The 72,089-nt window shown below is 41.6% G+C and overlaps 1 pseudogene; it reads right to left on the minus strand.

Moving 5' to 3' along the window:
* Positions 1-6,316: 6,316 nt before the first annotated feature.
* Positions 6,317-21,001, minus strand: LOC124086385 (large ribosomal subunit protein bL19m-like; annotated as a pseudogene).
* Between the last annotated feature and the right edge of the window lie 51,088 nt (positions 21,002-72,089).

The raw sequence follows: 72,089 nt of genomic DNA on the forward strand, positions 1-72,089 counted from the left end.
CAGTCAAGTCCTCAAAGTTCTTCTGGTTCAATCCTGAATATGATACCTGGATTATTTCACAAAATTCCCCGAAAGTGTTCATCCAGCTTTTCTCTGAATGTCTCCTATGATGGGTAGTTCACTACCTCCAGAGACAACCTGTCTCACGTAGACAGTCCTGTAGAAAGTTCTTCTGCATTGATCTGAATCCAGTCTCCCAATATTTTCCAGCTGGTTTTTATAGCTGTGATTCTTGGAACTTATGAAAGAAAGATCTAGATGACAAACATTCTTCCAAAAGATGTGTGAGAACAGAGATACCTGCAGGCAGAAGAGGAGCCTTGATATCTTATGAGTGTTTGAGTTCCAATGATGGAGGTCCAGTCTGTGCGATGGCTCCTTTCAGCTGTTAATCTTGGAATTTTATCACCCAAAACTTTGCTAATAATGATGATAAAGTTGATAAAAATAACATCTGACATTTTTTAGTTCTATCATGTGCCAGGTACCATGCTAGGAGCTTTTCTTGCATGATTTCACTTCATTTCAAGACAACTCTATGTGATAGACATGACAGCTTTAATGAGTTCATTGAGTGAGGCTCAGAGAGGTCAGAAAACTTGTTCAAAATATCTTAACCAAGGAGGTCAGTTTCAAATCTTGGATCCTAATTCTAGAATCCATATTCTTGGCAGTTAACAGGATACCACATTCAACTTTGTTCCTTAATGACACATATGAGTTATTAATAAGTTTTGTCTTCAGATCTTCCTGTATGCCAGTGACTGCTGGAAGATCTACAATGCTGTTGGACAGGGGTAGGGTAGTTTGGGTATTTAGAATCCTGGGGTGACAGGGTATAGAAGCAAAATACCCCCCCCCCCAAAGTGATAATTAATACCAGAACCTAATTCTATGACTGGTGGCCTCAGAGTCTATTTTTCTAATCTAGATTACTTTCCTGGGAGCGTCCCAATCCAGGGCATGTTACTAGCTGGAGGTCACCTCACAAATGCTTTTACACATGATTAGTGCCACCGAGAATGTTGGCCTGAAATTGCCTCACAGATTAGTAACTGCCCAGGGTCACAGTAATTCAATAAGTGAAGTATCCTCTGGGCTGAGGATGACAAATGGCCTCCTCAGTGAAAGACTCAGAGCTGGCGCAATGAAAGGAAGGTTTTAGGGAGTCTCGTCAGCGAATGAACCTTGGATACCAAGTGTTTTCTTACCCTCAAGCCTTTACGAGATATTTAACTGCACTTGTTCAAGATGCCAATATTAATAAAATATACTCAGCTCCTGCCCTATGGATTTTCATCAACAAATCAATTTAGGCAAAGCATCATGGGAATCTGAGACATAAATCCCCTATGATTTCTGCTTTGGAAATTCAGAGATTTATTTGAAAGGTAAGACAGATGCACAAATCATGATAAGATGTGGAGGGAGTGGGCTAAGGGAGAGAAGCAAAATGAGGCAGGGTCTAAAGGGACTGGGGGTCATTTCCTCTTGTCAGGAATCAAAGGTTTCACCAAGAAGGTCTAGGGCTAATCTAGAAGTCACATCCGAATCCAGCCCGTGGATGTGTGGGAAGGCAAAGGGGAATACTTGTAAGGCAGTACACCAGACAAGCCTGGAAATCATATGGAAAACCACTTTGTTCCAGGTTTCTTGCAGTGGGGACTGAACAGGAGAAATGAGATACTGAAATTATAATATGGGCTGCAACCAGGTTATGGAGAACCTCATCAAGGATTTGAATTTTCCTTCTTCTGGACCACATTGTCAAGAAGGGATCCTCACAAAATAGAACTGTCCTGTAACTCTCTATTTTCTCTAGGAGAACATTTTAAAAGAATGGAGGTGGGATTGTCAAAATACTCATGAGTCATTCCTGCTTATTGGGTGACAGTATTATGTGCTAAGAAGAGCTATACTTATGGAACTGGGGAAAATGCCAAGAAAATTATCAGATGAAAAATTGGGGGGTGGTTAAACCAAGAAATGAGCATATATTCAATGGTGTGTTATTGGAATAAAGTGTATTCTATGGGAATATTTTAAATATAGACACAAGTATAATACACAGATTCCTCAAGAAGCCAGCTCTAACCATGGCTCCCTTGGAATAACTAACACCAGTCATCCTTCTTTCTGCTGTGCTGCAACCAGCCACTCTTGTTTAGACTGCTCTGGATATGTAGGTTGGAAGAACTCCATCTTTAATCCTTACTTTATTTTTATTTAATATACCAATTATGGGTCTTGCTATAATATGTTCATGGGCAGTTTTTCAGAAGCCCTGTCTCGTTGTGCAGATTAAATCAATTATGCTAATTCTATTCCATTGGCCACACAAGTGGGACAATTATTACACAGGTTCTTTGCTTCTCATGCCTGATTTGGATCTACAGCTTGCTCCAGTAATCTCTCTTCTTGTACCCCATCTCTGTCTAGATACAGAATCTGGAATTCTTCCTCTCTCCCTCCCTGAGGGATGGTAAATTTAGCATTGACTCTCCGGAACGAGGACAGAATTGTTAGAATGCAAAGCTTGATTGACTACATCTTGGTCCAACAAAACCTTAGCTGGCTTTTCCAAAGTGTGATTTAACATTGAGCTAGAGACAGGAGACCTGGCTTTTAGCTTTGACTTTGCCGGTAACTTTCCATGGTGAACTTCTGTGGATTGTATTCCCACCATTGATTTTCTTCTTACCTTCACAATAGAATCCAACATTTCCGAGCTGTGAGATTTTGGTAAACTGATTCTAGCACCAGGTCTAGGGTGAGGCCCTGTTTGGCCAAAGCCAGTCTTAACCCATCCAAGTGGTTACAATGATAGGTTCAGATATGTACCATGTACCAAGGCAAGTGAATTAGAGCCAATATGACTAACTTCTGAATCTTTGGTTGAATTATTGAAGGAAACGATGTCCGTGTTAGTCAGCTTTGGAGTATACCTGGCTATTTTCCCGGATGAGAAAGAAAGGAACTGGGAGTTCAGACTTTCTCATTGTATTGTGGATGGTAGTACAAGTGAGTCAGCAAAGGCCACTCTGAGGATAATACTATTTTTAGTTGAGACCTAAAGAATGGGGGACTATGAGGGTGGCAAAACACAGTGTGTCCTCGTCAGGCAATAGGAGTTGTAAATAGAGATCTGGGGACCGATTGACTTGATGTCTGAAAGATTTAAATGTAAAAGCGGCATCTGTCCAATCTCAGGATGCACATACCCTCCCTGACCCACATTTGCAGTCACAAAGCAGACCCTCCTTCCTATAGGTTTATCCATTTGTGCTGGGACTGCAATTTCCTTGAGCATAGAAATTGTGTCTTCGTCAACTCAATGCCTCCACAGCACCTGGAATGTGCTTTCCCTGTGCACACTGAGTTGGATCCCAAGTGGCAGAACGAGAGGAGATGAGGGAGGTCTCTGAGGTAGGAAAGAGGATGGTGAGCTCAGTCCATTAAAAAGGTACAGGGCTGGCTGGAGTGAGGACTCAGGTGGGAGGTGAGAAGAAATGGGGCCACAAAATTATGTTTGGAGAGAGCCTCAAATGCCAGGATAAGGAATTGGGGCCATATAATACTTTTATAGAGGGGGATTAAATAATAAGGCAATCAAAGGACACATCTGTGTAGCTAAAACACACTTAGTCTCTCTGACGATCCGGGCTGTTGACAGACCATTTGGCAATGGGGAATTTGTGTGAGCTGAAAACACATTAAGCTCTGGAGGCAGCTTGGGAAGTTTCTGGCTTTTGCTTTTGCTTTTGGCGACCTTCCAAAAATAATGAATTATATATTTAGGCTCATTCCCCGCAGGTGTGGACAATCAGAGTGCTAGTTTTTAAAAAAAGCTAATTCATGGTGAAAATACAGCACATTCCGTTAGTGGAGTGGAACCAGAGGAAGCCAAGCCTACCATTGTTTGGGTCCCCTTAAACACACACACACACACACACACACACACACAAACAGTTTAGCGTCTCATCCTAATCCCTGTGGACACCTGGAATCTGAATAGACTGTGAATTGCTTGTTCAACATTTTCAACATATCCAAAATCAAACCAATTTTTGCCCTTGCTCAATCATCTTAGTGACTTATGTATTTCTATTTCCCTTTGTTTTCTACATGACTATCTTCTCAATCTTCCAGGGTGGAAGACTGAACATCATATAGGCTCCACCTGCCATTGCTGCCCCTCATCCAGTCTCCAGTTTTGCCGATCTCATCAGCATCATTTTGCCCTAGATGGGGGCTCCAATAACTCCATGTTTGTGTTTTCATGGAGGCTCATCCAAGAACCTGTTATAATCACTGGGGTAGCCTTCATTTTTGGAACAACTTCAAATTTACAGAAAGTTGAAAAAACATTACAAAATCCTTCCTCCCCCGACTCATTTAAGAATAAGTTGCCAAGATGATGCCCCATAATCACAATACAACATCAGATCCAGAAAGTTAAAGTTGATACATGATAACAATCTATTCCTGAGTCCATGCAAATTTTCCCACTTGTTCCAATCTCTGTTTCAGTGGAAGGATACAGTTTATTGCCATGTCTAGTTAGTATTGTCTTTTAACAGTGCCTGTTTTTCCTTGACTTTTATAACCTCGACAAAGTTGAATATTACATATGCCTCTTACTTTGTAAAATCCTCCTCAGTTTGGTCTGGTTTATTGTTTCCTTATAGTTTGACAAATTATGCATATGTTGCAGGAAAGTCACAGAAGTGATAAGGCACGTTTCTCATTGATTGTAACTTATCCCATTACTAACATTAACTTTATTTAATAAGGTGATGTCTTGCTTCTTTCCTGTATAATTGATGTTTTCTTTTTGGTGGTTAATCATTTGGCACTGTGTAAATACTCTATTTCTCCTTAACTTTCAAGTTATTATTTATATCAGTGTTTAATTGTGGATTCCTATTTTAGCCAACTAATTATAATCTGTTACTATACCACACCATAGATTTTGATCAACAGAGCCCCTTCAAGCTGGTTCTGTACCAATGACGGGAACCAATAACCCATTACCACTTGAGCATGGCCTCACTTTCTGTCACAAGACCTAAGCTTATCTTACACTTGCCCTGCCGTGTCCCTGAAAGAAATCACTTCCATAAGGTCCCTTGGTGCCTTTCATCAAAGAATGGTATTTAGGTACCAAGAACTGGACTCTAGGTGTGCTTATTACTACTAGATTATCAGTGCTCCTGGGTATTTTCAGCAGATGACCTAGGGGATTAATTATTTATACTTATTTTTTATGTCTCTATGTAAGGAAAACCACAAGTTCAGACCAGTATCACTAGTTCTTTATACTTTTCTCCTTTTCTGCATTTGTCAATCCATTCCTTTCTCTGAAAATAAACTTGTCTTCTATGATCATAATCATATGTACATATTGATCAACTCTTTATGTAACCAATCTCCCATTACTACTGTCCTTGCCACCATCATGGATATCCCCCCCCCCCCCCCACAGTGTCTGGCACACGAGGCTGCTGCTCTGCTGTGTCCTACTGACAGGCTCCTCACTCACCTGGGGCTGACCCTGTATGCTGTGCTGTTGCCCATGTGGATATGCACCTTATACAGCCTAAATTCTATCACTTCATGCTAAGTAGCCCCACCCCCAAACCACAGGGGAGCTTTCTGCATCCCTCCTGGGCTCCAACACATTGTGCCAAGATGTCTTTTGTGAGGGTGCCCTTTTTATCCCCATTGATCTCTGATACCCTGTACTGGCCTTTCCCCCTGAGAGATTCCCCATCATCCCTCTTAGAATATTACACATTTCCCCGAGGGAATGGTCTCAAATGGTGTCCTTTCATCTCTTTCCATGTGTAAAACAAAGCTCTGAACGTGTATTGCTACTGCTCACAAACTCTCAGATGAAAGACTATTTGAAAACCTTCTGGGAGAGAGTCACTATGTTTAATTCGACCTTTAAGACTTCTCACGTATAAGCCAAATTTATTATGTTTATCACTATTTACTGTCCATAGTTCTCCTGTAACTGACCACCTGACATTTTTCAAATGTACCTCAGTATTCTCCTGTGTGCCTTATACTATTTTGATTCTGAATCTGGAGTCCCATAGCCTGTCTACTCTAATGACACATCCCAATTTCTTACACCTCTAACATCTGTCTTCTTTATAGTCTCAGCTCAAATGTTGCCTTTTCTATGAAAAATGTCTTGACTGTTATGCACTCCAAATTCATATACAATTTTGTAAGAAATGCTTAGTTCATTTAATGATTATGTTTTATAAATGAAATTAAATTGGTGTTAAAATAAAGCCTCTGAGATTCAGTACATCCTCTGCATGTAACCAACTTCATTCTCAGAATCAGGACTTTTTGATGCTTCAATTTCTTCCATTATTGCAGCTCCAAAGTATCAGATTCCTTCATCATAGCAAATCCAGGCCATGGCTGACTCCACTTCTGAGCTTCTTTTATTTGTTCTTCAGTTAAATAAAGATCAAATCTGATTCCTTTAAAATTAAAATCTGGACATTTCCAGCTTTTGGACCAGGGCTTAGCTTTCATTTTTATTTTCAGCTTATTAACAGGAAGTTCTTGGCTCCTGGCTTCATATTTAAACCCAGGCAGGGCATCTTGTAAGTATAGCAAGCTACCATTCAGTCATTTCTCTAATGTGACCACTTGGATCTAGTAGATTCAAGCCTCATAAAGTTCAAAGCAAATTACAACACCTTGCCATTCAATAATATTTATAAGGATAAAAGTAGCTCCAAGTCCTTCTCCTGATCTCTGGAAGCAAATCTCCAGAAACTGGTTGGTTTTTCCGCTGGAACATGGTCTACTGTACTATCACAAAGAAACTTTAAGCATAGAACTCTGGAATGGGAGCATTTTTCTCCTTTTTCTTTTCTTTCTGTATGAAATTTTGTAGGGCTTGTTCTTTCTCTTGGAGGAATGAAGTCAGGAGTTGAGAATAGTAAGCAACAGAGGCTGGCACAGGGAGCAGCACCCTGGTAGCCAGGAAGTTTCAGGTCAGGCCTACTGTGTCTCCACAACCCTTACAATGCAGGCTGCCATGACCAGTTGCTCAGATTGAGACCCCAAAACAATTTGTTGAGTGTTACATGCACTAGGGACTACATATGACAGTTCTATGAGGCACATAAGCATATAGGTCGATGAATCCTTAACTATCATGATTCAACCTATGATTTTTCAACTGTATAATGGTGCAAAGTGATATTTATTTTGGATATATTTTTTTTCCCAAGGCTAGCTATATATAGTATGGAACTTTCTCATGATGCTGGGCAGTATGAGTGAGCTGCAGCTCCCAATCAATCATATAATCATGAGGGCAAACAATCAAAAGTCCACAGTGTATTGCATGTTACTAAGCTGTGATGTTTGGTTGGTTAAGTGTGTTAAATGCATCTTCGACTTACTATATTTTTAACTTGTTGGCATACAACCTATAGTAAGTTGAGAAGCAGCTGTATAAGCATGTAAAAACATGATCCATATCACTAATACTTAGGAAAATGAAAACTTGTTAGAATAACTAGAATTTTAAAAACAATATTACTAAGTCCTGACAAGGGTGTAAAAAAATTCTAACATATGTAAATGTCTATATGTATGGTGTGTGTGTGTGTGTGTGAGGTTTACTGAGGTATAATTTACATAAAGTAAAATTCACCATTTTTAGTGTTTAATTCTATGAGCTTTGACAAATGCATATAGTCATATAACCACCAAAACACCACTTCATAGAAAACCCTCCCCAAACCCAGGCACAGAAAATACTGGCCTATTTGTGTCATATAAATGGAATCATGGAAAGATAATTCTATTTCCTTTAAGTCTGGCTTTTGTTCACTTAGCATAATGCACTTGAGATTGACCTATATTGTAGGAACAAGTCATCATTTCATTTTATCAATGAGTTATTATACGGATTAATCATTTTGGTTCTCCATTTACCTATTGAAAAACTTTTGGGTTATTTCAAGTTTTTGATGTTTATGAATATAGTCAGTATAAACATTTATGTGTACATTTTTATTTAAACCATGCATTTCAATTTTGCTAAGAATGGATGTACTGGGTCATAAGGTAAGTGATATTAAAGAATCTGTGTAAAGCTGTTTTCCAAATTGATTAAATTACTTTGCATTCCCTTTATTCCTCGTTCTTTCACAAAATTCTACCATTTTAATAAATATGTAGTGGTATCTCATTGTGGTTTTTGTTTGTATTTCCTTGAGGATATTGGTTATCTTTTCATATGTTTACTTGCTTTCAATTTATCTTCTTAGTGAATTATTGGTTCAAATATTTTATATTTCTTTGAGGTCTATGTTTCTTTATTATTGAGTTTTGAGAGGTTTTATTTATGTTCTGAAAAAAAGTCCTTCAGCTGATATTTGTCTTGCACATATTCTCTTAGTCTATGACTTGACTTGTCTTTTTCTTGTCCTGTAAGTTTTTATTGTGTTAAAATATATGAAACATAAAATTCACCATGTTGAACGATTCTTCCGTTTAACAGAATTTTTTTGACTAGCAGAAGTTCTAAATTTTTATGGAGTCCAGTTTTATCAAATGTTTATTTTATGGTTTATAGATAATACCAGATTGGAGGTCATACTGAAAATAGAGGCAAGAACTGTGGCATCTTAATAGCAGGAGTTTGCAATTCCATAGACAGCCATCAGAGAAGCAAGAGATTATGGGTAGAAGAAATACAATAGAAATAGAATCTGAAAATTCCCAAGAAGAAGTAGAGACAAGCCTTTACAAAAATTAAAAATCACTAAAATCAGTCAAAAATATTGGGGTGAAAAACATATTCACAAGCCCAGAGAAGATGCACGCTTAAGAAATGTTTGAGAGGTCCAATAACTTCTAACCATCAGACCAGTAAAGATCTTTTCCTGCATGAAGCCAGTCCATAAAGTCTGTGGGAGAGGGCTATTTATTTAATAAAAGACCACAAGGCATACAAAGAAACAAGGAAATATGGCTCACTCAAAGAAACAATATATCAACAGAAACTGACTCTAAAGACATGCAAATCTCCAGATTACTGACAGTTTAAAACAACTGTTGATTGTTTTAAAAATGCTCAGTCAGAGTCTTCAGAGAACTGGAAAAAAAACAAAAAAAAAAACAGTCCTAAATTTATTTGGAAGAGTAAAAGTCCCAGAATAGCTAGAGCAATTATAATTCAAAAAAGCAATGCTCAAGGCATCACAATACCTGACTTCAAGTTATACTACAGAGCTGCAATAACAAAAACTGCATGGTACTGGCATAAAAACAGACACATAGACCAATGGTACAGAATAAAAGACACAGAGATAAACCCACACATCTACAGTCACCTGATCCTTGACAAAGGTGCCCAAAACATCTATTGGAAACAAATACAGCCTTTTAAACAAATGGTGCTGGGAAAACTGGTTATCCATATGTAGAAGGATGAAACTAAACTAAACATATTTCTCACCATGCACAAAAATCAACTCAAAATGAATCAAAGACTTTGAAATTAGACCAGAAACTATGCAACTCCTAGAAGAAAACATAGGGTCAACACTCCAGCATATAGGCACAGGCAATGTCTTTCTCAATAGTACCCCTAAAGCTCAGGAAACAATGCCAAGAGTTTGTAAATGGGATATCATCAAATTTAAAAGCTTCTGCACAGAAAAAAAAAAGAAACAGAAAATAGAGCCTACAGAATGGGAGAAAAATCTTTGCTAGCTACTCTCTCACAGAGGATTAGTATTTAGAACATATAAAGAACTCTAAAAACTTTACACCAAAAAATTAAATGACCCAACTAATAAATGGGCAAATTAATTAAACAAACACTTTTGAAAAGAAGAAATACAAATGGCCAAAAAGTATGTGAAAAAAATGTTCAATATAATTAGCAATTAGGGAAATGCAAATCAAAACTACACTGAGATTTCATCTCACAGCAATCAGAATGGTAGTCATCAAGAATACAAAAGATAGTAAATGCTAGAGAGGATATGGAGAAAAGGAAAACTTTTACACTATTGGTTGGATTATAAATTAATTTAACCACTGAGGAAATCAGTATGGGATTCCTTAAAAGACTAGGCATGGAACTACCATATGACCCAGATATACCACTCCTCTGTATTTATCTTAAAAGAGTTAAACTAATCATACTACAGTGATACATGCATATCCATGTTTATAGCAGCACAATTCACAGTAGCTAAACTATGGAACTAGCCTAGGTGTCTGCTAATGGATGAGTGGTTAAAGAAAATGTGGTATATATACATAATGGAGTTTTACTCAGTCATAAAGAAAAATTAAATTATGTCATTTGTAGGAAAACGGATGAAACTAGAGGCCATTATATTAAGTGAAATAAGTCAAATTCCAACGGTTGAGGGTAATATGTTCTTTTCTCATATGCAAAGCTAGAGAGGAAAAAGGAAAAGCAAGGTGACGGGTGAATGCATGAAAAGCAAGGGGAGATTAGTAGAGAAAAAGGCCTTAGGGTGGAAGATAGGGACGGAGGGGGGAAGTGCAAGGGAGTGATATTGGTCAAATTATGTTGTTATATTGTGTATTGTGTGCACGCAAGAATATGTAACAATAAATACCATCAGTATGTACAACTATAATGCACCAATAAAAAAAAACATGGGAAGAAAAAAAAGATCCTCTATTATGGGGCAGGTTGCTCAAAAAACACACCAAGCCCCAGTTTTGCACAAATTGAAGAGTCTTTATTTAGCTGGCCAACCAGTGACTCCTCCGACCAGTGTCTCTGCAAGGAACAGCCTTGAGCCTGAGCATTTTAGGATATTTAAAGGCAAAAACTGCAAAATCCACATCTGAGTTGATGTAGCTGCAAGCAAGCAGGTACAGAAGCTGAATTGGGCAGATAGTGAGATAATGCAATGGGTACATTGGTATTTCCCATGGGACTTTCCAGGTTGGCATGGCAGCAAGCAAGCAGAAGGGAAGTGGGTCAAAATGACCCCATTTCACTACAAGTTAGAGAATGGTTACTAACGTCTAGAAAATCAATCTCCAATGAGGTACATTGCCCAAGATAAATGGAAACCAAAGAGAACAATTTTACATTGTATAAGAATTTTCTTATTTTGTGTTGCCAAGTATGTTGTGCTAGGTAATTATTAATGGGTTCACAGGTGGGGCTTTTCCAGGGAAGAAGCATTTCTTATATGATATGGAGTCTCAGGGTAAAACCGAGTCCGTCTGGTCATTGCCCATGTAGCCTGGCCCATAACAGCTCAGTCGGGGACAGTTTCAGTGGGACACTCCTGTAATCCCCGTGACTCCAGAAGCTGAGACAGAACGTTCGAGGTCAGCCTTGGAAAGACTCTCAGCAACTTACCAAAACCCTGTCTCAAAATAAAAGAATAAAAAGAGTGGGACTGTAACTCAGTGGTAAAGTGCCCCTGGTATCAATCCCCAGTAACCCCCCCAAGAGGCTCAGTTAGATAAAAGAGAATAGCAATGAAATTAGGAAAATGATGCATGAATAGGCTAAGAATAGCAACAAAGAAAACTATAAAAAAGAACCAAACAAATTCTGGAGTTGAAAAATATAATAATTGAATTTAAGGGGTTCATTATCAGACTTAATCAAGTGAACAAAGGATTGCTAAGTTTGAGGATAAGTCATTTGAACTTATCAATCAGAAGATCAAAAGAATAAAGAATGAAGAAAAATGAAGAGAACTCACAGGAGACTATCAAGCAGTCCAATTAGGAATCATGGGAGTTCTAGAAGGAGAAGAGAAAGAGAAAGAGGAGAAATTTATTTGAAAAAATAATAGCTAAAATTTCCCCAGAGTTGAAGAAATAAAGGGCTATAGAGATTTAAGAGGTTCAACTAGGCTAAATCTAAAAAACCTACATGGGGGGCTGGGGGCTGTAGCTCTGTGGCAGAGAGCTTGCCTGGCACATGTGAGGCACTGGGTTTGATCCTCAGCACCACATAAAAATAAATAAATTAAATAAAGGTATTGTGTCCATCAACAACCAAAAATATTTAAAAATAAAAAAAAGACCCACATGGAGAATCTTGACAGGAGCATTAGAGAAAAGCTCAGAACATACAAGGAGCCTTCTGTAATATTATCAGTAGATTTCTCAGCAGAAACTACAGGCCAGAAGGTAGTGGGATGATATCTTCAAAATTGCTGAAAGAAGAAAAACTGTCAACCGAGAATAATCCATATGGCAAGGATGTCCTTCAAAAATGAAGGAGAAATGAAAACTTTCCCTGATAAACAAGAGCTGAAAGAGTTCATTACCTCGAGACTTGTCCTACAAGAAGCGCTAATGGGAGTTCTCCAAGTTGAAACCAAAGGATGCTAACTACTTAGCAATGTGAAGCCATATGAAAATATAAAGTTTTCTGGTAAACAAATTGACAAACCTGTATCAATGTAATTTTGGTGCACAAATCAACTTTTAATTCTTGTTTATATTTTTAAAGACAAAAGCATAAGTATAGTTATAAATCATACTCATCAAACTAGATGAAAAAGGAAACTACTTCAAAAAAAGTCACAGCTAATTTCAAACTCCATTACAAAAGACTGAAAGTTCTTCCTCTGAACTCAGAAACAAGACAAAGATATCCACTTTTACCATTTCTATTCAACAAAGTCCTACAAGTTCTAGTTAGAGCAATAAGCAAGAAAAGGTAATCAAAAACAAATTGGATAATTCCAAATTAGATAATTTGGAAAGGAAGAAGTACTAATATCTCTGATTGCAGATGGTATAATCTTACATGTAGGAAACCCCAAAGTTTCCACAAAAACTCTGTTAAATTAATAAACAAATTCAGGAAAGCAAAAGGACACAAAGTCAACAATAACAATGAACAATACATTAACAATGAATAGTATGAAAAGAAAATCATAAGACTAATTCTACTGACAATAGAATGAAACAGAAATACATCCCATATTCATGGACTGGAAGATTTAATATTGTTAAGATATTGATACTACCCAAAGTGACCTATAGATTTAATGTGATCTTTTTCCAAACCTCAAGACTTTTTTTGCAGAAGTATAAAACCTATCCTAATATTCACATGGAATATCAAGGGACTATGACTAGACAATCTTGAAAATGAACACAGCTGAAGACTTATACTTCCTGATTTTAGATCTTACTCTAACACTATAGTAATCAAAACAGTGTAGCACTGGTATAACGGCAGTTATGTAAACCAATGGAATAAATAGAAAGCTCAGAAATAAATCCCTGCATATGTGGTCAAGTGATTTTTGAAAGGTTACCAAGAACACTCAATGGGGAAAAGAACAGTCTTTTCAGTCAACTTTGTTGAGAAAAGTGGATATCCACATAAAAAAGAATGAAATTGGACATTTACTAACACCATATACAAACATTAATTCAGAATGGATAAAAAAAAAAACCTAAGTGTAAGACCAAAAAAATAAGCTTTTAGAAAAAAAACGAGGGCATAAAACTTCACATTAAACTTGGCAATGATTTTTTGGATGAGATACCAAAAACACAGGTGACAAAGAAAGCAATACACAAGTTGAACTTCATAAAAACTGAAAAAAAATCTGTGCATCAAAATGTAACAAATAGAATTTTTAAAAAAAAGCAATCAAGAGAATGGGAGAAATATTTCCTGTAATGGTTATTTTGAATTGTCAACTTGACTGGATTAAGAAATGCCAAAGATTAAGGGGTTTCTGGGTGTGTCAATGAGGATGTGTCTAGTATGATTGACATGTATCATAGCCAACTGAAGTGGATACCCTCCCTAAGCATGGGCAGTACCATCCAATAGGATGGTGGCTTAGTTGGAATAAAGATGGAAGAACAAGGAAGCAACAGCAGTCTCAAGCTCATTCTTCTTGAATAGGTTCTTGACTGCTGCTTGGATTGCCCGAAGATATCAGACTCTTGCTCCTTCACTCTTCCAAAGTGGACTCTGCCAGTGATTCTCCAGGGGGTTCCCAGAAGCCTTTGGTCTCAGACTGGGGTTGCATCCCTGATCCCTCTTAATTCTGGAGCTACAGCCTCTTGTAATGTGCAGCTACTTGTTCCTCCAGCCCTCCAGCTTGCAGACTGCCACTATGGACTATCCAGCTTCTGACTGTATAAACCAATCTAATAAATTCCTTTTATAATCATACTTCCTGTTGATTCTGTCCCTCTAGAGAACCTTGACTGATACATTTCCAAATCATATATCTGAATGTAGATTAATATTCAGAATACAGAGAGAACCCCTAAAACTCAGCAACCAAAACCAAACAATAATTCAAAAATAGGCAAAGGACTTGAATAGATGGAGTGTCCAAAGATTTACATGCAGAAGCATAGGAAAAGATGCTTAATTACACTGACCATTAAGAAAAAGCAAATAAAAGCTACAGTGAGATACTACTTCACATCTGTTAACATAGTTACTTTAAAAACACTGAAAATAATAAATGTGGGTGAGAATGTGGAGAAATAGGAGATCTTACGCACTGTTGGTGGAATTAAAAATGGTGCAGCAACTATGGAAAATCTGATAAGGACGTTAGATTGGAGTACCTTTGTTATGCTAAGAAGGTGACTCAGTGGTATATCCTAATTGCTTCAGGATGAGGGCTGAATCACCAAGCTGGTGATTCAAGAGTTGGGATTTTGGCTCAGATCAAATTCCTGGGAGAGGAAGAGGGCTGGAGATTGAGTTCAATCACATGGCCAGTGATTTAATTAAGAGTGCCTATGCATTGAAGCTCCAATTAAAACTATAAAAAATATAAAAGTTTGGTGCATCTTCTTTTTGAGTTTTCTCAAAATAATTGAAATAAAATTAACATAGAATCCAGTAATTCCATTTCTGCATACACAGCCAAAAGAATTGAAAGTAGAGTTTTGAAGAGATTTTTTGTGTGCTCATGTTCATCGATTTCTTTACTGTTCTGGAGGCTGGAGATCCAAGATCAAGGTGCTGGCAGGACTGGCTTCTCCTTCCCTCTTTGGCTCTCAGAGTGCTGCCTTCTTGCTGTGCTCTCACCCTGTCTTCTCTCTTTGTATCTCCCTGGTATAGCCTCTTCTTCTAATAAGAGTCCTAAGTATTGGATTAGGGCCCCGCCCTTATGATCTCATTTAACCTTAATTACCTCTTCAAGGGCTCTGTCTCCAAAAGCATTAGGAGTTAGGATTTCTATAAATTATTTTTTGAGGAGACACAATTCAATCCATAACAACATATAATAGAATCATATGCATCCATAAAAGGAAAGGAAATCCTGTTACATGCTACAAAATAGATGATTTTTAAAATTGTTCTAAGTCTACAAAAAAACCCTCCTCTTTGAGCTTAGAAATTTCTACCTCTCCTGCCACACAGCATGTTCCCCTTCTGACCCCATGCTTCCTACCACAGGCCCCTGAATCTTTGCACCTGGCTATATACCCTCCCTAAATGCTTTCCTTCACTCCCTCTGTCAGAGCCAATCTCATCCATCCTACTGAGCCCATCCAAAGTGTTGTGTTGGATGCTTCTGCTCCTACAGGAGACTTCATTCATCCATCCAAGTGGGAACTGAGACTGTCATGGCTCAATTGGATTTGCTGAGGCCACCTCATCTAGTGTTGGCCAAGTAAGGTATGCTTATCAATAGTGGCTCACAGGATGACTTTAGTTGGCACTTGGATTAACCTACATTTTAAAATAGTTACAAATGCATTTTTAACAGGGTCTAGAAAAATTACAACTGCGTCTCAAAACTTCAATGTTATGGGTTGCTTTTCATGAGGCTAAGTACAAATCAATGAGCCAACTTAACTAAAAGAAATAAATAATAACGACAGCTATTACACAGATGTGACCAAAACCCACATGACTGAAGATGGAGAGACACTGGGCTAATCTTTGGCCTCATCCTTTGAGCAAAAGTGTTCATGACATTTTAAGGATGGAATTTTCCACAATTCCTTCTACTTTTCGGTCTTTGCTAGCAGGAAGGGGAGGGTGAGCTGGAGAGAGGAAATAAAAGCATCCTTAACCACATCTCCACCTGTCTTCCAAGATGCTGTCTTCGATTTTGTTTCAAGAGGGGGATGATGAGCCTCTCTTGCAGAGCCCATCAGCTGGGTCTTTCATAGCGAAGCTTGTCAGCATTTCTGGTGATTGTGTATTGTGGTATCTGCAGACAAGTAAAATGTATTCTGCAGCCCTCTCTGCACTAGGATGTTTGTAAGATACATGTTAAAAAGATGGATCTTTGATTTGCTTTCAAGCCTCAAAGATGTGAGGTCTCTTAATAACGTTATTTATGCCTAAAGCTGACCTTACAGAATGAAGTGAGTGGGCAGAGGTGACAACGAGAAAGAACGAGGTGGCCGGGGGGAGCGCATCTGGATGGGGACAGGAGGTAGTAGTGGTTTTTATATAATAGGAAGATTCTTTGCCTTACAAAAGGATTAATCACAGCATTCCTTTTAAACATCGAGTTTCATGCATTTTAAAAGAGGATTTGATTTATAAGAAACTTTTCAGGAACACAGCTGCTGGGCAAAGCAGGCTATTTACACTGACTTGAAATCCATTTTATGAGCCAGGAGTCTGGGGTGTCAGGGGGAGTGATAAAACTCCTTTTAGTTTTTAATTGACGAGTGATATTGACTAGCACAGTTAGGAGCCCAGGTATTGGGCCTGGGCCAGCATGTTTCTGTAGTAAATATGTGCGAGTGTGCTGAGTGCTGGAATATTGATTCATTTATGTACCTGTTTGGCTGTTGCTGTGAAGGGCTTTGTACTTTACAGCTTCAGAGCCAAGCTGCCTTTCAGAGAAGCCTGTGTTAGAATGTACTAGGTTGTACAGCATGAATCATCTAGCTCTGTAGCCTCTGGGGAGAGGACTTGGCCTCAGACATCACTGCAAGAGGTAGACTCAAAGACAGCCGCGGTGGGCGGGGGGAGAACATGGTGGTGGGTGGGGCATCTCCAATGAGAAGATGAGATCTTTGCTTTGAAAACAAACCTTAGGCTTTCTTTTAAGCCCTTTTCCCCTTCTAGTCAGCCTGCTAATAGTTCTCCCTCCCAGTTGTCCCACTCCATTGAGTTTTTATTATCGCCTCTGTCTTGCAGAAATTTCCACAGGAGCCCCAGGGTCCTTAAATGATTCTCCTTTCCCTTTCTCCCTGCTGTGATGGGACAGTAGCAAAGTGTCAGGTTGAGAGAGCTTCCAGAGGAGGTGGCCATGCTGCTAAGCCTCAGTCTCCACCAGGTGCACACATACACACACACACACACACACACACGTCATTTGTTCCTCGGGTTTGGAGACCCACTTTGAATGCTTTCCATTGGATTTCATCATTGAGCTGGCAAAATAAGGGTATCACATGTAGAAAAGAGCTTCTCTTCTCAGAGGGTGCAGGTATGAGAAGTTCAATCATTACTAATGGCAGATGTGGACTGATCATGTCAGAAAGTGAGGCGGCAAATTTCTGGGCATTGTAGTTTTTGCATAATTAGGGGAGAAAACCCACAGACACTGAACTTGAGTTGTTTACAATAAAAAACGAGAGAAAGGACAGAAGAGCATACACATGCATGTCAGCCTGAGAGTCACCTGCAGGACCATGTACCTGCTCAGCAGCATCTGCTTTCTTCCTTTGGCTCTTGTCACTTCCTTTAACCCAATGAAATGTGAAGAAACCTAAACACGTTTCATGCTTTGACAGTCTCTTCCTTGCCTCAGGTGATGCCCAGTGGCTTGCTGTCAACTGGGCTCTGAGAGAAAACAACAAAGATGACAACGTCAAAGGTGTTGCTGGCACAAAGCCCCTAGCTAACCTGTTGTGGACAAACAGCATGAGCAAGAGGTGAACCTTTGTACTGTCAAGCCCCCAGGTTCTAGCGGTGCTTGCTACCCCGTCATATGCTGGTTCCTGAGTGATAAACTCTGGCTCAATTCTCAGTGGCTGCAAAGGTTAATCTTGGATTGATTTTAGATGACTAATGTTAACTTATCTTCATTTTATAACAAATGTCTGAGAAATGTTCAGGAAATCAATATAAGACATAGAATTGGGGGGAATGAAAGCACTTTTCAGATTTGTCCAACCCAGGAATTTTGCTATTGATGTTCTGCTCTATTTGCTGGTTCACATCATCTCTCCATCTATCATCCCTTTCTCCACCCATCAATCCGCCTTGGGTTGCGGATTTAAGTGAGTTTTTACTGTACCACTTTTAATTGATTATCATTTATATTACTCATTTTGGCTTGGATTGGAGAGTGGTACTGTTGATTTCGTGTAATTGTGAGGCTTAAATGATCTAAGGAGTATTTGAAAAGTTAAAAGCAGCACTCAAATATGTTTATCTGATAAATGTTTATTGGGAATGTGACAGGCACAATTTTTTGTTTGTTTGTTTTGTTTTTTGAGCACCTGGGGACACAGAGATTGTTCACTGTTCTGGCATTGGAGAAACCTGGGAGCTTCACTTTAGGGACAAAGTTTAGGCCTCATTTTACGGTATAATCTTCTATAATTTTAACATGCCTCCAGGGATCACCAATGACCATCCTTTACAATAGGCAGATACACAGACACTTGAACTCCTTTCTTTGCCTATTAGTTTGCTCTCTTCTTGCCTCCAAGTCACTTAATTTTTTCTCGTAGTATGGACCCTACTTTATAAGAACACAGTTGTCCTCATACCCAAAAAAAAAAAAAAAATCATGTTAATGTGAATGCAGCTAAACTCGATGCACAATAGAGTTTGAAAGAAAACAATTATAAAAAACTTGACATGGAATGGAAGGAGCTCCCCCCAGCTCTGAGTCTTCAAATGCCTCTTGTACTTTTAGGACCTGTTTTGGGGAAGTGGGGAGAAAAACCTCTCTTTTGCCAGCCTGAATCAGGGCCAAGAGCAAAGCCTTTCAGGACTAAGGGCAGAGGAGGCATCATGCTGGGTTAGTGGTATCCATGGCAACTCCCATGCCTGGTGTAGTTAATAACACTGTTTTCAGACCTCTGCTGCTCTCCTTTGGAGGTGGTGGGGGGTGAGGATGGGCTTGGTTCCATTTTTAATTTTTGTGGCCTTTCCAGTTGATGCCTCCTGTCAGAGGCACCACTCCCTCCCTGTTATGTAACTCAGCAGGGCCAACTCCATAGGGCATGACAGGCCTTAATGGGATTTGGCGGGCTGTGAGGGCTTTGGGCAGCCTTTGGGGTTCCCCATGAGATGCAGAGCAGAGTTTGCTGCAAATAGCTCCCCCCTCACAGAGAAAAACAAAAACAGTTTTCATTTGCTTCATCACAAGGTCACCTTTGCTGGGTACCTCCTCAATCCCACCTTTTTGGGCATCTGCTTCATGGCTGCTGCATGTCGTGAATGGTCTAGATTCTGGAGTTGATCAATCTGTACTCAGATTCCAGCTCAGCCATGGAAACCTTATCTCTCCTCTCTGCACCTCAGTTTCCTCATCTTCAAAATCATAGGAACGTTAACTGGGTAAGGCCATCTGTGTCCAATGTTTAACACAGTGTTTTGTATATGATATAATGGTATTATTGGTTCTATACAGAGGAGGCCAGTTGGGGGCTTAGGCCTGCCTTGGGGGGCCAAAGGGATTGTGATCGCTTTCGCTGTGGGTGAGGCTGATCCAGGTTGATGGGCTAATGATTCTGTGACTGTAAATAAATAAAGCTGATCAACCAACGCCTCTCTGAGTCCACCCATCCTTTAAACCTGCCCACTCTTGTTTACTTCATGTCAGGGAACGGCACATCTGCCCATCTTGTTACCAAAATCAGTCCTATCAGGGCATCTGTAACTCATCCCTTCCCTAATCAAGCCCTGTTCACAAGTGGATTAATAAGCAATTCCTTCAATAAATAGAAATTGGGCTTCTAGTGTACATTAGATATGGCTCTAAGGGACTTTGAATATGTCAGTTAACAGACTAATCAAAACATCTCTACCTCCTTGAAGCTAAGAAGGAGGCAGAAAAAAAAATAGCACAAAAAATAGTATTTGTTAACAGCCTCTGGCCAAAGACCACCAGGGACACAGGTGTAGTAGTGCATTATAAGGAAGGAAATGCCCCAGGGGTCTCTCTGGTATATGATCTCCTTTGTTCCGATAGTAATAAAGTGAACATGTTTTGTAACACCTGTGTTCCTGGTGGTGTTTGGCCAGAAGGCTTGACAATATGTAAGAAGATATGTGTTACAGAAAAAGCAAAGCAAAGCATAAATAAAAGGGGGCAGGTATTAGAGGTATTGTGGGGCCAATTTCCAATCTTAAATTTTACTGGGAAGGTTTAAAAAATGATGTGAAGGTGATGAGGGGAGAAGAAAGAGAATCCCAGGCAGAGGTATCAGCTGAAGGGGAGCCTCCAGGGAGGCACGACATTCTGGGAAGAGCGAGGTCAGTGTGGCTGGAGTCTTCCTACCAGTAGGGTTTTGGGGTGGGGGTGTTATCCAACAAGAGCAGGGAGGTGACAGGCCAGGTCACCAGGTCATAGGGCCTGGTGAGGAGTTTGGCTTTCATGCAGAGGTGAAGGCAGAGCAATTGCACAGTTCTGAGGAGAGGGCTAACATGATCTGATGAACATTTTTAACAGGATTGCTTTGCCTGCTAAATTGAGATAAGCTGTGGGGGTGGGGCAAAGGACCACTTGCAAGGTTATTGCACAGAGCTCCCCATCTCTCTCCACCTCACTTAACTTCTCCACCTCTCTTCTTCCCACCTCACTTAACTTCAGAGAGCCTTAGGATGAAATTCAACTCCTTTAGCACAATGGAGAAAGGTCTGCCTCACCCAGACTCCTTGCCCCTCTTCATTCTCCTTTCTTACCTTTCGCCCAGGCACATTTTTTGGGTCCAGAATAAATGTCCCACTGAATATCTTTGTTTTGTAAGTCTCATGTTGAGATGGCACATCCTTCCGGAACTTGAAGATCTTCATCTCTCTGGAGAGCTGCCACCCTGAAAGCCCATGATGTCCAATTGCTCACTGGTTGTATGTGGTTACTTATTCTCCCCACTTTTCCAACCCTGACACTCACACAAGCGTGTGTGCACACACAATCGCTATGGCAGGAAACATGTCTACTTTGTTGAGTGATGTCACCGTGTGCCAAGCACCTTGCCTGGGGTGTAGCAGATGTCCACTAATTATTTAAACAAATGAATGCATACAAGGCACCAGGCCAGCCCTTCATATATGATTTCTAAATTCCATAAAATCCTGGAAGACTCATAAGTGATTCTCAATAGATGGGGGATGAAATAGAAGTCATCAATTTCTCTGAGCTTCAATTTTCTTCTTTGGAAAGTTGGGATGATTATAGTACCTTTAAAGGGTAGCTGGACATATTGTTATTCACTTTCATCTTCCCTCTATCCACCTCAATGGCCCCAGCCCAAGGAGGGTAATACAGAGCCCTGGGAACTCAGAATCAACTGGGGGCCTTCTCCCTGTTCTGAGAAGAGGCTGGTGGCCAGGATCAGGTGACTGAGCATTGAAGGTTCAAAAGATAGCCAAGGAAAGAAGTTGGAAGAAGCAGCAAGAGGCCCTGACCCTTAGCAGAGAGTGTGTCACTCATGAGGTCTGGCAAGGTTGTGGTCACAATTATGAGGTGCCACTGAGTTTGGAGCACAGCTTCCAGCCTGGCGCCTAGCCTGAGGTCCACAGGGTGGGTTGGCCTGCTGCTCCACTGCAGTGCGGGACCCATGAGCTCCCATGCCTGTCCTGAGGCCTCAGTGAGTGTATTAGTCAGGGACAGAATTAACAGGAAGTATGATTATAAAAAGGGGACTTAGTAGGTTGGCTTACATGACCAGCAGCTGGATAGTCCACAATGGCCTTCTGCAGGCTAGAGAGCCGAAAGAACCAGTAGTAACACAGTTCAAGAGTCTGAAGCCCAGAACAAAAGGGACCAATGGTGCTACCCTAGTCCAAGACTCAAGGCTTCTTGGAGGATCACTGGCAGAGTCCACTTTGGAAGAATGAAGAAGCAAGATTCTGATATCCTCAGGCGATCAGAGCAGCATTCAAGAACAGGTTCAAGATGTATCAAGCTTCCATCTGCTGCTGTTTCCTTGTTCTTCCAACTTTTATTCCATCCAAGCCACTATCCTATTGGATGGTGCTGCCCATACTTAGGGAGGGTCTCCACTTCAGTTGGCTATTCCACATGCCAATCATTCCTAGACACACCCTCACTGACACACCCAGAAACCCCTTAATTTTTTGCAACTCTTAATCCAATCAAGTTGACAATTCAAATTAACCATTGTAGCGAGGCTGGTTGTGTGTGTTAGGTGTGCTGCAGAATTCAGTCACCTGGTCCTTCGTCTTGCTTGTGCATCGTGGTGTGAGCTGTGCAGGCTGAGGTCCCAGAGCATCAGTGAACATTCTGCCTGTGTCTTTCTCCATCTCCTTCACTCACCTTGGTAAACCCCTTCCCCACACTGTTCCACTCTAGTGGGAAAATTCATCTTATGTATTGACAGGACTTCTGTGTTTAAAATTCTGCTCGTCATTCAGGCCTGCTCAAATTTGATCTCTTCTTGGAATCTCTTTTTTGATTTCTCCTTTCCCACCCAGGGAATTCATTTCTTCTTCTTTTATATGCCCTTAGCCTCTTGTTTGTACTCTTTAACACTTAGACTCCCTCAGCAAGTAAAATTCATGGGTAAAGTGGTCTGGGTGTAAGGCAATAGGGAATACAAGGGACCAGGGCAAACTGCAGAGCACACTCCCTACCCAGAAGCAGCCACCAGTCCCCTTTTCAGTTCTTACCCACTGTGTCATGGGGGCATATGGGCTCAGTACTGCTATACCTGATAGGTTTAGGAGAAGTCAAAAATGTGGCTCTGAATGAGAAATGTTCTGTCTTTTCAATATTGTCAAAAGAAAAAAATACCAATGGACCAAATAAACTATGCCTGGGACCAACATGTTTGTGACCTTCTTTTCATTTTTATCTCATCTAGATGGTGGGCTCCTTGAGATGGCAGAAACAGGTATGGTATCATTTGCAAACTGTGACTTCTTCCTCTTAGAAAAGGTTCTATTACCCAGGAATACCTGATGAGTCCCTGTCACTCTCAAGATGACAGGGTCCTCTTGTAACAAAGTCAGGTTCTGGAAGGGGCTGGTGGGGCTAATGAAAAATGTTCCTTTACAGCCCAAATGCCCTCATGAAGCCTCCAGTCATTACCCATTTCTCAACCCAGTGTCTGGCATATCACAGGTGCCTAATAAATGAACTTTTGCTGGCAATATTGGCCCCTGAAAAAATCCTCTTTCCCCTGGAAGATATAGTCATGGAACTGGAGTTACTGGGAGTCTAATGTTGCAGCAGAGAAGAATAGCCCATCTGGGAGAGAGGTGGACATGGAAGAAAGCAGAGCCTAAATAGGGACACTGATGATTGGCAACAGCTTTTGACATTTGGACCTAGCTGTGCCTGAAGCTAAACCAGCCATAAACTTCTCAGTCACGAGGACCTGTTTATCTTCTTTCTTTTAAATTTTTTTTTCTTTTTTTCTTCTCCTCTCTCTCTCTCTCTCTCTCTCTCTCTCTCTCTCTCTCTTTTTTTGGTACTGGGGATTGAGCCTTGAGCCCAGGGGCACTTAACCACTGAGCAACATCCCCAGCCCTATTTTGTATTTTATTTAGAGACAGTGTCTCACTGAGTTGCTTAGGGCCTTGCTGAGTTGCTGAGGTTTTGAATTCATGATCCTCATGCCTCAGCCTCCTGAGCCACTGGGATTACAGGCAGGCACCACCACACCTGGTTCCTTTCTTGATTGGGTCAATTTCAGTTGATTTTCTTTCACTTGTACCCAAGATCCCCAATATAAACCTCTCAAAATTCAGGAAGGGGATTGGAGGAGGACAATGAGCTATTTTTAATGTCTGTCCTTGTTGGGGATTTGGACAAATGATTTTGTGTCAATCAGAGGTCTACATTCATACATCTGATTATTTATGGATGGGACACACTGATTTTCAAAGGAGTCCAATTCAGCTCTGTGGAGGGTCCAGCTTTTGCAGTCAGAACAGGGAAGCAGAGGCCAGGGAAAGGGTGTGCTTGCATGAGCATGGGGCAAAGTTGTTTTCACAGATTTCTGACTCAAAGGCCTTAAGAAGCAGGAGGGTCTCTGTTTTACAAGATTCATATCAAGATCAGAAGTGACAAAGGAGCTGTAATGATTCTGCAACAAGGCTTGGCAGCCAACTGCTGCCCCTGGCATCTCGTATCACCCTGAGAGACCTAATTCAAGGTAGACTACTGTCCTGTCTGTCCTCAGCTGCTCTGATTCCTGATCAACATGCAGGGTTTCATAAGCCATAGCCCAAAGTTAGTTACGAGGGCATCACAGCCATAACCCTTGCCCTGAGCACCCTGGAGACATCTCATAGGACCATGGCATCTCATAGACATTTCTGAAGCAATTTTACATATCTCTACCCTTCAGCCTTCTTCATGCACCACCCTGGGCTCTGTCAAAGGAAGCTAATGTAAAAATAAACCTTGTTTTACCAAATCACTCATGCACAGCTGACGCAGTGTGCCTCAGCCTCAGAACTGGATTGGATGGAGTGGGGACCTTGCAGGGAGAAAGGAAGGAGTGCATGCTGAATCTCTCCCTCTCCAGGAGAGTTTGGCAGGAAGCCTGAGTTTCAGGATTATTTTGACAGTTCCAGGCCAGGAGTCATAGGACTAGAGCTGCAGAAAACCCAAGAAACACATTTTTGTTATCCCATCAGAATGTTCCCAGTGAACCAGGTTTCAGGGGCAGGTTGTCATCATTGACATCAAAGGAGGAAAAAAAATGAATGGTCTGGCTCATGTTCTGGAGCTTTCATCAAGGGAAGAAAAATGATATTTACTAAGTTCCAGCAGCGGCAGCAGCAAATATTTATTGAGCACTTTGTATGCACCAGGCACATACCCAGGTATCCCTTTGCTTGTCTTCTGGGAGACGCAACTCTATCTCCATTTTAAGGATGAGACAATGGAGGCTCAGAGGGGCCAGCTGATGTGCTCAAGTTTGCACAGAGGTAAGCAGTGGTAGAGGTGTTGAACTGGGTTACTTGAGCTGGACCACCGATTTTTCCCCCCAAGAGTGGGCTACTCTGACTGTAAGGAGTGTGCTGTGCTGGGCAACTCACACTCATGATCCCATTTAATCTTCACAACGACTCTCAGATACAGGGATTATTCACTCTGCTTTACAGATGAGGAAACTGAGGCCCAAGAAAATTTAGTGTGTTTCCAAGGCCACATCACATAAGCTCAGCTGAGTTTCCTGGCTCCAAGTCCAGTGATTTTTCCCACTAATTTCTAGTAACATGGAAGGCAGAAATGACCCACACTGTTCATTGAACTTGATATGTGGCGGAGCAGAAATCCTATATCTTTTTCTCTCTGTTTTTGATCGTTTTTTTTTTTTTCCAAGGCAGAAAAGTATATCAGGTTCTCCTTTGAAATCATGGTGTACTGAGAAGGGCCCTCTCTCAGTTGGTGTGCTTTGTTTGTGAGCAAGAGTAGGCTCATTCCACCGCTCATTGGAAAGATACAATACATGCTTTATTGTTACTATTCATTGAGCAACTATTTATTGAGTATCTAATATGTGCCAGGCACTATTCCAGGTGCTGGATATCTCAGAGTACAAAACAAAGATCCTTGTACTCTTGTTGAGGAAGGGTAAGGAAAAGCATTGGTAGGTAAATAAACAACAAATAACACAGAAAACATAAATAAGGTATGGGATGTGTGAGCTATGTGAAGATACAGAAGAAAATAGAAGTGAGCAAGACAAAGGTATCAGGGATGCTAAAGTGGTCAGGACAGGCCACACTGAGAAAGGAAGGCAAGGCTGATGAGTGGTTAGCCAAGTTGATTTGATATCTGAGGGAAGAACCTTCCTCCAGAGTTCTTGAGGGCAGACACATGTTGGCATGTGCCAGGAGTCACAGGGAGGGCAGTGTGCAGGAGCAGATAGGGTGATAGAGAGAATGGCAACAGAGCAGACCAGAGAAGTAAAAGGGGGCCCGAAATTATGGGGGCTTCTTCTGGGCTGTGACTGGGACTTTGGATTTTACTGTGAATTAAATGGGAAACCTAGAGCATCTGAACAGAGAAGTGACGGGCTCTGATTTTCATTTTGGAGGATGCACTCTGGCTGCTGGGAGAGTGGATGAGAGAAGAGATGAGAGATGCCAGAAGGCCAGTTTTGAGGCAGTTGAAGTAAATCCTGCAAAAGATGTTTGCAGCCAGGAGGTGCTGAGAGGTCAGATTCTGAATATGGTTTGAAAGGACAGCCTGTAGCATTTCTAGACAGGTTGCCTGTGGAATGTGAGAAAAAGACAAAAGAGTCAGAGGTGACTCCAAGATTTTTGGCCCAAGTAACTGGAAGAATGCGACTGCCATCTGCTGAGATGGGGACACCTGTGATGAGAGCAAGTTGTGGGGATCAGGGGTCGGATTCGGAATTTGGGGTATCTATAGATGTTGAAATAAAGATGTCCAATAGGGAGCAGAACATATGAGTTTGAGTTTGAGAAAGAAACTGGGCAAGAGATTGAAAATGTTCACAGCATCCAACATCATTCCGGGGGAACCCCCCCCCCCAAGAATCCAATGATTTAGGAAAAGTCAGAAACTCAGTAGCAAGAACAGGAGCAATGTTCTGAGCATGTTCTGAGAATGTTCTAAGTGGAGATGAGACAGGGCGCAGCAAAGTCCAGGACTTCCTCTGCCGGGCCACACCCTGTTCACCTCTGATGTTTCTTTGCTCATCTTCCTGCTGTTGTCAAGTGAGAGTAAATGATGGTCCCAACAGCCTGCTTTCCCATCTGCTCAAAGAATTAAAAATAAAGAACAAAACAAAACAAAAAGCCCTCATGTCTGGGTGAAGAGTGATGGCAGGTTTGGGCTATCTTATTAAACATTGTTTAACTCCTAAAAGCAATCAGCAGCATGTTTAACCAAAGTCAGGGCAGATGTGATTTGTAACATCCCCAAATCAATTTTCATCCTGTTTTCTCTGCCTTAGAGAGAACCACCCCCTCATTCTCACCCTGAGTCCTGGAGGGAAGCCATGTGCTACTAGTAGGGGTAACCAAGGTGGGGAAGAGGCTGGTTCACCCCTTACCTGACCCTGACAGCTCCACCCCTTGCCCTCAGACTCCAGGTACTTTGGAAATATAAAGGAATGGGTAAACCAAAATAAAAATACAAGAAAACTACAGTTATTTTGTTTCTGCTCAGATGGGAAGAGGGGATTTAAATCACAGAATAATAATTACTACTTTTCTTATCATAGGACTTTCCACTAAAGATTGTCCAGTGTTGAATGGGCAGATTCCATTTCTCATGGGTTTTTAAAAGATTATAAATTTTCACTCTGTTTCTTTCTTTTGAGTGCTGGGAATGGAACCCAGGGCCTCATGCATGCCAGGCAAGTGCTCTACCACTGAGTTACTCTTCCCAGCCCCAGATTTTCACTCTTGAAAGAAGTAGAAGTTCACTGGATTAGACAAAGGGGAGAGAAGAGAAGGGAGCGGGGGAGGGGAATAGGAAAACAGTAAGATGAATCAGACATAGCTTTCCTATGTTCATGTATGAATACATGACCAGTGTGACTCCACGTCATGTACAACCACAAGAATGGGAAGATATACTCCATGTACGCATGATATGTCAACATACATTCTACTGTCATGAATAAACTATAAAAAACAAATTTAAAAATTTTGAAAAAGTAGCCATTGAGTTTGTGATGCTGTGTCTTTCATTTCTTCCCACAAATATTTGAGGAAATACATTGTATCCTCATGTTATGGACTGTTTGCTCCCAAATTTATATGCAGAAGTCTTCTCCCTAGTATCTCAGAATGTTACTGTATTTGGAAACAGGGGTCTTGAGTAGTGGTGCTGGGGATTGAACACAGTACCTCCTGTATGCTTAACAAGTGCTCTTCCACTGAGCTTCATCCCCAGCCCCCCCCCCCCCATTAACTAAAGAGACAAGTTAGAATGAGGTCATTAGAGTGGATTCTAATCTAAGATAACTGGAGTCTGTATAAGAAAAGGAAATTTGGACACAGACATATACAAGAGAAGAAAATGTGGAGACCCAAGGAGAAGACATCCTCTACAAGCCAAGGAGAAAGTTCTCAAATGAAACCCACCCTGCCCACACCTTGATCTTAGACTTCTGGCTTCCAGAACAGTGAAGAAATGAATTTTTATTGGTTAAGCCACACAATCTGAGGACTTTTGCTATGATAGCCCCGGAAAACTAATACACCTGATTTAAGAGTTAGTGATCCTTTTGACCAAACTCTGAAGTTGAACTATTTTGCCTTTCTTATCAGAGAGGATAAGAAAGACAAAATTTTCTAATGCAGTCTTAAATGAAGGACGCCCTTCATACTCAATTGTGTTGGAAAGGGCAGAAAGGAAGGGTATTGAATTATTACATTTAGAAAGTGTTTTCAAGATAATTTTGCCTTAATAGCCTAACTGAAGAAAATATTTATAGATATTCCCCGAGTGGGCAAACCTGTGGGACAGCTTTGGCAGTGTTTGGACATCTCTGCAGCTACATGGTAATGTTTCATTTTCTTCCAACAGTCACCTCATCCAGTTTTCTTTAAAAGAGAAAATATTTGCCAAGGGAAAAGAAAAATCTTTCTCCTGGAACTAAATAATTTAGTGTTTGGGAAGCTGGCCAATTAGATGTGGCTCCAAGAATATATTTAACCTTGAAAATGCTGGCCAATTAGATGTGGCTCCAAGAATATATTTAACCTTGAAATGCAGCCATAAGGCAGGAAGGTTGCTTATTGCCCATGGAAGTGCTATGCAGATCTATACTCTGTTCATTCATTAAAGAAATATTTATAGAGTTCTTATCAGGTATCCGGAACTGTATCAGGTGTGTAGCCTTCGATGCTAGCTGACATGAAGTTTAGTGGGAAAGGGTAGAAAACGGAATGGAAGCAAAGTGGACATTTATAATTGGGTGTGATATGTACTACGACAGAGATAGTTGCAGTGTCTGGAAGACTAAGGGAAAATTGGAAGAAGTGACATGTCAACTAACTCAAAGGACTGGGAACAGTTAACAGGTTAAGAGGAGATGGGAAGCCGCAGCAGACAGGGATGTGAGAACAAGCAGGCTTCTCAGAGGACTCAACAAGTTATTGCTCCTAAAGTTCTACCCCATCCTGCTTACTATACGTGAGAATCACTTTGTATTCAAGGTCAAGTCTGAATTTCCAAAAAGAAGTCTAATGCATTTAAGTGAGTAGCTGAGGCACTTATTTTCCTTTCTTCTAATTTTTAAAGTCTTCCTTCCTTCCAGTCATTGTTTAGGCCTAAGGTTGTCTACTGCTTTTACTGTACTACGTCGAGTATAAATGGTTGCAAGTCACCATCCAAGCAATACCAATAACTGAGTCTATCTCAGAAAGAAATATTATTCAAAGATGAATTTGAGCTTCATTTCATTGTCTCCTGTTCATTCTTTCACTTTGTAAGATTCTTAAATAAGGATTTTCCTTGCCAAGGAACAGCCTGTTAAGAATTTTCAGTTTTCCTCCTTTTATGCCGGAGGCAGCTTCCTATGAAAGTGTGTGCACAAAAGAAAATGGACATTTTCTTTTCTTTTTTTTTTTTTTTTTGCCTAACTTAGAGGCTGTGGATCTTATTTCTAACATTCAAAAAGAACCATCACAGTAGGGTTCCCAAGAGCCAGCCTGTGAATCTCCAAAAGCATCCAAGGGTTGAGGCACCATGTGTTAATATTAATAGGCTGCAGTTGGCTCTCCAGAGGAATTTTCAAAGGGCTCATTTTCCTGCCTCCTATCTCCTCCCTAGTACTCATTGATTTTATTTTATTTTATTTTTTTAAGTTTGGATTGCTTAAATCAAATATAGAAAAAGCAAATCTGTTTCTGGAAGGACAGCTCACATTTCTCAAATCTTTCATGTCCTCCCGGGTGGGTGTTGCCACCAGGGCAAATTTCAGCATTTCCTTTTCTCTGCTCATCTCTGAGGGAAGAGTCTGGGTGTGAAAGGGCTTGTAGAGCCAAAAGGTCAGTGTGTGCCTTTAGAGAGCAAGGCAGGGCATTTCCCACAGCACCCTTTTGCAAAGTGGAAAGATGACTGACTTCCACTCCAGATGCTTAGATTCAATGTAGAAGTCATTAGGGAAACATGGGGGTATCTGTTACTGAGTCCCTAATATTTGTGATAATGCTATGCTTGAATTCTTTGCATTCTGGTTCTTCTAAATTATTTAAGACCAGAGCATAACTGAATAATGTGGGCAAATAAATCATAGTGGTACAAAGAATTAATAGACAAAAGTTAGAATGTATTTGGAAAAGTTGAGAGATTTATGAAGGACAAGGTTCTTGAGGGATGTGTAAATTGGACAAGATTGTCTATACTTCTTGGAAGCTAAGCTCAGAAACTCAATGATATTTATTCAGCAAGTTTATTGAGCGCCGACTTTGTACTATAGTATGCAGATAGTTTGATCACCTAGAAAATCTAAGTGAATAAACCAAGTAGCTATCATATCAGAATGTGTCAAATATGAAAGTGACAAATAAAATTGTTAGGTATTGTATGTGTCATTAATAACCAATTAGAAAACAAAAGGGAAAGGATCCCATTAACAATAGCAAAAGTAACCTGCTAACTTAATAAGATGCAAAAGACCTTTGTAAAAGCACCACTAAAATTTACAGACGGACATAAAAGGAGATCCTAATAAATGGAGGTACATATTATGTTTTAGGGAATTTAATATTAATCCTCCCCCATGAAACTAAAAACCTCCCATTATAAAATCTCAATTAAAAGCTCAATTGGAAACTTAAGGTGTTTTGTTTATTTTATATGCGGACGAGAAAAATGTTTAAAAATAAAGGCTTACCATCTAAGATGGCCAAATTGATGTTACAAAGGAATGACAATAACTCAAATCGAAACCAATGAAAAATGGCCCAAGTTATTTGGAGTAAAATATATAGTTTTATATGTATTCACAGGAAACAGAAAAGTATTGAATATTAAAGTTGGGGGTTGAATGCTCTTGCCAATACTCACATTCAAGTTCAATCCCCAATGTGGTGATGCTGGGAGGTGGGGTCTTTAGGATGTGATTAGATCTTAAGGGCTGAACCCTCATGAAAGGATTAGTGCCATTGTCAAGGGAGTGAGCTACTTCTTGTGAGAGTGGAGTTGTTATTTCAAGAGTGGATTTTTATACAAGTGAATTCAGCTTCCTTGGTTTTGTCTTGCTCATGTTTCTCTCTCTTACTCTCTCGTGCTTTCTCTTGTTCTCTTTCACCATGTGACGTTCTCTGCCATGTTATGAAACAGCATGAGGCCCTTAGCAGATGCTGGCATCATGCTCTTGGACTGAGTCTCCAGATCTGTGAGCTAAATAAACCTTTTATTTTTATACATTACCCAGACTGCAGTATTGCGTGATAGCAACAGAAAATGAACTAAGAAACCCATCTCTAATGTAAGAAACTGAAAAGGGTAGAAAGATAAACCAAAGAAAGTGAAAGTCTACATAAAGTTAATAAAAACATTTGTTAATGAAATAGAAAACAAATTAATCAAAAATAACGTGGACTAGAGTTTAGAAAAGTACCCGAGAAGACCAATAGCCATGAAAGAAATGAAAAGGCAATCAAAGATGTAATCCCAAAAGATTATTAGTCCAGTGAACTTAATAAGTAACCACCAAGTAATGGAAAACTTCCATCTATACACATATGTGGATATTCATAAATATACATATATATTTGTACATATATATATATATATATATATATATATACATATATATATACCTTCAGGATTATAGAAAATGATGTAGGGCTGTTGTATGAGCTTATCATAATGTTACAAAAAATCATTCACATAATATTCCATAATATAGGCATCCTTTATTTCATTGCACTTTGCTTTATTATGGTTTGCAGATATTGCATCCTTTTACAAATTAAAGATTGGTGACAACGCTGTGTTGGACAGTTCACCAGTGCCATTTTTCTAACAGCATGTGTTTATTTCATGTTACATTTTTTTCATGGTCACATTTTTGGTAATTCTTACAATATTCCAAACATTCTCATTATTATTCTATCTGTTATGGTGACTGTTATGAGCACTGTGATCAATGATCTTTGATCTTACAATTATAATTGTTTGGGGGCACCACAAACCGCATGGAAGATGGTGAACTTAGTGGATAAAATGTTGTATGTTCTGACTGCCCCACTGACTGTCCATTCCCCATCCTTCTTTCCCTCTTGGGGCTTCACTGTTCCCAGGAAAAAAATAACATTGAAATTAGGCCAATAAACAACCTGACGATGGCCTCTCAGTGTCGAAGTGAAAGGGAGAGAGTCACACATCTCTAACTTCAAATAATTGAACTTACTGAGGAAAGTATGTCAAAAACCAAGACAAGGTGAAAGTGAGATCCCTGTACCAAACAGGTAGCCAAGTTGGGAATACCAAGGAAAGAGTTCTCTAATGAGCTTATGAATGATCGAAAGCAAAACAGCCTTATTGCTGATATGAAGAAAACTTTGCACAGAAGACAAACCAGCCTTAACAATCCCTTGAATCAAAGCCTAATCCAGATCAAGGCCCTGGCTCTCCTCAAGTCTATAAAGGCTGAGAGAGGTGATGAAATTGCAGAAGAAAAGTTTGAACCTAATAGCTGTTGGCTCATGAGGTGTAAGGAAGGAAGCCACCTCAAAACATAGAAGTACAAGGTAAGCAGCAAGTGCAGGTGTTGAAGCTGCAGCAAGTTATCCAGAAGATCTAGCTGAGGTAACTGTTGAAGGCAGCTACACCAGACAGCAGATTTTAAGTGCAGAGGGAGAACCCTTGTATTGAAGGAAGATGCCATCTAGGACTTTCACAGGCAGAGAGGAGGAGTCGATGCCTGGCTTCAAAGGACTGCCTGACTCTTGTTAGGAGTTAACACAGCTAGTGATTTTAGTTAAAGTCAATGCTCATTTACCATTTCAGGAATCCTAGGGCCCTGAAAAATTATACTAAACATACTCTGTGTCTGCTCTGTAAGTGCCAAAACAAAGCCTGGATGAAAGCACATCTATTTACAGCATGGTTTCCTGAATATTTTAAGCCCGACTGTTGAGACGTACTGCTCAGGAAAAAAGATTCCTTTCAAAATATTACTGTTCATCGACGCCCCTGGTCACCTGAGAGCGCTGATGGAGATGTACAACGTGATTAATGTTGTTTTCATGCCTGCTAACACAGCACCCATTCTGTAGCCTCTGGGTCAAGGAGTCATTCTGACTTGGAAATCTTATTATTTAAGAAATACATTCTGTAAGGTATGTAGCTGCCATAGATAGTGATTCCTTTGATGGATCTGGGCAAAGTAAATTGCAAATGTTCTAGAAGTATTCACCATTCCTAAATGCCACAAAAAACATTCTTGATTCACAGGAGGAGGTCAAAATATCAACATCAATGGGAGTTTGGAAAAGTTGACTCCAACTTTTGTGGATGGGTTCTTGAGGGTTCAAGACTTTGGTGGGGAAAGTAACTGCAGATACGTTACTGAACTAGTAAGAGAATCACAGATAGAAGTGGGGCCTGAAGATGTTAATGAATTGCTGCAATCCCATGACAAAGTTTCAACAGAATGGGAATTTTTCCTTATGGATGAGCAAAGAAAATGGATGGAAACTACTCCTGGTGAAGGTGCCGTGAACATTGTTGAAATGACAAGAAAGGATTTAGAATATTACATGAACTTAGTTGATAAAGCATCAGGGTTTGAAAGGATTGACTCCAATTTTGAAAGAGAGCCTGTGGTTAAAATGCTATCTAACAGTATAACATGCTCCAGAGTGATCCTTCATGAAAGGCAGAGTCAATTGATGCAGCAAACTTCATTGTTGTTTTATTGTAAGAAATTGCCACAGCACACCAACCTTCAGCAACCACCTGCTCAGTCAGCAGCCAGCAACAGTGAGGCAAAGACCCTCCACCAGCAGAGAGATGGACTTGCTGAAGGCTCAGATGATTATTAGTGTTTAAGCAATGAAGTATTTCTTAAATTAAGATGTGTACATTATTGTTTAGATATAATGCTATTGCACATGTAATAGATTACAGTCTAATATAAATATAATTTTACATACACAGGAAAAAAATTATTATGACTCACTTTATTGTGATTTTAGCTTCACTTTGGTGGTCTGGAACCAAATCTGCAATATCTCGATACTCCAAAGAAAGAAAGATATAAGTGAGGTCACTCATAAACATAGATGCAGAAAGTCTGAGTTACAAATGTGGACTGAGATAAAATAACACAAAAATGGTAACAGATCCCTTCCCTCCATTAAATGAAGCATTGAGTGAAAGGAATAGTAGGACATCATGACCGTGTAGGGTTTCTGAATGCCTTGGGACACTAATTTATTAGTTGATTAAAAAAAACATTGTATTTCAATCAATTTAGAAGAATACAAATTCATAAAATCAACACTAATTTGTTATTTTAAAAACCTTTCAGTGGGCTGGGGCTGTAGCTTAATGGGAGAGCACATGCCCAGCATGTGGGAGGCACTGGGTTCAATCATCAGCCCTGCATAAAAATAAATAAATAAAATAAAGATATTATGTCTATCTACAACTAAAAATATTTTTAAAAATCAGTAAGCTAAGAGTAGGAGAGAAATCTCTCAATTTGAGGAAATGTGTATGTCATAAGTCAATAATAAGCATCCTACCCAGTGGTGATATATTAGAAGAGTTTCACAAAAATAAGGAACAAACTAAAGATGTCTCCTGACGTTGGCTATTTGTGGTGGAAGTGTGAAAAGCCCAGAGCAAATGTGGAAGAGAAGCAGGAGGACCAGAGACACTACGCTGGATATGGGGCAAAGGGGGAGATGAGGTCAGGCTTCCTGACCTGGGCACCTGGCAGGGGCTGGGCGTTGTTAGAAAGATCAGGAACATCAAAAGCGGGTTTGAAAAGACTAAGAAAATAAACACTGGGCATGTTTCAGAGTCCCCCTGAGATGGCAATTACAGAGCAGACCTTGGAGCTTGAGAGAAGTCAGTGTCTGAGATGGGGACTGAGGAGAAGATAGCATGAGATGCTGAAGGCAGCTGCAGGAGGAGCTGAGCTGGCCCAGAGAATCAAATGAACAAGGTTCTGCTCCAGCTAGAGTGAAGAATGTGCATGTCCCAAGCCTATGGTCACCTTCCTCATCTCCATGCATTTACTTCATCCTCTGTCCTGTGCCCTTCATCCCATGTCCTTCATGACTCGGCTTAGTTACCAATGACCTTCTCTGATCAACCACTGAAGGGTAGGTCCAACCTCTTCACTTCCCATTGCCCTACCGGCAAGGCAATCCCACCCACAAAGTCAGCTTTCTGCACAACACTGTCCAGCCAACGACGGCTAGCCCCCTGTGGCTCACAGCCTGCACTCTTTCTGCTTCCTTACTCACATGTTGGTGCATCATCAGCTGGAACAGCTCTGCTGCAGGCTGCAGCTGACAAGGTCTATTTCTCACGTATCTCATTATAAGACATGCTCTTCCAGCAGGAGCCAGAAGCTCCAGAGGCCCAGCTAAGCTTCAAGCACATTGACAGCTTCTGCTCTGTCCTGTCTGCTCACACTCCATTGGCCAAAGCAAGGCACATGGCCAAGGCCAAATTCAGAAGGGGTGGGGAAACATGCTCCAGGACAAATTCACAAGGCAGAGGACAAGGACATAAAATTCCACCGCTGGAAGAGCGAAAGAAATTGGAGACAACAATCCAGTCTTCAGCTTCAGTATCAAGCTTCACGGCATTGGCCTGTTGGTGTGTCTTTCCACTAGATTCTTCGTGTCTTTGGGGCAGGACTCTGGCCATGTTGCTGAGTATTCTTTCCCAAGTTCTAGTCACAGTAACTCCTCTGCTACTGGATGAAGGAGCTCCCAGAGTCAAGGTGGAGGAGTGTTTCAGGGATCAATACCGGAGAGACTTCAAGACTAGAAAGTGCTGCTTAGACTGAATGACTTCACGTTCACTGCTGACTTGTAAAATACCGTTTCAGGGAAGTGCTGGGGTGGAGGAGGCAGATGTCACCCTGCCGTGGGATGAGCAGTGAGTGGGTGGCGAGTGAAGTGCATGTTTTGGACTCTTTGGTAGAGGAGGATTTTAATGATGGGTGAGATTTTAACATGTTTATAGGCTATGAGAAAAGTTCTAGTAGAGAGAGAGAGAAACTCAATATACTTATAAGGGAGAGAAGGTGATGAGAGGGACGAACTTTAGGAAGGAGCCTAGGGATAAGAAGTGGAACTTATGTAGGAGTGTGTTTGTATATGTGTGTGAGTGCACGTGTGTTTATGAAAGGTTGCTGTGTCTGGGCTGTACAACGTCTACCCAGCTGTCCTGTGTTGGAGGATTTCCTACTGAGTATGGTTTGTTTGTTTCAGTATCAGGGGTTGAACCCAGGGGCGCTTAACCATGGAGCCATTTCCCCAACCTTTTTGAAAATTTTATTAGAGATGGGGTTTCACAAAATTGCTTAGGGCCTCTCTAAGCTGCTGAGACTGGCTTTGAACTTGCCTTCTGCTTCAGCCTCCTGAGCCCCTGGGATTACAAGTGTGCACCATTGTGCTGGGCCTCTGAGTGTGATCTTATAGGAGACAGTGCCCCACCTGACTGTGAGGGGGAGGGGCTATGCTTCCCTCTTCCCTCCCCCGTCAGTCGCTGTACAGGCTTCTGACTTGGGCTCAGCCAATCAGACACTTCCCCAGAATCTGAATCTTGAGAGAGGGACACACAGAGTCTACTAGGACTTTTTCACACCTGTGGTGGGAGCATCCTGACCGAGAATGCCTGTGTTTCCTCTTTTTGATCCTTAGAAGCTGTCCTAGTTTCAAATTTAATTTTGTGAGTCCTAAGTCTCTTTTTAGTACATTGTTTTCCATGTTTGTATGGTTTATTTATTTATTTTTTAAATTCACTTCAATGATTATTTTTGCTTGCTATTTGCTTTTTTTGCCATTGTTTTGTGGACTTTGGAGTTTAGTTGATAGAGCATGGGATCAAGAAGCCTGGAGAGGCTGGTGCTAGGCTTCAACTCCTGGTCAACCTCCACTGTGTGGAGCTTAATAGATTCATTGTATCTGCAAGAAAAGTTTGGCCATTTTCTTCCAAACTTCATTGATTCATATGCCTTCCTAATATTTGCCATTTCCACACAACCATACTTTACTTGTAACTGTATTATTATGTGCATATTTTCTTTAATTTTTGGTCTAAAGACATTGATTTAATGACTATTTCAAATGCAAAACTGGAATAGCTCGATAACTCTAATAACCACAGTGAGAGATCATCTCATCCTAGTAAGAATGATTACTATCAAAAGGACTAAAGATAACAAGCGCTGGTGAGGATGAGGAGCAAAGGGAATGCTTGCACACTGCAGGAATGGCGGGAATGTAAATTTGCACAGCCATGGTGGGAAACAGTTTGAAGATTCCTCAAAAAATTAATGATAGAACCATCACATGATCCAGCAAGCAATTCTGCTTCTTGGTTTATATCCCAAAAGAAATGAAATCAGGATGTTGAGGAGAACTTAGCACTGTAAGGGTATTCATAGTAGTCAAGAAATGGAAATAATCTTAGTATCCATCAACTGATGAATGGATAAAGAAAATGTGGTCCACATACACAATCCTGTTCAGTCATGGGAATCCTGTTCAGTCATGGGAAGAATTAAATCCTGTCATTTTCAAGGAGTTTGGTATATATCCATCATGGCTGGAACTGGAGATCATTATGTTAAATGAAATAAGACAAGTTCCTCATGGTCTCATTCATATGTTGAATCTAAAAAAGTCCATCTCATAGAAGTTAAGAATGGAATGGGGGTGACCAGAGACTGAGGGGAGCTATGGGGAAAGGGTGATAAGGAGGCACTAAGACACAGCTAGGAGGAGCAGCAAGTTCCTGTGTGCTGTTATCCCACAGTAGGGTGACTATAGATAACAGTAATCTACTTTAGTTTTTGAAAATTTTCATCATAAAGAAGGAAAAATGTGGAGATAGTTATGTTTAACCCAATTTAAATATTATCCAATATACACATGTGTCAAAAATCACATTTTACCCTGTTAATATGTATAGCTTTATGCTTTTTATATATCAATTAAAATAATTTCAATTTAAAGAAAATACATATAATAAAAGAAAAACAATGTTACTCTAGTTGGATATTTAGCATGATGAAGATTCCGATCCAGGACTCTCCTTTGTTAAAGGTTGAGATCTGCAAGTACCATACTTGTTGAATACATATTAGTTTCAAGCTGAGACTTTTTCTTGATTAAATCAGATGAACTGATGCAGAAGCAAGAAAAAAGAAGCTTTCTCACTCTGTGATTCAACTTAAGTCTGAGTCAGCTTGCCCTTAAATCACCTCCCACATCAGCTGCGGGGTACATTTCCTGTTCTGGGGAAATTAGGGTGAAGTAGTTTGGGGTAGTGCATGGGAAGTGCCAGAGGGAGTGAGTGGGGAAGGCTTGGGGGAGAAGGAGGGGGTTGAGCTCTGGGAATATTGGGGGGGGTAGAGGTCATTTTAGGCATGGAAAACAAAAAAATGTGGGGGCAAAAGTCAACATCAGGTCTACAGGACAATGACAGATTAGCCTGGCAAAGGGCAGAGGTTGTCTGGGACACAAGCTCATAAGGGGTACTTATCCCTTCCTTCCCTCCAGGATTCCTCCCCCACTCTACCCTTTGTGGTGAGTACTTCTGGCTGTGCCATCTCCTCTTGTAACTTATTTCTTTAGCTTGTCCTTAGCCCTGGGACAGGGAGGTATGCAGTTGTAAATTTTCATGTGGTGGCCACTCTTTCCCAGTGATTTGTCCTAAGCATTGATGGGTCTGGGGGACATCCTCAGCCTCCACTGACTTCCATGCAGATGCTTGGCTGATTACCAACTGGGTCCACATGACAAGTCCCAAGCTGTTGTCAGTCTGAGGTCATGGTTTTTGTCATTGCCATGTCCAACAGGACTATGACTTAACAATGGCTCAATAATGAAAGCAACTCCGTTTCTAAAGGTATAACTATGTACTGATTTAAAAAAGACATTTAACTTCACTATTAAAAATACAAAACCAGTGTAAGTTGCTCTTAAAATGATATTTTGCAATAAGTGCATAACCATCAAAGTGGAGTTTTCCAAGTGCCATATAAAAACCCTACTAATACATTTATCCCACTCTAGGAAAACACTGGGCTAGAGATGTGAAACAGACTCATTTTTGCCAGAAACAGGAGAATCCTAGAACCTCAGAGCAGGACGGGGCCCTTGTAGTATCTGGGCAAAGGTTTGCAATGCCTGCCCTGCAACAGTGATGCCCTTTTGTTATTTTCTCCCTTATTATTATCTTTTGTTAGCTGGAAAAGACACACAAAGTAGAAATAGCATTATTGCTCTGGCTGCATCTTCTCTTGGACTCCCCTTAATTTCTTTGAAAAAACCAAAGCCTCCCTGAAACCTGAGCTGGGAACCTTTACCTGAATCCCTCCTATCTGGTACCAGGCTTCTCCTCTTCCACAGAGAATCGGTGTAAGTGCCCTTCACCTGCCATGTCAGTAACCTTGGGAGGCAGAAACATGTCAAAGATCAAGCAGCGGAGGGTGGTCTGCTGAGAGCTGCTTAGCTTTGTGACATGTGTGTACCCGGACGTTGGATAATATCCAAAACCCTCATCAAGTGTTGAATGCTGTGTGTGATGAAGCCTGCAAATAATGCCCTTTGAGCCACCATAGGCCCTGTTTCTATTCCCTTTGACGCCAAGTACTGGGGAGGTTTTAAAGAGCAGGCTGTTGTCTTTCTCTGCATGTACCTTCATGCCTCACACCCTCTGACCCTCCCCATGATTTCTCTGACACTCCTTTCCTGAATATCCTTTCTTTGCCTTTTTCCTGCACACAAAAGCTCAACATGGAATTCATTCTGCATCCCTAGCCTTTTGCTTCCCCGCCTCGGCTGGCTCAAACAGCACTTGCAAATATGTAAATCTCAGCTGGGTTGAATGCAGTCTCTGCTGCCCTTTTCCAAGTTTCTTGTTTCTTTGCAGAACTCAAAATTATTGTCCAGCTCCATGCTCAGAGGTTACAACAATATCAAGCCATTGAGAATCAACTGGTTTGGCTAATACTCATCACCTGGGCAGACTTTGGAACCAAATGCAGCCTGCTCCAGGGGAAAGTAAGAGCCCCACTCCAGCCCTGCCACTTCCTGTGGGATCACTTGCAACTTCCGATTTCTCTCCATTATAAGCTTAAGAAACGATGCTAATTTCCAAGCTTGTATGGTGAGGACCAAATGAAAAACAACCATGAGATCACCTTGTAAACTTGATAAGCTATAGCACTGAGGATAAGGACAGTATCTTTGCTAGGCACCTGTAAGCCCTTTCTAAAAGGGTTGAGCAATTTCCTTAGGGAAAATGTTTTGAAAATTAGCCAAATTCTCCCCTCCCCAGATCTCCAAATGGCAGCAAGTAATTTTATGTAGGTGATGGGAAAAGAAATGTTTATGCAAATTGAGTCCTGATTAGATGCAAAAAAAAAAAAAGTCGACCGTTTTTATTTGAAGATGTTCATTTTTATTTGTGGATTTTGTTTGCACATTAGATGCACACAACGTGATTTACATCATTGACCTCACCCTGTCTTATTTGCCTTAATGTAATTGTCTGTTCAGATCCACTGATGGTGAAAATTGCATTTGTCCTTATCAGTGAAGATTCTAAAAATGAGAAGTTCAAAGAAGGCAGAGGCTTTAATGCAGGAAAAGTATGTTTATTTTTTTTAGCTCCTTTGAAATAGTCTTATCCCCTGGAATGGGATAATCTCTTTGCAGAACACCAAAATGAATGGCTCACGGTAACCCCTAATGGTAACCCCTAATCAGGGCAGTTGCTAAAAAAGCAGGCTGATTCAGAACATCTCTGCCAGTTCCACAGTGTTCTTGGATAACCTTGGAAGATTTGGGGATTTTCCGAGAAATCAGCAGTGTGTGCTTCAGCTTGAATACAAAGGAACCTCCAAGTTGTTCCTTTGCTGGAATGCTAGTTACTAGGAAATGCCCCTCAGTTGCAGGGAATGTATAGAAAGAGTTCAAATGTGGAGAAGGGAAGGGAAGTTTTCACAAGACGGAAAAGGCTCTCAGTTAAGTTTCAGTATTGAAAGATCTTGTTGATAGGGCTCTTAACATTTATTTTCTGCCTAGTATAAAATGTTTGCTTACATGCTCTCTTCCAATGTTATTTGCCTTCATTAGGCCTTAGCTTCACGTTTCCAGACTCCATAAAATAGAAACAATAGCTAACATTTGTTGTGCACCTGTGCACCAGGCACTGAGCTCAAGGCTCCACGTGGATCGTTTCCTGTTGCAGATTCCCCACAACAGCCTTCGTGGGTAGCTTGTACTGACATTATCCCCTGTGCTTTGAAGGAAATGAGTGACTTTTCCCCAGGCTACACAACTAGGAATTGGGGAGTTGGGATTTAAACCCAGCTGTGTCCTGGCATCTGTAGCAGTGATCTTAACAATGATGTCAGGAGTTCCCCAGCACACGGCCTGCATCAGGCTCACCCAGGAAATCTTTAGAAACATAGTAAAATGATTATAAAATATCACTGGAGGTAGAGTCTGGGCACGTGTGCTCAGGGATTGTTATGCTCAGCTTTGTTTAAGAACCACTTCCCATTCAGGCTTGTGTTTCACAAGCTCACCTGGCTCCCAGAATAATCCATGGGCACTTGCCATATTACGTAGGTTCCCCAGGCCCCGTTCAGAACTCCTGAGCCAGATCACTCCCAAGCACGTGGGAAGCTTATCTGAAGAAAGCACTTGTTCCAAGCACTTACCCAAGGATCGTGCATCTAAAGGTGCTCAGCTGGAATGTATTCAATGAACTAGAGCACTCCTATGAAAGGTCATTTTGTGATTTGTTGTGGAGAGTGCTTTGGACTAAGGCCTAGATTTCCCTTCTGCTTCTTAGCTGGGTAACCTCTAACAAGCCACTTCCTCTTTTTGGACTTCAATTTTCCCACTGGTAAAATGAAGGGTGGCTGAGATAACCCTTTCTGAGCCTCACATCTTTGAACAGCATAGTTATTTGTTGAGTATACCTTTGTAAGAAACATCCAAACATAGGCTTTGATTGATCTCATAATACTAATTTTTTTACACTTCAAAATTATTTTTATTAAACACAATACTAATTTAAAAATTTTTAGTTATATTTGGACACAATACTTTTATTTTATTTATTTATTTTTATGTAGTGCTGAGGATCAAGCCTAGTGATATATGCTAGGCAAACACTACCACTGAGCTACAACCCCAGCCCCACAACACTAATGTTTAAGGTAAAATGCCTTACTTTGCTGTGAAACAGTGACTCTCCCTGGCTGGGAGACCTTTCTCTCTAACCACTGAGAAAGTTGTCATCTTACTCAGGTTGAACTTCTGGGTAAACAATGGAGATGTCACCTAACCACTTCCTCCTGTGATCAGAAGATGCAATGGTCTCTCCCCACCTGGGAGAGGCTGAAGAGGTCGATAAGTGATAAATGAGTTTCCACTTGAAGGCTTCTTCAGCATACAGCTGACAATAGTAATTATCTGTTGAATGAATGAATGAATGAACAAGTCTGGTTCTCATTCCCTGACCCTGGCCTCTCTGGAAGCTGAAAGTGGAGATAATTTTTATCACCACAGTGATTTTTATTGTTCACATGGCTACTGTTAAACCCTTCTTTTTAGAATGCTTTTGAAAGGCCGTGAGAACAGAATTCTCTGGTGTGAGTTATTAGAGAACTATCAACTAACAGCTGCCATCTACCCATGAGAAATTTCCACCTTTGTATGGTAGGGGTGGAAAGAGACAAGGGGAACCAGTCCCTCCAAAAGCTGCTGAGGGCTCCCCCCTATAGGAGGTGGTAACTAATGTCACAAAACTACTCATTGTCTTGGTGCAAAAGATGAAGAAACTGGTTGGTAGAACTCTGTATCTGCCATGAGACCTTCAACAAAGCCTTTCATTTTGAATTCTGCCTCTCAGGATAATCCTGAAATGCCATCTATTGCAGTAGCATCTCTCAGAAAATGAGCTTTCCCCAAGATGTGAAAAAAGGCTTGTGAATTGACAGGTGGAAGAATCCCTTGAAGAAAGGAACAAGGCCTTTACCAAACCACCCAGTGACATTGGTACTGTGATACCAGAAGCTACAAACCAGGGCCAGCACATGAGCTTTGTTTAGCCCACACAGTTTTCATACTTTTTAATTTGTCACCAACGTATTTGAAAATGTAGAGATTTCCAAACAGATTTGGTTTTGTAGTTTTTCTTAAGCACTGGATCCACATTCTTGCAGAGCTAACAAATTGGTTAGAGCTAAGCAGCTGCTGCAGTTTCTAAGGACAAGGAGGCCATTGCCTTGCTCTTAGTAGGGAGTTTCCTGCATCTGTGCAGGCATTGTTGGTGCCTCACCCACCTCCTCTGGGCATAGTCATTCCCTGTGCACATCAGCCAGATGGCTTCAGCCTGCACTCACCTGTACTACTACTACTTCTTCTTCTTCTTCTTCTTCTTCTTCTTCTTTTAGTTATAGATGGACACAACACCTTTATTTTATTTGTTTTTATTTGTTTATTTTCATGTGGTTTTGGGGATCGAACCCAGTGCCTCATGCATGCTAGGCAAGCGCTCTGCCACTGAGCCACAACCCTAGCCCACTCACCTGTATTTCTTTCCCCTGGTGCTTTCTCTGGCCACCTGAGCATTCTCAGCCCACCCATAAACGGGCAGAAATGTTGGGAGTTGCCCCTGGAAACGACTCTCAAAGAGAGATGAATGGGGGTTGGTGGGATGAATATCTAGACGCTAGGCGAAGGCTAAGACAAAGGTGCTCAGCAAAACTGAAGTTGCCCACAGTGAAAGCTGCTCAGGAATACCCTCTGTATGGGCTCTTTTCTCTCTAGTTTTCCTGGCATCATCTTCTAAATAAGCAACTTATACTGTAATCTGCCGCAGTCTGGCTGGGCACAATCAGGAGCCACTTGTCAAAAGAAACTAACTTTATTTTTAGAACCACACACGACAAACAAAATAGTCTCTCAGGAAAAACCCTCAGAGCCTCAACTGCCACCACCGGCTTTCCCCAAGCCTCTCTCTCCCACACAAGCTTCTCTCCACCTCCCACAATCCTCCTGCTCTTGAGGCCGATTGGCTGGGTCATGTGGGCGGAGCCAAAAAAGTCCCCCAATGAGCAGCTCCGTGGTCTGAAAGGGCAGGGAAACAGTCCAATGAGCATCACCGCAGAGGAGCCAATCAGCTAGATGTTGCTGGGGCCGAGGAGCCAATCAGCTAGATGTTGCTGGGGCCGCTGTGAGCCAATCATCAGCCAGCAGCTGGAAGTTTGCTGGCAGCTGGAAGTTTGCTGGGGCCCCTTTGGCTGTGGCTCTCAACATCTCCCCCTCTCTGTTTAAACAACAAGCATGTGGCTTAGGGACCGTGCCTGTTAGGCAGTCCAATTCAACATATGGTCCTTACCCGTCATCGGATGAACTGACCTCTAGGCGTCAGCCTCCTGTCTTAGGTTGGTACCACTGCAATTGGATCATACCCGTCACTGACTACCGGTCCAGCATACAGCCATACTTGTGGATAGGCCTTTACACCTGTGGGGGGGTGAGGTTCTTTGCCTCACCTCTGTTGGCCCCCAAATTTTAGACCATCACTAGTAGAGGAGGATGCAAAATGCCATGACATTAAGCCAATTGAGGGCTCCTTTGAAAAATTGTACCACCGGTGACACCATCAGCAAAAATACTCCAGCACTACCACAATTCGCTGTACCAACAGATAGTTCACAATGCATACAGGTGAGCTCACAATGTGTCCAGGCAAGTTCTGCAAGCAGTTCAGTGATGGCTATTGTAGAAGCTGTAGATTGGTTTTATCTTTGACTTCACCAGCACTGGGATGAAGATAGGAATTCTGGCAATAATGGCTAAAGAAAAAATTATGTAACATTCCAGAAGGCACTAAAAGAAAACAATTTTCTTAACAATTTACATTGTCTTCACCGGCACTGGGATGAAGATAGGAATTCTGGCAATAATGGCTAAATTACAGCTGCCAGCAGTAATCATTGTCTCAGGATTTGTTTCTGGGGGTTTCCAACTTAAGACAGTATGCTGGACTCCATCCAAACGGGATTGAGAGAAAGTCCTTGTGGTTGATTTGACCTGCCTGGCATTTCCCATTCCAGTCTTTGCCAACGTTACGTCTGATGACGCTCAAGAAGGCAGGAGACAAATCACTCTTCCCAGTGCAGAGTGGCCTTGGGTATCACTGAACAAGATGTGGCTTGTCTTTAGGGTCTTCAATCCAGGAAACAATTCCTCCTAATTTACAGGACTCTCAGGATGCCGTCACATCTGGTGTCCATTGACTACCCGTGAATCTCCCCTCATCTCAGAGCAGACTGTGAGGAGACAAGTGACAGTGTTAACAAATCCCTGTCATGAGTGAACGACGGCTGTTGGGATGGGCCTGTTCTTTCTCCCACCATTCCCTCTTCTCTTCCACCTCTTCATTCAGAGGAATCACTTCTTAACTGGCCTCATTCTATAAGGTGTAGGGGCGGCACTTGAATCCAGCTCTTTCTAGAGCCAGAGCTACTCCAAAAGAATTCTTAACCCCTACCTTCTGGAGTGAGATCTGCCACAGTTCACATCCCAGACACACCCTTTATTAATTAGGAGGCTGGAGTAAATCCCTGTCACCTTTGGAATCCTAATTCCTTCAGTTCTTTCATGGTCTTGTGAGAATCTAAATGATAGAATAATCAGAAAGCACTTTGTATAGTTCGGGGCTCATTGAAAGTACTCAAAAAATAGTAAGTATTTAAATTATTAAGATTCTAGTTCTCAAGTCCCATTCATTTTACTGCAAATGAACTCATTTCATTATTTTTTTTAAATATTTTTTTTTTTTAGTTGTAGTTGACACAATACCTTTATTTTATTTATTTATTTTTATGTGGTGCTGAGGATTGAACCTAGGGCCTTCCACGTGCTAGGCGAGCGCTCTACCGCTGAGCCACAACCCCAGCCCACCCCATTTCATTATTCTTTATGGCTGAATAAAACTCTATTGTGTACATATATAGCACACTTTCTTTATCCATTCATCCACTGATGGACACTTAGGCTGCTTCCATAGTTTGGCTATTGTGAATTGTGTTGCTATAAACATGGGTACGCATGTATCACTCTGGTTTGATGACTTTTATTCTTTAGGAGAAATACTGAGGAGTGTTCTAGCTGGGTCATGTTCTGGAGGGATTTTGACAGCATCCTGACCTCCAAGGTGCAGCTAGATCCACCTCCCTCTCCTTGGTCTACCCTGTGGATTAGCCAGAAGTCTACTGACCACTGATGCTGGGAAATAGACTTCCAGTGGGGTAGACTGGGAGACTGTCTGGTGGAGATCCCTGAGTCCGACAGTGTCCAAGCCCTTTATCTGGGAATTTGTATCTCTGTGCAGGGAATCATCATCTACAGGGAGGCCTACTTTGGCCTGTAAGATATAGCCAAATGGTACGTGGTCACTGGTGTCTTCTCCTACCCCTCCCTCACTGTGTGGCTGTGGATAATATTGAAATCCTGGTGAAAAGGAGGTGACATCAAGTACATCAGCAGTGACAAACATGGGGAAAGATTTTCAAAGAAGAGAAGGGTGAAGCTCTCATCCTTGGATGAGAGGTCTAGCATCCTCAGAGGCGTGGGGGAGCCTTCCTGGTGGACCTGTTCTACAAGCTGAAGAAAGTCATCTCACCACATTTGTTGCCCTCCATGGCAACAGGGACCAAGAGACCCCTGTAGAATACTTAACTACTCTGAACCATTGACCTTCCAGAAATCCCAATCGTCTTTGTCTAGGTCAGATCATATCTATAGAGGGCTGGGGAAGGCTCTAGAAAATAGGCTTATTGTGATCATGTTTAATAGTGGGCACCTCAATTCCATGTATTAATTACTGGAGAGAGACGTTAAAAATGACATTATTACAGGTCCACCGGTGAAGGAGCTCCACTACACAGACCTAGAGTCCACAGGTGGGCAGGACCTGAGTTGTATTTAAGTATATCTTTAAAACAGAAGAGCATGCCTCCCATTTGTTCTTAAGTACTAGCTCTTCTTGCACAGCTGAATATTTGTTTTTGCTTTGTTTTATGTTGGTTATTCTGCTGCAAAATAATAAAAGAGGACTTGGAAGAATTTTGTTGTTGTTGTTATTTCCCTTCTGTCCCAGCTCTTCACTCCCATTGTGCACATGGATGTGAGTACATAGAGTATTCACAACCCATTAAGCATGCTTCCCAAAGCTTAGGCAAGCGAGTCCCCTGCCTGCAACTTCTGTGTTGCCAACCAGGAACTGAGGCATCAAATAATATTTAATTTCACTTCTCCCTGAATATTATTGAATTCCATTCCCAGCAACTTTTATTTTTGACTCACTCTTTTTGAGGCAGTTCAAGTGGAAAAAGAAATAGCTTAGATGCAAGGAAAAGAACCTCATTCAACAAAAAATTTCTTTAGCTAGATGCAAGGGACTAGATGACATTTTTTGTTTGTTTTTCCATGTACATTATTTAGCATAATGATTATCCAGCATGTCCTTTTTAATTTTAGAGACTGCTAATTCCATCCCCCACCCCCAGGAGAGTGTTTTTAATTCTGTGGAGCATGAATTTTTTTCACTTATCTAGTGATTATTAGGTATAAAAATCCCCTTTGGTAAGAGCAGTTTTCTGTAAATATTGTGTCATCTTATTCAGGAAAAAGTAAATCTCTTATCTTTGCATCCTTTGTAGCCTAGTCTGTTGACAAGTCTTGCTTGTGACCTGTGAGGCTGGTGTGGATTCCAATCCCCATCTCTCTCTCTCTTTTTAAAAAAAATTTTTAAAGTTGTTAATGGAATTTTATTTTATTCATTTATTTATATGCGATGCTGAGAATTGAACCCGGTGCCTCACACCTGTGAGGTAAATGCTTTACCACTGAGCCATGACCCCAGCCCCAATACCCATCTCTTGTATAGGCTTTCAATTCCTCCCTCCCTCCCTCCCTTCTTTCCTTCCTTCCTTCCTTCCTTCCTTCCTTTCTTCTCCCTCACCCTTTTTTCTTTAGTGGGATTTATATATGACCCTGGAGGTAAACTTTGACATTGAATAGCTACAAGATATTGAATAAGTTGTTTAACTTCTCTCTGGCTCATTTTCCTTTTTTTTTTTTTGTAAAATGAAGATATTATCAGTATCTACCTTATAAATCTGTGATGAGGACTGAATGAATTAACGCAGGTAATGCACTTAGAACAGACCCCAGCCCATGCTAAGTACTTTGTATGTCAGCTTATCACCATCATCACCACCATCACCACCATTACCATCATCATCACCACCATCACCACCATCATCATCATCATCATCTCACTCAAGTGGATTCTTTACTTTCATCATAGGCTTCCAAGAGGATGATCCTAAATTTTATGCCCCCTTGTATGTAATCCTTCTGCAACAGGGAGTAGGCTGACTTCACTAGTTTGCCCACGTACAAAAGGGACGATAATACTATTTACATCATATTCTTGTGAATTTCATGAATTGATGAGTGTAAGGTAATTAACAGATCGCCTCACACAGGAGGTAGTCAATGAAGGTTAACTTCAAGTCTTACTGTAGCTCTTGCTTTCAGCTTAGCTCTTTAAGGAGGTTTAAATATGCAAAACAAAACCCCAATAAATTAATTCCCTCATTCATTAAAGAAATATTGAGGGCCTTCTGTGCCAGGCACTGTTCTAGCCCTGAGTGATAGCGAACGTGATGGACAAGTGATAAGATTCTTACCTCCTCTAGTTTTCCAGGAAGTGACAAATAACAATTTATTTCATGTGATAATAAGTGCTACTGGAGAAAATAAAATAGAGTAAGGGATATAGAGTAAAAGAGATCATGATGGGAGAGGGGATAGTAAAATGGCCAGAATGATCTGGAAAATTCTCCTGGGATGACATTTGGGCAGTTCTCCTGGGGGAAGTGAAGAGATAAGGGAGGGCTGGCCAACCAAGGGCAGGGTCTTCAAAATAGAGGGAGCACCAAATTCAAAGGCCCTGAGGCAGCCAAGATCTTCTCAGAGACTACATACGACATTCTTCCTTTTCCCCCATTATCCTGTCACCATTGCCTGAGACAAGTCAACTTTGAGGCTGTCACACTTCACAGTCGAGCTTCCTCTAACTTCACAGACTAGTCAATTGCAGTCTCTAAATCGCTGACATGGCACATCAACTAATTAAATTACTGCACGTTGCTGGTTGCAAGGCTAAAGCCAGTGGAGTGATTTGTTATTATCCTCTTGAAGAACAATCCGTGGGCAAAATATTATTAGGTTTGATTTTTCCAAAAAGCTGGGAGTGAAGCTATTTAATTTAGATTGTGTCAAAGCATGGTTCCATTTCTCCCCCTTGGCCCTTTTCTTTTCATTTCAAATATGAAAGGATTCTGGTTGGAAAATGCAAAGAAACTGATTTTGTCTTCATTATTGCCAAAGCATAAGTTCTATTTCATCATCCTATTACTAATCCACATGATAAACTGACTCTAAGGGCTCTTTTATCTAAGAAAAAAAAATCTAGTCTGGTGTGATCTATGTAAAGATCTAGTTGAACGTCATTTTATGCCAAGAATCCCAAGGAGAGACCACACACGGGGACTTTGGGTATAACTCTTCATTCATTATTCAACTTATTCATTCACTTTGTATTAATTGAGCTTCTCATTTGTGCAAGACTCTGTGCTAGGGGCTGGTGTACAGTTAAAGGAAACACGAAGCCACGGCGCCTCCTGCTGAAAGCTGTAGAACAATGGAGAGCCACCGGTAGGAGAGAAAGAGCCTGGTGCCACCATGTCAGTTTTTACTTTCTGGAAACAGCTTCTTCTCCCCACTCATCCAACCTAATCTGTTCTCTAAACTCTTCTTGAGTCAGGTCTCCCCGACAAGCTCTCCTCTGAGTGCTCCATTCCTTCCTTGGAATTCCTTTGCTCGGAACAGTCTCTGCCATATAATTTTATGTTTCACCACATGTGTGCTGTTATTTATATATTGTCTAATTTCCTAATGAGATTGAGACTTTTTTGAGGGCATGGGCCACATCTTCTACGTCTCTGTTGCAAAACATCCACCATCTTTATGCCCTTGCATGGAGCAGGCCCTAGTTTAATTGGAAATGAGCAAACCTATTGATGATGTTGCTCAGATGATCTGACTGCAAGAGTCTGCTCATATCCACCATCCATCAACCCATCTATCCATCATCCCTTCCTCTATCCATCATCCAGCCCTCCACTTACCACTTATTGATGGACCAATCCAATATCCACCCATTCTTTCCTTCTTCTTCTCTCTCTCTCTCTCTCTTTTTCTTTTTGAGATGGAGTCTTGCTATGCTGCCCACGCTGGCCTTGAACTCTTGGATTCAAGTGATCCTATTGTCTCAACATCCCCAGTAGCTGTACCTGTAGATGTCTGCTAACATGCTCAGAAGAGTATATAGTTTTTAATTCCATTTATTTTTTGATCAATTACTATGGTTTAGAAAAGTGTACCATGTTTGGATAAGTGTGGCAAAGGCCCACGTGTTAAAAGATTTGGTCATCAGCCTACGGTGCTATGGGGACGTGGGAGAATTTTAAAGAGGTGAGGCCTAGTAGAAGGAAATTAGATCACTGGGGGGTCTCCTTGAAGGGAACACTGGAGCCCCAGCCCCTTCCCCTCTCTCTTTTTGTTTCCCAGACATCAAGAGGTAAGCAGTTTCCTCTTCTATGTGCTCTTGTCATGAGATACTGCCTCACCATAAGTCCAAAAGCAACTATGGACTAAAACCTCTGAAAGTGTAAGCCATAGTAAACCTTTCCTCTTTTTATGTTGATTATCATGGGTATTATGTCACAGTGACAAAAAGCTAACAAATTAATATTAATTGGTTTATCAAAATGTCAAGAGAATCAATATAGAAAGTAATGCTATGTTTTACCAAATGTGTGTTATTTATATATTGTCTTTTTTCCTAATTAGATTATGTATCAGAAATGGGATCAAGTGAGATGATGGGCCTTGATATTTGCTGTTTCTGTCCATCCAGATATTTCTTGTTCTTAGAAGGCAGATGAAGTGGGGGGAAGAGGGCAGTGCTGAGGTTGTGGCTCAGTGGTAGAGCACTTGTTTAGCACGTGCGAGGCACTGGGTTTGATCCTCAGCATCACATAAAAATAAATAAATAAAATAAAGATCTTAAAGAAAAAAAAAGACAGAGGAAGTCATCTTAGAATTAACTAAAGCGATTTCTACAGACCAAAAAGAAGATGATTTGGCTCAAATCCATAACAACTGATATCCAAAACTCCAGTTTGGCTATTCTTACATCTGCAACAGAACCAGGATGCTTTTTTCAATATCTATTTTATTATTGCCCTTTGCCATATCATGAAGTTCTATTTTGTTTTTTGAGCTCTTACAGACCTAGGTTAATGTTTTGCTGATCAGTTCTATTTTTTTTTGACTATAGAGTTTTTAAACATTGCAATGGAGATTTCACCTGTAAAAAGTTATAAGGCCTTTACTATAATGTTATGTGTTGTATGTATTATATTATGTGTGCACACTTGTGTTTTGTGTTATATGTTTGAATGTATGTATGTCTATATATCATATATGATGAGCGCTCATGATAAAATGGATCCAAATTTTTTTTTCACGTGATTTATATGGTTTAATTTAAATTGGGTAAACAACTTTTGAGGATTGTTTTAATATGTAAACAAAAAAGAAGGTTAACAGATCTGTTTGTTTACTTTCACCTTTCCTTTTCATTATATTTAATAATTCTCTTAAAGATAATGTAAATTGTTAAGAAAATTGTTTTCTTTTAGTGCCTTCTGTAATGTTACATAATTTTTTCTTTAGCCATTATTGCCAGAATTCCTATCTTCATCCCAGTGCTGGTGAAGTCAAAGATAAAACCAATCTACAGCTTCTGCAATAGCCATCACTGAACTGCTTGCAGAACTTGCCTGGACACATTGTGAACTCACCTGTATGCATTGTGAACTATCTGTTGGTGCAGTGACTTGTGGTAGTGTTGGGGTATTTTTGCTGATGATGTCATTGGTGGTACAATTTTTCCAAAAGGAGCCGTCAATTGGCTTGGTGTATCTTCCTCCCTTCTGCTTGTCATGATCGTCCAGCTAAAATTTGGGGGCCAACAGAGGTGAGGCAAAGAACCTCACCCCCCGCTGGTACAAAGACCTTTCCACAGGTGTGGCTGTATACTGGACCGGTAGTCAGTGACGGGTAAGATCCAATTGCAATGGTACCAACCTAACGGGTAAGGACCATATGTACTATTGGACAACCTAAGGCAGGCACGGTCCCTAAGCCACATGCTTTTTGTTTAAACAGAGAGGGGGAGATGTTGAGAGCCACAGCCGAAGGGGCCCCAGCAAACTTCCAGCTGCCGGCTGATGATTGGCTCACAGCGGCCCCAGCAACATCTAGCTGATTGGCTCCTCTGCGGTGATGCTCATTGGGCTGTTTCCCTGCCCTTTCAGACCACGGAGCTGCTCATTGGGGGACTTTTTTGGCTCCACCCACGTGACCCAGCCAATCGGCCTCAAGAGCAGGAGGATTGTGGGAGGTGGAGAGAAGCTTGTGTGGGAGAGAGAGGCTTGTGGAAAGCCGGTGGTGGCAGTTGAGGCTCTGAGGGTTTTTCCTGAGAGGCTGTTTTGTTTGGCGTGTGTGGTTCTAAAAATAAAGTTAGTTTCTTTTGACAAGTGGCTCCTGATTGTGCCCAGCCAGACTGCGGCATTTGGTGGCTCGCACGGGGAGCGACTGAGGGTAAGTGAAACTGCTCGCCCCTGAGGGCAGGGCGAGAGGATGGGTAGCCATTTTAAGATTCCTCTTTTATTTTGCTTCACTTTTGTTTTAAGTTGCCTGTCCCTGGAGATGAGTGAGACGGAAGAAAAACTGCTCACATCTGAGGAAAAACTATTTACGTCTGAGGAACAGATAGGGAGAAAGGACTGATGCACATGTCAGGAGGATAGAAAGGCTATAATGACTTTTTGTTGTTCCCTTTTTATTTCATTCTGTCTCGGTTTTGTTTGGCGTTATCTTGTTGGGTTGTATTATAGTAGAAATACGGGATCAGAAATTAGCAAAAAACAAACTGAAAGAGTGTTAAGTAAATTGTTAGAGGAAGGAGGCATCTCAGTAAAATCAAGAGCAGTCAGGGCATACGTTGATACAATACAAAAATGTAGCCCATGGCTTTTTAAGGAGGAGTTGTTAAATACATCACAATGGAACCATCATGGTGAAGATTTAAAAAGAATAGAAAAGAAAAGCCCAGGGACTCTGCCAGTTGGCACATTGCCATTGTGGACATTCATATCTTGTTTGCTTAGTCCAAAGCCTTCAGTTCAGACAATGGTAGAGGAAGGAGAAGACATATTGATTCAAGTAAAAGAGAAGGTCTCTCAAGTTAGTCAGACAGAGGACAAGATTCAAGTAAAAGAGAAGGCCTCTCAAGCTAGTCAGACAGAGAAAGAAAGTGTAAAATAGAAAAAGCCATCAGGGGGAAAGTTACAACAGGAGACTGCTACTAACACCTTTCTATCACCAGAGGGTGTAAGTGTCCAACCAACAGCACCACCTCTACAGGAGACTGCTACTAACACCTTTCTATCACCAGAGGACGTAAGTGTCCAACTAACAAGGCCACCTCCATATGCTGGGAGGTCCCCAACCCCCGCAGTTGATAGTTGGGATCCTGAGACAAGATCTCAAATATTAACATGCCCTGTATTTGAGGCAGGAGGGCAGCGATTTTACCAAGTTTTAAATTTCAAAACAGTGAAGCAGCTAAAAGAGGCTGTAACAACCTATGGTCCTCAAGGACCCTTCACTGTAAGCATGGTCGAATCCATTAACAACTTGAACATGATGCCAGCAGATTGGGCTAATATGTGTAAAGCTGTGCTAAATGGAGGACAATACCTGTTATGGAAGGTTGCCAATGAGGAATTTTGCAAGGAGATGGCTAGGCGAAATGCAGCAGCTGGTTATCCTCAGAGAAATCTAGATATGTTGTTAGGAAAGGGACCTTATGAGGATCAGCAGCAACAAATTGCATATGATCCTGGTGTATACGCACAAATTGCTGTAGATGCAATTAAGGCATGGAAGACTTTACAAGGACATGGAGGTTTACAAGGTCAATTATCTAAGGTAATACAAGGAGCTAATGAACCTTATGCTGAATTTGTAGATAGGCTTATTCAAACAGCTACCAGAGTTTTTGGGAATACAGAACAAGCAATGCCATTACTAAAACACCTGGCTTATGAGCAAGCGAATCATTGGTGCTGATAACGCTAAGGTTGCGGGTTCATTCCCCGTGCGAGCCACCAAATGCCGCAGTCTGGCTGGGCACAATCAGGAGCCACTTGTCAAAAGAAACTAACTTTATTTTTAGAACCACACACGCCAAACAAAACAGCCTCTCAGGAAAAACCCTCAGAGCCTCAACTGCCACCACCGGCTTTCCACAAGCCTCTCTCTCCCTCACAAGCTTCTCCCCACCTCCCACCATCCTCCTGCTCTTGAGGCCGATTGGCTGGGTCACGTGGGCGGAGCCAAAAAAGTCCCCCAATGAGCAGCTCCGTGGTCTGAAAGGGCAGGGAAACAGCCCAATGAGCATCACCGCAGAGGAGCCAATCAGCTAGATGTTGCTGGGGCCGCTGTGAGCCAATCATCAGCCGGCAGCTGGAAGTTTGCTGGGGCCCCTTCGGCTGTGGCTCTCAACACTCCCAGGCAACAAAAATAGTGCAGTGTTTTGCAATGAGAATTACTAGTCTCTGTTTTCTAATGGTTTAGTGGTCAATGGACATCTATAATTTAAGCCCTTTAATTTGCTTTCACAAGTTATGATTTAAGTGCAAACATTGCATGCTAATGCAATTGTTATATTAAAAATGGTACTAATTTAAGTTTTGTAAGAATACAAATGTACAGCTCATAACTGTTCTGTAATCATTAGTCACACACAAGAGAACATGACACAAAGTAGGTATTTTGTCTCTTGGAAACAAAAACAGCTTCAAAGAACAAAAGATTGCACATCAATTCCCTGGGGGGAAAATGCCAGCCAAATGGAGTGCATCCTAGAAGACATTAGTGACAAAAGGGAGAGGGGAGAGAAAGAGACAGAGATAGAGGAGAGGGAAGGGGCCGAGGGAGAGGGGGAAAGGTTTTCGGAATGACTAAGGAAACTGAAGAGAAGAGGAAGAGAAAGACTCGAGGAGCGGGGAGTGTGCCGTGATTTCACGAGGCCCAGGGCTGGAGCCCCCTGAGCCAGGTCGCCTGGGCTGGCAGGCCTGCCCTCTCAGTGCCACCCGTCCGCTCACACCTGGCCCACTGGAGCAGTGAGCTCTCTTTCACTGCCTTTTCTATAAAACTATCTAATCCTCCTTCCCCTGCCGGAGACCCCTTCCTCCAGCCAAGTTACCATCCTCCGCTGGCTCACAACATATGAGGACGGTGGCATCCAAACACAATGAACAGACTTAATTCCCTCATCCTCTGCCAACAGGTTTGGATAACAAAGGAGCCACTAAAGAGGGAGAGAGAGAGAGAGAGAGAGAGAGAGAGAGAGAGAGAGAGAGAGAGAGAGAGAGAGAGAAAGCCACGTGTCCATTAAGGATACAGAGAATAGGACCACTGGCGTCTACTGGTGGAATCATTTGGCTTGAGTTGTATCAACAATTACTCCAGAACTTTCTTCTCTAGTGAAATAAGAAAAATGATCTATTTGTTATTTGGAAGGAGATTTCTACTCATGTATTTATACAGAAGGGAAAAGAAATACATTGCTGGTATAAGACTCCAAGCCAAAACGCAGGGGGGTGGGTGGGGGGAGTCCTGTTTTATTCTTAAGGACCTGATCACTAGTTTTTGCAATGTTTGAGAAAAATATTTCAGGGAATACTTCACTTGCTAAGAGGGATGGCCCATAAGAATGAGGAGTGTTTGTGCTTCTCTAACAGAGAAGGGGATGGTTGATTTGTGATTCTAAGAGGGAGAAACGCAAAACACGTCAGAACATCCTGAAAAGAATGTTTTGGCTTTGGGGCTTGTTGCTGTGTAATTATTTAAAAATATTTCGAATGACTCCTTAGCTGAATTTCCTTTTCTTGAGAAAAACGTGTGAAACCGATTGTTCTTTCCCTTGCTATCCAATTTGTTTATTTAGCTAAATATAACTGTATTTAGAGAAAATCCAGGATTCTCTTGGAAGTTCCAGTCAAAATCTTGAAGCCTCTGAAATGGAAAAAGATGGCTCTGGTGGTGGCATTCCCCAAACAATGACCGGTTTCTCTCTCCCCAGAAAAAGAGTTTGCTTAGGTAAAGCTCTCCAGCTATTTCTTTCTTGTTCTAGTGGAAACATCAGCTAAGTCCTCCCACCCCCAAATTCCCTTTCTTCCAGGCCAAACTGATTGAGAGTTACAAAAGTAGAATCAAATAGCAATAACTCTGAAACTGAAACTGGAATCCCATCTCTGATTTTCTGTGTGACTTTGGAGAAGATAGTTAACCTCTCTGGGCCACAGTCTTCATACTTAGAGGGATCTTTGAGTGAATGCACAAACAACAATAATAAAACAAAACCATTCACAACATAACTGGCACACAGTCCATACCTGATAATTGCTAACAATTATTGGTTCCACATAGCAGTTGCCTACCCTCATATGTGGTGCCTCTCCTAGAATAACAGATTTTGTACTAAACTCTACAAATGTCCCATTTCCAAAATTGTTTATGTGTTTTCTGTATTATTCATGTCACAAATATGTTCTTTATTGTTCACATCAAAATTTTATGCTTGACTCAGTCATACCACTCCTGGGTTTATACCCAAAGGTATAAATCAGCTGACTACACGTCAATGTTTACAGTGACTCAAGTCACAATAGCTAAACTATGGAACCAACCTAGGTGCCCTTCAACGGGTGAATGGATAAAGAAAGTGTGGTATATATACACAATGGAATATTACTCAGGCTTAAATAAGAATAAAATTATAGCATCTGCCAGTAAATGGATGGAATTGGAGAATATTATGCGAAGCAAAATAAATCAATTCCAAAGAACCAAAGGCCAAATGTTTTCTCTGATATGCTAATTCACAACAGGAGGTGGAGAATGGAGGTATTTTGGACTAGACAGAAGGAAGTGAAGGGAGGGGAGGGGTCAAAGGGGTAGAAATGATAGTAGAATGAATTGGACATTATTACCATTATTACATGACTATATAGCTCTACATCATGTACAACCAGACAAATGAGAAGTTATGCTCCACTTATGGATGACGTGTCAAAATACATTCTACTGTCACGTATCATAATGTATTATGTAATGAGAACAAATAAAAATATTTTACAAAAACTTTTTGCATCTATTGTTGAAGAGTGAACTAATTTAATCTTGATAATCTCATTTGATGTAATTCTTGTCAGTAGTCCCTGACAAGATCTGAATTTTACAACAAGCTCCCACATCTGTAGCTGCCTTATGCTGATTTACTTGCATTAGTTATTTAGATCAGTCTTTCTAGCAGGGAATCTGTCACCTTTTGCTTAACTATTTTTTCATCCCAGGAGATCGACATCTTTGCATCCTTCTATCGGTGCTTCGAATCTTGTTTTTTCACATGGATGCCCACCCCCGCGTCAGCGATGAGATATTGATTTCTTCTTCTTGTCATTTAACATTCTCATAGACGCCCTGGCAGACCAATTTACAAATGATTGCAAAAGTGCTTTGGCAAATCTCAGAGTGTTTTTGACTGAGAAAGAAAAATGCAGACTATGAACATTTCGCACCTTTCAATTGGGCTCACTTAACACTGCACATTCTCGCTCCTAATGAGCATTTTCAATCACCACTTGAAAAAGAAAAATCTCATTTGCCTTCTCGGATCCTTTGAATCACAGAGCTCCCTGGGAGGCTGGATGGCTCTTCTCTGGCCTTGGTGGGCTGAGATTGATTCTTGGATGCTGGGGAGGCCTCTCCTCCAGGCTTGCTCCTTTCTTGGAGGTTAGACTTGGCCTGAGCGGGCACCATCCTGGGGTTAATTTGCAGGTCCTCGACCCACTGGGCAGACACCACTTTCCTGATGCCATTTGTCAGGCCCTGCGATTCATGGTCCTTCTGAGGGCAGAAGCTACCAGCCGCAGAGCAAAGCTGCCGTCAGACTGTGTGTTTCAGGGTTATTTATGAGCCCTTGGCTGGCAAGCCTAGTCGGGAGCTTTTCACTCGGGGGCTGTCTGCCTCACGCAGCCTGTCTCTAAAGTGCAATTTGGAGATAGAGAGACGTCAGGGTAATTTTCCGTCCTCTGGTGACTGTGTTATTATGGGGAAGGAGGGATGAGGGCGGCTCGCTGTGCTAATGACTGCTTCTCATTTCAGAGGTTCCGAGAGCCCCAGGATGTAAGCGGCTCTTCTCCCGGCCAGGTTCACCTCGAGCCTCACCTGGAGTTCCTCTCCCCGGGGGAGGTGATGCTAATGGCTTTCTTGGCAAGATTATAATGTCACCTAGCAGGATTCTAGAACTGTGTGTCTAGACACCCTGGGAGCTTTTAGGCTTTCCTGAGTCTGTTTTCACTTGTTTGTTGTGATGTCTGCTCTGGAGGCTGAGCCGACACTCCTGTTGCCAGGGAGTGTTGGTGGGTGTCTGGGGGTGTCATGGGAGATTCCCAGGACATCCCCTGAAAGCCCCTGCCTCCTACCCATTGTCCTCTCACTACTGCGCCCGGGTCACACTAGCCTCCTTCAGGTCTCCCAGCACCCCTCTAAAGCTCCTAGCCTGGCACTCTCCTCTGTCACTTCCTCTTAATGCCACTTGTCCTTCCATGTTATTCATTGGAGAAGGCTCCATACCTGTGCCCCAGACTAGGGCAGGACACTGTTAGAAGTTCCTGAGAATTTCCAGTTTGTTTCCTTTGGTGCCCTTCCATGATTTCAGGTTGTATGAGGATGTGTTCAGTCTTGCTCCTGGGGCCATGGCACCTCCGGCCAAGGGAAGAGTCTGGCACACGGGAGCATCTGTGCTTATTCACCATTATCCCATGAAAGACTGCATAGGACTAGCCTGTGGGTGCTGGGTGGGGCTGGGGCAGAGTTGGCAGTGGGGCATAGTATGCACTGACCTGAAAATGGTCTTTTCTCTCTCGGTTCACCCCTGGGAGAAAGAGGAAGCAGGGTAATGCTCCCTGGTGGGGTTTTTGGCATGGGAAGGAGAAAGACCACAAGATCCTTTTGTAGTTTACTTATCTGGACATGATGCATGTGCGTGAATAGCCATTTGGAAACTCAAAACTCAGCTCAATTTTAATGGATGTCCTTTCCAAATAGACCCTGGGACTGAAGAGCACACTGGTTGTTTCAGAGTCTGTGTATGTTCAGGCATGCAGATGTCTCTGTAGAAGATCTAATTTAAAATATCAAATGGGGTAAAAATTGAAACGCCAAAAAATAATCATGTCTCTTCCAGCAAGGATACTCCAAGCAGAACACAGTTCAACATATCTGAATTCTCTTTTCCATTTTATTTTTGATTGTGAAAAAAGCCTTTTGCTGGGCTGGGGTTGTGGCTGAGTGGTAGAGTGCTTGCCTAGCATGTGTGAGGCACTGGGTTCGATTCTCAGCACCGTATATAAATAAATAAATAAAGGTCTATCAAAAACTAATAAGAATATTTAAATATTTAAAAATATCTTTTTTCTCTCCATTTCTGCCTCCTCTATGACCCAAATGCGCAACACAACCCAGGAATTTGTCAGAAGTGAGCTTCTGTGTATGTATTCATATACAAAATAGCCACCAGGCAGCAGCCACGGGCTGGCTACTGTGATGGTATTTCAGGATCATGCATGGCCCAGTTCCTGTCCTCGGATGGCATGGATTGGTGTAAAAATCGGGGCGTCTGGATTTAGCACCTCTTGAGTTGGAATCACAAAGCTGCCAAGTACAAACTCCACGATGTGGGCAAGACGTTAATCTCTCCAATGCCCAATCCCTACATCTGGAAAGTAGGATTAGTGCTGCTCATCTGTAAGGAACTTTTGAAGATGAAGTGAGATGCAACCAATTACAAAGTAAATCAGATTTACTCAAAACCTTCCCGACAGCTGTTACAAAATTTGGAAGCATTCATAGCATGGCTCCATGAGCTGGCGCTTGCCTATCTCCGTTACCTCTGTCTTCTACTCCCAATATGCTGGCTTCCTCCTCCACCCCCAAACCTCCCCCCCCCGCAGGGCCTATGTACTAGCTACTTTCCTCTGATGAGAACATTTCCTCCCAGTGGTGACAAGCCTTTTTGCACATCATTCAGGCACTGTTCCGGGGCCACCCCCTAGAGAACCCTTTCCTCCTTTCCTGCTCTCTAGCTTAAATTATCTCCTTCCTTCCTTCCTTCCTTCCTCCTTCCTTCCTTCCTCCTTCTCTTTCTCTTTCTCTCCTTCCTTCCTTCCTTCCTTTGTTCTTTCTTTTTGTTTTTGGTACTAGGGATCGAACCACTGGGTGCTTAACCGCTGAGCCACATCCCCATCCCCCTTTTAATATTTTATTTTGAGACAGGGTCTTAGTAACTTGCTGAGGCTGGCCTCAAATTTGTGATCCTCCTGTCTCAGCCTCTCAAGTCACTGGGATTACAGGCATGGGCCACCATGTCTGGTTTTCCCATTGCCCCTATTTCTTTAGCCTATTTTTATTTATTTATTTATTTTTTAGTTTTTGGTGGACACAACATCTTTATTTTTTATGTGGTGCCGAGGATCGAACCCTGCGCCCCATGCATGCCAGGCGAGCACGTTACCGCTAGAGCCACATCCCCAGCCCCTCTTTAGCCTATTTTATTTCTCTTACCAGCCATAATTCCTATCTGAAATTATGTGATATAATTATTTACCTCCTGTCTGTCTCCTCTTGGAATGCAAAATCCACAACAACAGATAGTTGTTTATTATTTTTTTTTTCAGTCTTCCCCCCATTCCTTGGTATTCAAATATCTGCTATTTGAAAGTTGCTTCTCCTAGTACTTGGCATAGGGTAGGAACTCAATAAATGTCAGTTCTCTTTCTTCACCCTTCTCAGCAAGGAGCTTAAACTTTAGAACTGAAGATAAGACAGTGTGAGATGGATTTTTTTTTTTTGGATTTAGTTAAGCCACTTGGATCTTTTTACATCCCAATAACTGCACACCATGGAGCCTAACAGAAAGTGAATCCTCGTTTTATGTTTTAATCAATTTGTTCCACATAAAGTATGTCTGGGGTGATAAGAGCAAGTGTTAAAAAAAAAATACAGAGCAAGAACAATTCATGGAATTTGCTTATTAGTTCTGTCCTCTCTGGCACTTGCCTTGAAAGAGGGAGCCCACTAGAGAGAAGAAGCCACGTTGACTCTGCAGGAGCGAACATTACAATTAGCAGAATTCCCTTTAATGAATCTTGCTATTGAAAGATGCATGAATGGAAACTATTTCTGTCCATTGCTTTATGAATGAGTCGTATGAAGACGCTTCTTTGCTAGAATGAAAAGCTTCCCACGTATGGGAACACATGCTCTGCTTGCCCTGCTGGGCTGACTCTTGTGTTCTGGGGTGCAGATGGTGTGGCCTGGGCCTCGGTGGAGGATGAGGAGGTGGGAAGCAAGACTCTGGCAGGTGCTCTGAGAGAGCGCTCAGGGGAACCTGAAAGCATATAGGTCAGGGAACATCGAGGAAGAAATGTGTGAGCCGAGATTTCAAAATCACCGGACATTAACTAGCAAGAGGGTGGATCAGAATGAAGAACGTTCTGGACAGAGGGAAAGGCAGTTTGGAAAACAGGATCCTGGGCTCATAACCTGTCTCTGTCCCCATGCCTGTCCCTCCTGTGCCTGTCTCCCCAGATGTAACAAGCAGGGTTGCATTCAATGGTATTTTAAAGTTCTGTCTGGATGGGAATGTTTGATCATATGGACCACCCCCCCCCCCTTGCTCCTGGAGTTTTTCCTTTCAAGTTCTTTTCCTTTTTCATTTCTTATTTGACCCCTCCTCTCCTTTTCCTTATTTATGTGTCAACTCACCAAGGGCAAAAGAAAACCCCGTTTGATGTCTCCAAGAGTACTCAGGGAAGAAGGGATGGCAGCGGCACTTGTGTTTGTTCTCAAATTTAAATAGGGGGAATGAAAATTTTAGAGATAGAATGTTAAGCGGGCACACTAAATCCCATGGTGGTGAAAGGGAAAACTGAGTTCTGTAGTAGCAATGTTTGGGTAAAGAGAATTTTTTAGACAGTGGATAGCCGCTCTGTGATTAATCAGTTAGTGTGATCATTAACCCTGAAGGGGATCGGAGCATGCTGCCCAAAATATGCCCCAAAATATGGCATGAGGATTATTTTGAGCAGAAGAGAATTGAGAAATAGCAGGAGGAAGAAAAGCCCTCTACTGCCCTCCTTCTGCCTGCCAAGGTCATAAAATTTCCCTTTGTAGAAGGGAGCTGCTGTTCCCCTCTCCCGCCTGGGGATGAGATAACTGTAGCATTAGAGGTGGCACCTATTTGAACCTCACTGAAATAACCTTTATCTTCCATTAATTTCTCCTGTATTATTTAACTCTCTGCAATTTACCTCCCCTCAAAGCCTAAACACTTTCCTTATGTCTTGTCAGTTCTCCACAAATTTATTACTTTTTGTTAGAATGGGATGGAAGCTCTCAGGCCTAATTACTTCTTTGGGTTTTCCCTTCTTTATTTTTATTCCTTTCTTTCTGTGAGACCCTAAGTACATCTAAACATTAAAATAATAATAGGAATATAATTTGTAAGCCTAGTCTCCTATTAATCTGTCTTTTGTAGGTTTGATATGCATGTCCCCAGTTGATACAATCTGAGACGATAGAGAAAAAATGTTTTTTTTTCTTAAACCCTACAAATGGTTTGGTTATTCCCATATTTCATATTGTCCCACAGAATTCTCACAGCAGATATCAATAACTGTTCCCACTTTACAGGTGGGAAAACTGAGACTCCAAGAGGACACCCAGCTAGCAATTAATAGAGCCAGCCTTGAAACCTTGGTAGCCTGACCCCAGAGCTATGTTCTCACCTCGAACTGACTGACCTCAGAACTACTGCATGGTGACCATATGACCTTGGTTCAGTGGCTTTTTTTTTCTGGGTCTCAGTTTCCATGATTGAATTCTGCATTGTGTCCATTAGCTTTCTCTGATTTGGTCACAAGCCTGTGTCACTTCCCTGCATCTGAAGTCATCAGGAGACTTGCTAACTCCGTGGGAAGTGCTCTGAACTCTTTCAACGACTGGGAATGCACTTAACTCAAGGGCAGAGTGAAGGACAGGCCGAGTTTTGGTATACTGGGATTGACAGAGAAGAGAGTAAATTTGGAGTCTATGGCAATTTCAAGGGTTGCAAAAGAGAACAATAAAAAATCAGATGGTGCAGTGGGGAAAAGAAACCTCCCATTCTATCTGGGTCAGACTCACACCTGGGGAGTAGTTTTGGCAACGGGAGAGCCTTGGTTTGTTAAATATTAAACAAAAAAATTAATAATCCAGCTCATTCTTCATATCTGTCTCTGTGATACAACCGCCTCTGATTTACTTTTCCTCTTCATTCTTCTGGTGAGGCTGTTATTTGACTATAGGACAGTTTCTTTTAGAGCCAGTGAGAAGCCCCCCAAAAGTTTTGCAGAAAGGCCTGTTCCTGAGAGCGGTTCTCCTTTCCTTGACAGTGCAGGAGCTGTGGATGGGATAGCACGAGAGTCTCCTGAGGGTTTTTGGCTGAAAGAGCAGAAACAGCACACAGCCCTTTCTCCTCCCCCTGGTCCCAGTCTCCCCCAAGAAAAGGGACAGGATTTCAGAAGGGAGGGCATGCACATGGACCAGATTCAATAGCACAGTTGTACATATTAAATCCAAAGGCTTTAGGGCTGGCTCTTCAGAAGTAGGGAAAAATAGGCTGCATTACTCTGAAGTCCTGCAAGATCAAAGTCAGGGAGCAAAGGTGGTAATGGGAGATGTGCGGATCTCTCTGCAGAAACAAAGGGGTATGAAGGACTTCTGTGAGGACAGATTGAAAAAAGAGTGAATTTTAGCCTGAATTATGGCACAAAAGTGTGGCTAAAGCCTGAGATTAGGGCATTATCAATCATTTATGAAGATATGAGTACCCATCTGTCTTATTTCCCATCAAGATTTCAAATACACCAAGGGCCTCCACTGCTTCATACAGCTCTGCTTATAAAACGAGTAGAACATATCTCCAAGTTCAGCGTCCTTCCAGATGTAATTTTACAAAATTACCAGTCATGTTTTGTTTTCCATTTCTTAAAGAAATGCTTAAAAATATCCCTAAACAAAGAAATACTTTGCTGACATTTTAAAACACAAATTGCCTGCCAGATAAAATGCCAGGATGTTGGTAGTTCTTTAATAAATGCATACACTTTAAAAGCCTAAATGTACACACTCATTTCAAGTACATTTTAGAAAATAATTTACTCTCAGTCTGTTTTGAATAATTGTACTAAAATAGTTCATAAGCATAATAAATCTTTAACATACCCTCTTCTTGCATGCTGTTCCTGAAAGTCTCAATTTGAAGATTATACTTAATGGAATTGTCTGTCAATTTCCATCATTATCATCTGGGGCAGATGGCTCTTTGATTGCGCATTTAATATGCAGAAAATCCTGTGTCTCTTCTGCTGCTGAGTTAGCCTCCTGACAACTCACATCGTGATGGGTAGCTTTCTTTTTAGAGAACTGCTTCCCTTCAACACCAGACTTATGGATCATTACAAATAAATATATTTGGAGATGAATTTTTCATCTTTGATTTGTTCACCTCACATCTTAGCATTTGAAATGGAGCTCACTTGGAGTTTACAATAGATGCTGAATCAGAGAGGAATGGGTGCAGACCTGCCAACAAAACTCGGACGACCAAGGCAGTTGATAGCTCGTAGGACAAGATTTATCCAAAGCAAGGTCAAGTGCACAGGGCTTGAGTTCAATGAACCACCTCATTTCTCGTGCCTTGTTCTTGGGACATAGATTCACTCCTCAACAGGTCAAAGTTTGGATTTGCATCTCTCTCTGATGTGGATTAGTTTTTTTTTTTCCCCAGACATCTGTTGAAACCATGATTTTCACTGTAATACAGCATGCCTCCAGGGAGAACGGAACAAAAGGTATTATAGAGAGCATGGGTCATCTACGGAATAGAGCACAGAACCTAGGGATGAATCCAAGCACCTTCAGTCATCTGCTTCTAGACAAAGGAGCCAGAAACATATGTTGGAGAGCACATAATGTCTTTCCACCTATAGAAGATTGAAACTAGATCCCTCTCTCTCATTCTGTGCAAAAATCAACTCAAAATGGATCAAAGAACTGAAACTTTGAAACTGCAGCTCATTCTTCATATCCGTCTCTGTGGACGGGGAGGCAGTTCAAGATACTGGTACAGGTAACTATTTCCTGAATAGGACTCCAATAGCTCAAGAAATAATAGCAAGAATTGGCAAATGGAGTGGCATCAAATTAAAAAGCAAAGGAAGCAATTGGCAGAGTGAAGACAATCTACAGAAAGGGAGAAAATCATTGCCAGCTACTCATTTGACAGAGGATTAATATCTAGAATATATAAAGAACCCAAAGAAGTCAACACCAAAGGAACAAGTAATTCAATCAATAAATGAGCAAATGAGCAAATGAGCTGAACAGATACTTCTCAAAAGAAGTACAAATGGTCAATCAATATAGGAAAAAGTGCTCCACATCGTTAGCCATCAGGGAAATGCAAGTCAAAACTATGTTGATACTTTATCTCACTCCAGTCAAAATTACTATTACCAAGAAAACAAAATAAAAATAAAAATGCTGGTGAGGATGTAGAGAGAAAAAAAGTAAACTGTATACACTGTAGGTGGGCTTGTAAATTAGTACAGCCACTATGGAAACCAAACACCAAAAATAGAACAACCATACGATCCAGCTATCCCTCTCCTGGTATAAAGCAGAAGGAATCAAAGTCAGCATACAAAAGAGATACCTGTATACCCTTGTTTACTATGGCACTATTCACAGCATCTAAGTGATGAAATCAGCCTAGATGCCATCATTATCAATGGATGAAGGGATAAAGAAGTTGTAGTAAATATGCACAAAGAAGTATTATTCAGCCATAATGAAGAATAAAATCATGTCATTTATAGGAAAATGGATGGGATGGACATCCTGTTAAATAAACCAGACTCAGAAAGACAAATCTTGAATGCTTTCTGTCATGTGAAATCTGTGTGTGGGGTGGTGTAAATATGACATGAAAGTATAGGGGGCCATCAGGGAAGGAGAAGGGGACCAGGGAGAGGAGAGGAGGGGCTAAGACCATAGGGAGAGTGGGTATGATCAAAGCCTGTTGTATCCATATGTGGGAAATCTTACAATGAAAACCACTAGTTAAAATAATAAATAGATGCTAATAATTATAATAAGCCCTGGCCCCACAGGAGAACATGGATCATAATTCTCATTTGTGATAGGCACTAAACCAGATAGAAGACTTCAACAACAACATCCAAAAAAATAAACTGGGGTTACCATTTTAATATGCCCTGAACATCTACTAATGCACCCACTAGTGTATCCATCTGTATAAGCAAATGTAAATGTGAGTCTTGTGTGACATAGTAGCAAAAATGGGTTTTGTAATTAGAGGACTCAGGTTTGAAATTTAAAAAAAAAAATTATTTGTTCTTTTTAGATATACATAACAGCAGAGTATATTTTGACATACATACATGAAGTATAATTAATTAGGATCCCATTCATGTGATTGTACATGATGTGGAGTTTCACTGGTCATGTATTCATATATGAACAAATCAGAAAGTTATGTCTGATTCATTCTACTATCTTTCCTATTCCCAACCTCCTCCCTTCCCTTCATTCCCTTTTGTCTAATCCAATGAACTTCTGTTCTTCCCTCCCTCCGTTTTATTGTGTGTTAGCATGGTTTTTTGGGATTGGTTTATTTCACTTAGCATGATAGTCTCTGTTTCATATATTTACCAGGAAATGCAATAATTTCATACTTCTTTATGGCTGAATAATATTCCATTGGGTATATATGCTGAATTTTCTTTATTCAGGTTTAATTGTGTCCCCATTCCTCTTTGGGAGGTGGTACAGCATCCAGGTGGGGAAGGGGACTCTGAGGTCTACCTGAGTTCCAAGCCTGCTACTCAGCTGTCAACTATGTGACTTGACTTGTGAACTAAACATTTCTCCACCTCAGTTTCTTCATCCGCAAAGTGGGGGGATAAGGTTACTGTGAAATAAGGTAGAAATACATAAAGTGGCACCCAAAGACTGTGAGTCAAAGGTAAGAATTATTGACCAGGCCTGTGTGGCACCTGGCACTTCATAGTTGTTCAAATGTTATTAGGTGAATGAATTAATGAACATAAAGTATAAAATAAACAACAAACTCCTTTAGTTCCCAATTGTAAATGGGATATGCACAGGTGCATGCAGTTCCTGTGACACATTCAGATTGTCTGGTTGCATGACCCTAGGCAATGTTCTTAGCCTTAGGCTTCCCAGGTAGAAAAAATGAAAATAATAGTATTGCTTACCTCAAAGAATGGTGGAGATGAGAAACCACCAGCAAAGCAAGTAGCATATTTCTGATTACTATTACAGTTAGCAATTATTTACATAGTACTAAGAATTCTTGTTTGCCCAGAGCCCATACATTCTCTCTCACAAAGGAGATCTCCCTTGTCTCTCATTATGGCCCATCAGCCACCTGGCTGTGAGGAGAGGTGGAACATGGGGGAAACTTCTGCCAAGGCCCTCTAGATAGAAACTATGATTCTTAAACAATCATGTGAGTCCAGAGGAGACCAATATCTGATTCACAAAAATTTAATTTGCGTGAGACGTTTTCTTGCTGCATGAAGCCATCTGCGTGCTGTTCATCCGAGTAGTGGTGCCCTGTGTGTGAACCACGCATTATGCTGCAGATGCATCTTCATTAGTGACCGGAGTGGTATTAGAAATGGGTAAATTGGATCATTTAATATTATTGCTTTACCTCCAGAAAAAGAAGAAATGGAGGTATTTTTTCCCCATTAGAGTTAATAAGACTTGAAAGGCTAAATTTTCATTAGGAAGGCAAAAACATTCTTATAAATCCTGTCTCTCTGAGGAAGGGCTGAGGATGGAAAGCAGGAAGCCCAGCAGCCACAGTCACCGTCTTACCAGGGCAAAACCTTGTCTGTGTGAACTGAGCTTCTGGGCTGCTTGGGAACTGAAAACTTGTATCATTCCCAAAGCAAAGGGGACAGCAAGACATTATGTTCCTGGATGTGTCCTTTCTGTTGCCTCAAACCTCACCAGGGTAAGGAACAATGAGAGCAAGTCTGGACTGGAGAGTGTAGATGTGTATTGTCTTGAAGGACACTGGCTTGGTGTCATGCACACTGGGAACTGAGACAAGTTAGTATTATCTGTGGAAAGCTACTTTCTTGCATGTACACCAGGACAGCTGCTCCTTGGGACTCTGGCCATACAAGCAAAACTAAGCAAGCTAGCTGATGAAGTCATGGCTTCTGCAACCTAACATATTAAACTCCTGTGTGAGGACAAGTGTAGGACTGAGGGCACTATGAAAAGAAAAAGTGTCCTCTGTCCAGCTGGCCACCACTGGACAAAAACACTGTGAGGAATCAAAGTGCTATCAGTCAGCCTGTCATCACTAAAACTATTCTTGGAGCAATCACCGATCTCCCGTAAGCTTTCCCTGATAAACCACATGTCTGCCACGCTGTCTTTGGATACTTTCTTTGGCCTTTCTGCAACCGACCCCACTGTCCTGGCATAACTATGTTGTGCACAACACAAAAACCCCTACCCCCAGAGGGCTCTTCTGATTTGCCATTCCAGATCCCTCTCTTCTGAAAAGAAATTAACAGTTTGCTTCCTCCAGGAGGTCCCTCTGCTCACCTAGCACAGCCTAGTCATGCTCTGGACACCTCCTCCTGATCCAGGTTGCTTTTAGATTCAGCACTCAGTGTTTTCCAAGGACTTGGGGGTGGTCCTTTATTTAGGAGGTGATCACAGGGAGCAGATGAGAGAGGCTGGGGTGAGTGAGAAAGAGAATGAGGAAAAGACACTATGAAGATGTGGTATTGGGATCCCTGCCATTTGCCCTGAAGCCTGGATTCTGTCAGGACCTCCCAAGAAGCCCACAGAATGTCTATGGTTGTCTTCCTGAAGTCTGGACAGACTGAGCCAAAGCAGCTCCTTCCTCTGTCGGTTGTGGTTTTCACCCGGGGACATCAACCTCACACTCAGGGACAATGCTTGGGGTTCAGGTCCAGTGTAATCCTAGAACATTGGAGAAAATCCCAGGGCAGAAAAAGAAACCTGTGAGTGCTTAGATGAGAGGAATCCAGCTACAGGTGAGTTAAGGCTGTTGTGGGACCCTCCGCCCAGCTGTGGGTGAAAGCAGAAATGGGCTGGGCCAGGGGAGGCAGGACACCCCAGACACCTGCCGTACTCATGGAGGTAGGTAACGCTTGTTGGGTTCCCGTACATCCTTTGTTCATCAGCAAACCTTCACTTCTATTCTTCTCAGCTCTGGGGATACTATAGCGAACAGTACAAAACAAACAGATGATATAATTCCAGGAAGGGGTATTCTATAAAAAAGATAAAGCAAGGCAGGAGAAGAGACGGCAAGGATAGTTCATTCTTATTTCAGATAAAGTGGTCGGGTCGGCGTTGGTTAATAAGGTTAAGGCTTATGTCAAGAGAATGGAGAGAGGGCGGTGGGCTGGGGACAGCGTTCTGGGTGGAAGACAGAAAAGCAGAGGAACAAGGCAGGAGGAAATTCCCTGCATCTGAGCAGCAAGAAGGCTGGTGTGACAGGCTGAGTGAGCAAGGAGGAGAGTGGGGGAAACTGAGGCTGCGGACAGAGATAAGGTGGGTGTTCAGGCTATGTGAGGGGAGGTTGGGCCTCGTTCCCCTGCATGGGAAGGTGTGGCGGGACAGTGATGCAGCATGGTTAGATTTGAATAAGAACGTTTAAATCAAGAGTGTTCCAAATATTTTACACATTCTGCTTTCTAGTCCTTGTAACTACCCCAAGAGGTTTTAGGGACAGAGAAGGCATGCCACTCCCCAAGGTGTCACCATTAATATGCAGACATAGGGTTTGAACTCAGGGAGTCTGGCTCTGGGCTCCTAGAGCTCATGTTCTTTTGCCATTACTATCTGAAAGACATTTCCCTAGGACTGTCCCCTGGGTCCCCATCAGACAGCACACTCTCTCAGGTCAGAGGTGTTCTTTTATTTCCATTCTATCCCCCACAGCATCCAGGGGTCCTCTGTCTGCTGTCACATGAGCAATGAGGCTGGCCTGGCTGAGTGCACAGCCTAGGGCAGGTAAACATAATAATGACACTTTGTCCTGCCTTTATGGTGGCTCTCCAACTGCTCTGGAGTTGATGTTTCTGCAAGGGTATGGCTTCTCTGGACCAGTAGAACCAGCCATGTCTGTGTAGGTGGGCAGGCAGGCTCAACCTGGAGGATTCCGAGGTTCCCAGGCACATCCACTTGATTGACAAGTATGAAAACAGGCAGCCTGAGGAGGTAGAAGGGACTGATATTGTGCAGTTTTTCCATCTATAAACATAAACTGAAAAGACTCCAACAGTTAGATTTGAGCAGACTCCTTAGATATTCTAACCTATTTGTGGCCTCTTTCATCCAGTGTCTGAAAAGGAAGGTGTTAATTTTTCTTCTGCATTTAGAAGAAGTTTCTTTGACCAGCAAGGACATTAGGTCAATTTACCCTTTAAAGGTGGCAACTCCAATTTAGAAGATTTAAGTTTGAGAAAATGTGCGCTCTCCTTAGAGCCCAGGAGCAGAGTCATAAAAAAAAAAAAAAAATTGCTGGCCAGTTCTACAAGTAGTGGTTTATGTGAGTTCATTCCAGAAGGTTTCAAAGTGAGTAATAAAGGTGGGAGTGATTCTGCTGCTCGCCGAAGATGCTGGCCTTGGGGGTCAGCTGGGCAGCTTGCTCTGGCCCTGTTTTGAGGAAGAACAATGCCTGGTCAGAGAGGTGTCTTGCTCAAGGTACAAGACGGGTGGCAACTACAGAGCTCCAGAAAAGCTCATTAATCAGGGCTTCAATGACTGAGCTGCCACAGCTTGTTGTCTTCAGAGGTCAGCAGTGGAGAGACCCAGCGTCAGTTATAATGAAAGGCCAGGGGCTGGGTTGTCTTCTCTGTGATCCAGGTCTCAGGAGTGTAAGGGAGGTGGATGGATCTTACCTGCTGATTTTCAAGATACCGATCAATAGCAGACTTCCTTGACCCATGCTGAAAGCTGATCCCAGCCTTGCCCAGTGATAGTGGCCTAAGGATTACAATGCCCCAAGAAGGAAATTCTAGCTAAAAACATAACCATGATCCAGGAGGGTTGAAATAAGGAGATCAACCTCTTTGGGGCCTTTCTTTCTCGGTGGGCCCTCATGATGATGCTCAAATCTCCCTTGTTATGATTTGGACAGGAGATGTCCCCTGAAAACTCATGGGTGAGACAATACAGAATAATCAAGGTGAAATGATTAGATTATGAAAGTAGATTAATTCATTCAATGGATTAAAAATCTGAATGAACTAACTGGGTGGTA

This window comes from Marmota monax, unplaced genomic scaffold (assembly GCF_021218885.2).
Source record: "Marmota monax isolate L192 unplaced genomic scaffold, Marmota_monax_Labrador192_F-V1.1 WCK01_AAM20220418_F8-fsc00024, whole genome shotgun sequence".
Classification (NCBI taxonomy): domain Eukaryota; kingdom Metazoa; phylum Chordata; class Mammalia; order Rodentia; family Sciuridae; genus Marmota; species Marmota monax.